General features: G+C 47.7%; 2 long non-coding RNA genes across 2 annotated transcripts in view; one reads left to right on the top strand and one right to left on the bottom strand.

Moving 5' to 3' along the window:
- The first annotated feature begins 35,017 nt into the window (after positions 1–35,017).
- On the top strand, positions 35,018–46,802 carry LOC308186832. The gene is made up of 2 exons (XR_013944324.1): positions 35,018–35,309; positions 46,519–46,802. It is a non-coding gene; the product is annotated as an uncharacterized lncRNA (long non-coding RNA).
- Positions 46,803–69,528: 22,726 nt separating this feature from the next.
- The window catches only part of LOC308186833, a 17,816-nt gene continuing 15,255 nt past the window's right edge, over positions 69,529–72,089 (bottom strand). The window contains exon 2 of the long non-coding RNA XR_013944325.1: positions 69,529–70,260. This is a non-coding gene — a long non-coding RNA (uncharacterized lncRNA). The remainder of the gene's footprint in view (positions 70,261–72,089) is intronic.

Genomic DNA, 72,089 nt, shown 5'->3' with positions numbered 1-72,089 from the left:
ATATCCCTCCTATACATCATCCCAATCCTGATTGCCGTAGCCTTCCTAACCCTAGTAGAACGGAAAATCCTAAGCTACATACAATCCCGCAAAGGCCCTAACGTTGTCGGGCCTTTTGGCCTACTTCAACCATTTGCGGACGGACTGAAACTATTTACCAAAGAGCCCATCCGACCCTCTACCTCTTCCCCACTTCTATTCATTCTGATACCAATACTAGCCCTTGTCCTAGCCCTCACCACTTGAGCACCACTACCGCTCCCATTTCCCCTAGCAGATCTAAACCTCGGAGTTCTCTTCCTAATAGCCATGTCAAGCCTAGCCGTCTACTCAGTCCTATGATCAGGCTGAGCCTCGAACTCAAAATACGCACTAATCGGAGCCCTACGGGCAGTAGCACAGACCATTTCATACGAAGTGACACTGGCCATAATCCTGCTATCAATAATCATACTAAGCGGAAGCTACACACTCAGCTCCTTTGCCGTCGCACAGGAGCCTCTATACTTCATTTTCTCCTCATGACCCCTAGCAATAATATGATACGTATCCACCCTAGCAGAGACAAACCGAGCTCCTTTTGACCTCACAGAGGGCGAATCTGAGCTAGTCTCAGGGTTTAACGTTGAATACGCCGCAGGACCCTTCGCCTTATTCTTCCTAGCTGAATATGCGAACATTATGCTAATAAATACACTTACAGCCATCATATTCCTAAACCCAAGCGCCCTAGGGCCACCCACAGAACTATTCCCCGTCATCCTAGCCACAAAAGTCCTCCTACTATCTTCTGGTTTCTTATGGGTCCGAGCTTCATACCCACGATTCCGATATGACCAACTAATGCACCTACTATGAAAAAACTTCCTACCCCTCACACTAGCTCTGTGCCTCTGACACATCAGCATACCTATCTGCTATGCAGGCCTACCTCCTTACATAAGGAAATGTGCCTGAACTACAAAGGGTCACTATGATAAAGTGAACATAGAGGTATAACAGCCCTCTCATTTCCTGTTGACCTTAGAAAAGTAGGAATTGAACCCACACAAGAGAAATCAAAATTCTCCATACTTCCCTTATATTATTTTCTAGTAGAGTCAGCTAATCAAGCTATCGGGCCCATACCCCGAAAATGATGGTTTAACCCCCTCCTCTACTAATGAACCCTTACGCGACCCCAATCATAACCTTCAGCCTCATCTTGGGCACCACAATCACAATTTCCAGCAACCACTGAGTTCTGGCCTGGACAGGACTGGAGATCAACGCACTAGCCATCATTCCCCTAATTGCCAAATCCCACCACCCACGAGCAGTAGAAGCCGCAACGAAATACTTCCTAACCCAAGCAGCTGCTTCCGCCCTGGTCCTATTCTCTAGCATAACCAATGCCTGAGTCACCGGCCAATGAGACATCACACAAATAAACCACCCAACCTCCTGTCTACTACTGACAGCAGCAATCGCTATTAAACTGGGCCTAGTGCCATTTCACTTCTGATTCCCAGAAGTACTACAAGGATCGCCACTAATAACAGCCCTGCTACTCTCGACCCTCATAAAATTCCCCCCACTAACCCTGCTCCTACTAACATCCAAATCCCTCGACCCAGCTCTACTCACCGCCATGGCCCTAGCCTCAACAGCACTAGGAGGCTGAATAGGACTGAACCAAACACAAACACGCAAAATCCTAGCCTTCTCGTCCATCTCCCACTTAGGCTGAATCGCCATCATCCTAGTTTACAGCCCCAAATTGGCCTTACTTACCTTCTACCTATACACAATCATAACATCAGCCGTATTCCTAGCCCTTAACAAAATCAAAGCCCTTAACCTATCCATGATCACAACCTCATGAACAAAAACCCCAGTGCTAAACGCCACCCTAATACTAGTACTTTTATCCCTAGCAGGCCTCCCCCCATTAACAGGCTTTATACCAAAGTGACTTATCATCCAAGAACTAACTAAACAGGAAATAACACCAGCAGCCATGGCAATTGCCATGCTATCACTGCTCAGCCTCTTCTTCTACCTACGCCTCGCATACCACTCAACAATTACCCTTCCCCCCAACTCCTCTAACCACATAAAACAATGATACACTAGCAAAGCCCCAAGCACACCTACTGCGGTCCTTGCCTCACTATCAATCCTCTTACTTCCCCTGTCCCCAATAATACATGCCATTGTCTAGAAACTTAGGATAACACCCCAAACCGAAGGCCTTCAAAGCCTTAAATAAGAGTTAAACCCTCTTAGTTTCTGCACATTAAGACTTACAGAATATTAACCTGTATCTTCTGAATGCAAGTCAGACGCTTTAATTAAGCTAAAGCCTCCCTAGACAGATGGGCTTCGATCCCACAAAACTCTAGTTAACAGCTAAATGCCTAAACCAATTGGCTTCTGCCTACAAAGACCCTGACGCACCCTAGTGCGCATCGATGAGCTTGCAACTCAACATGAATTTCACTACAGAGCCGATAAGAAGAGGAATTAAACCTCTGTAAAAAGGACTACAGCCTAACGCTTCAACACTCAGCCATCTTACCCGTCACCTTCATCAACCGATGACTATTTTCCACTAACCATAAGGATATTGACACCCTGTACCTCATCTTCGGGGCATGAGCAGGAATAGTCGGCACCGCACTCAGCCTATTAATCCGCGCAGAACTAGGACAACCAGGAACTCTCCTAGGCGACGACCAAATTTACAATGTAATCGTTACCGCTCACGCCTTTGTAATAAGCTTCTTTATAGTCATACCCATCATGATCGGAGGATTCGGCAACTGATTAGTCCCCCTCATAATCGGTGCCCCCGACATAGCATTCCCGCGAATAAACAACATAAGCTTTTGACTCCTCCCCCCATCATTCCTCCTCCTACTAGCCTCATCCACTGTAGAAGCTGGCGCCGGCACAGGCTGAACTGTCTACCCTCCCCTAGCAGGTGACCTTGCCCACGCCGGAGCTTCAGTAGACCTGGCTATCTTCTCACTCCACTTAGCCGGTATCTCCTCCATCCTTGGGGCCATCAACTTTATCACCACAGCCATCAACATAAAACCCCCCGCACTCTCACAATACCAAACCCCACTATTTGTCTGATCCGTACTAATTACCGCCATCCTACTCCTTCTATCACTCCCCGTACTCGCCGCCGGTATTACAATATTACTAACTGATCGAAACCTAAACACCACATTCTTCGACCCCGCTGGAGGAGGAGACCCAATCCTGTACCAACACCTATTCTGATTCTTCGGACACCCAGAAGTCTATATTCTGATCCTACCGGGGTTCGGAATCATCTCACACGTAGTCACGTACTACTCAGGCAAAAAGGAGCCCATCGGCTACATGGGAATAGTCTGAGCCATACTATCCATCGGCTTCCTAGGATTCATCGTCTGAGCTCACCACATGTTTACAGTAGGAATAGACGTTGATACCCGAGCCTACTTTACATCAGCCACTATAATCATTGCCATCCCTACCGGAATCAAAGTATTTAGCTGACTAGCCACCCTGCACGGAGGAACAATCAAATGAGACCCCCCCAATACTATGAGCTCTAGGATTTATCTTCCTATTTACCATCGGAGGATTAACAGGAATCGTTCTTGCAAACTCTTCCCTAGACATCGCCCTGCACGACACGTACTACGTAGTTGCCCACTTCCACTACGTCCTATCCATAGGCGCCGTCTTTGCCATTCTAGCAGGATTTACTCACTGATTCCCACTACTCACTGGGTTTACCCTACACCAAACATGAGCAAAAGCCCACTTCGGGGTAATATTTACAGGAGTAAACCTAACGTTCTTCCCCCAGCACTTCCTAGGCCTAGCAGGAATACCCCGACGATACTCGGACTATCCCGACGCCTACACACTATGAAACACCATTTCCTCCATCGGCTCCCTAATCTCAATAGTAGCCGTAATCATACTAATATTCATCATCTGAGAAGCCTTTTCGGCCAAACGAAAAGTCCTACAACCAGAACTAACTACCACAAACGTTGAATGAATCCACGGCTGCCCTCCCCCATACCATACTTTCGAGGAACCGGCCTTCGTCCAGGTACAAGAAAGGAAGGAATCGAACCCTCACATGCTGGTTTCAAGCCAACTGCATTAACCGCTCATGCTTCTTTCTTATGAGACGTTAGTAAACCAATTACATAGCCTTGTCAAGACTAAATCACAGGTAAAAATCCTGTACATCTCATGTGGCCAACCACTCCCAACTAGGATTCCAAGACGCCTCATCACCCATCATAGAAGAACTCGTTGAATTCCACGACCACGCCCTAATCGTTGCCCTAGCTATCTGCAGCCTAGTTCTCTACCTTTTAGCCCACATACTAACAGAAAAACTCTCGTCCAATGCTGTAGACGCCCAAGAAGTAGAGCTGATCTGGACAATCCTACCTGCTATCGTCCTGGTACTCCTCGCCCTCCCATCCCTACAAATCCTCTACATAATGGACAAAATCGATGAACCAGACCTCACCCTAAAAGCCATCGACCACCAATGATACTGAAGCTACGAATACACAGACTTCAAAGACCTATCATTCGACTCCTACATAGTGCCCACCCCAGACTTACCCAACGGCCACTTCCGACTGCTAGAAGTTGACCACCGCGTAGTTATCCCAATAGAATCCCCCATCCGCGTGATCATTACTGCAGGAGACGTACTCCACTCCTGAGCAGTCCCAACGCTCGGAGTTAAAACAGACGCAATCCCAGGCCGACTAAACCAAACTTCATTCATTACCACCCGGCCTGGGATTTTTTACGGACAATGCTCAGAAATTTGCGGGGCTAATCACAGCTACATACCCATTGTAGTAGAATCAACCCCACTCCCACATTTCGAGGCCTGATCGTCCCTTCTATCATCATCCTAATCATTAAGAAGCTATGCAACAGCACTAGCCTTTTAAGCTAGCCAAAGAGGGACTTCCCCCTCCTTAATGATATGCCACAGCTTAACCCCGCACCATGATTTTCAATCATAATTATAACCTGATTAACCCTAGCACTCCTCATCCAACCAAAACTACTAGCCTTCACCACAACCAACCCCCCATCAAATAAGACCTCCCTCACTACCAAACCCACACCATGATCCTGACCATGAACCTAAGCTTCTTTGACCAATTTTCCAGCCCCAATCTATTTGGCATCCCCTTAATCCTACTATCCCTACTCTTCCCAGCCCTACTATTCCCGTCCCCAAACAACCGATGAATCAACAACCGCCTTTCTACTATCCAAACATGACTCCTTCACCTAATCACAAAACAACTAATAGTCCCACTCAACAAAAATGGCCACAAATGAGCCATAATATTTACATCCCTAATAATCATACTTCTTACAATCAACCTTCTAGGCCTCCTTCCATATACATTCACCCCAACCACCCAACTATCTATGAACATAGCCCTAGCCTTCCCACTATGGCTCGCCACACTACTAACAGGCCTACGAAACCAACCATCAGCCTCTTTAGCCCACCTATTACCCGAAGGTACCCCTACACCCCTAATCCCCGCACTAATCCTGATCGAAACAACCAGCCTACTAATCCGCCCCCTAGCCCTCGGAGTCCGCCTTACAGCCAACCTTACAGCAGGACACTTACTCATCCAACTCATCTCTACAGCCTCCATTGCATTAATACCCACCCTTCCTGCAGTATCCATCCTAACAATAATCATCCTACTACTCCTAACCATCCTAGAAGTAGCAGTAGCCATAATCCAGGCCTACGTCTTCGTGCTCCTTCTAAGCCTATACTTACAAGAAAACATCTAATGGCACACCAAGCACACTCATACCACATAGTTGACCCAAGCCCTTGACCAATCTTCGGGGCAGCCGCCGCCCTACTCACAACCTCAGGATTAATCATGTGATTCCACTACAACTCATCCATACTACTAACCCTAGGCCTCATCTCAATACTCCTAGTAATACTCCAATGATGACGAGACATTGTACGAGAAAGCACCTTCCAAGGCCATCACACTCCCACAGTCCAAAAAGGCCTACGATACGGCATAATCCTTTTCATCACATCCGAAGCATTCTTCTTCTTAGGGTTCTTCTGAGCGTTCTTCCACTCGAGCCTGGCCCCAACCCCAGAACTAGGAGGCCAATGACCCCCAACAGGAATTAAACCACTCAACCCGATAGAAGTCCCCCTACTAAACACAGCCATCCTACTAGCCTCAGGCGTTACCGTAACGTGAGCCCATCACAGCATCACAGAAGGAAACCGAAAACATGCCATCCACGCCCTAACCCTAACGATCCTCTTGGGATTCTACTTCACAGCCCTACAAGCAATAGAATACCACGAAGCCCCATTCTCAATCGCCGATAGCGTCTACGGATCTACCTTCTTCGTTGCCACTGGATTCCACGGACTCCACGTAATCATCGGATCCTCCTTCCTGACCGTCTGCCTCTTCCGACTGATCAAGTTCCACTTTACATCAGACCACCACTTCGGATTCGAGGCAGCAGCCTGATACTGACACTTCGTAGACGTCATCTGACTATTCCTCTACATAACCATCTACTGATGAGGATCTTGCTCTTCTAGTATATTAATTACAATTGACTTCCAATCTCTAGAATCTGGTATAAACCCAGAGGAGAGCAATGAACGCACTCATGTTCATATTCGCCCTATCATCAATCCTAAGCGCCGCCCTAACCGCATTAAACTTCTGACTCGCCCAAATAAACCCCGACTCAGAGAAACTCTCACCGTACGAATGTGGATTCGACCCACTTGGATCTGCTCGATTACCATTCTCAGTCCGATTCTTCCTCAGTAGCCATCCTGTTCGTCCTATTCGACCTAGAAATCGCCCTCCTACTCCCCCTGCCATGAGCCGTCCAACTCCAATCCCCCCTAATGACCCTCACCTGAACTGTAGTGATCCTCCTTCTCCTAACACTCGGACTGGCCTACGAGTGAATTCAAGGGGGCCTAGAATGAGCAGAATAACAGAAAGTTAGTCTAACCAAAAAGATAGCTGGTTTCGACCCAGCAGATTACAGCCAACCCTGTAACTTTCTTATGTCGCCCCTACATTTAAGCTTCTACTCAGCCTTCATTTTCAGCGGACTAGGGCTAGCCTTCCACCGAACCCACCTAGTATCCGCCCTACTATGCCTTGAAAGCATAATATTATCGATATTCGTAGGCCTATCAATATGATCCATCGAAAACCAAGTCTCCTCATTCACCGTGGTACCAATTCTCATGCTAACCTTCTCAGCGTGTGAGGCGGGCACAGGCCTGGCCATCCTAGTAGCCTCCACCCGCACACATGGCTCCGACCATCTACACAACCTAAACCTCCTGCAATGCTAAAAGTCATCCTACCCACAATCATACTTCTTCCAACAGCCCTGCTGTCTCCACCAAAATTTCTATGGACTAACACCACCTTATACAGCCTCCTAATCGCTGCCCTAAGCCTACAGTGATTAATCCCAACCTACTACCCCTACAAATTTTTATCCAACTGAACAGGAATTGACCAAATCTCATCCCCCCTCCTAGTACTATCCTGCTGACTACTCCCACTCATAATCATAGCAAGCCAAAACCACCTGCAACAAGAACCCCTACAACGCAAACGAATCTTTATCTCAACCTTAGTCGCAGTCCAGCCATTCATCCTACTAGCCTTTTCCACCACAGAACTAGCACTATTTTACATCTCATTTGAAGCAACCCTCATTCCCACCCTAATCTTAATCACCCGATGGGGGAACCAACCAGAACGCCTAAGCGCTGGCATCTACCTGCTATTCTACACGCCAGTAAGCTCTCTACCCCTGCTAATCACAATCATACACCTATACGTGAAAATTGGCACCCTGCACCTGCCAACCCTACAACTAACCCACCCAACCCTATCCACCTCATGGACAGGAATACTATCAGGTCTAGCACTGCTCATAGCATTCATAGTAAAAGCCCCACTATACGGCCTACACCTCTGACTGCCAAAAGCCCACGTAGAAGCACCCATCGCAGGCTCAATACTCCTCGCCGCCCTACTACTAAAGCTAGGAGGATACGGAATTATACGAGTCACTCTATTTATGGGCCCACTGTCCAACCTCCTGCACTACCCCTTCCTAACCCTGGCCCTATGAGGCGCCCTAATGACTAGCTCAATCTGCCTACGACAGACAGACCTAAAATCACTAATTGCTTATTCATCCGTTAGCCACATAGGCCTAGTTATCGCCGCAGGAATAATCCAAACCCACTGATCATTCTCAGGGGCAATGATCCTAATAATTTCCCATGGACTAACTTCCTCCATACTATTCTGCCTAGCCAACACAAACTATGAACGTACGCACAGCCGAATTCTACTACTCACACGAGGCCTACAACCTCTCCTACCACTCATAGCTACCTGATGATTGCTGGCCAATCTAACAAACATAGCCTTACCCCCAACAACAAACCTCATAGCAGAGCTAACCATTATAATCACCTTATTCAACTGATCTGCCTTCACGATCATCCTAACAGGAATCGCAACCCTACTAACCGCCTCCTACACCTTATTCATACTACTAATGACCCAACGAGGCTCAATCCCCTCCCACATCACATCTATGCAAAACTCAACCACGCGAGAACACCTGCTCATAACACTCCACATTATCCCAATATTCCTCCTAATCCTCAAACCCGAACTGATCTCCGGAATCCCCTCATGCAAGTATAGTTTAAACCAAACATTAGACTGTGATTCTAAGAATAGAAGTTCAAACCTTCTTACCTGCCGAGGGGAGGGTTTAACCAACAAGAGCTGCTAACTCTTACATCTGAGCCTAAAACCTCAGCCCCCTTACTTTTAAAGGATAACAGCAATCCACTGGTCTTAGGAACCACCCATCTTGGTGCAAATCCAAGTAAAAGTAGTGAACCCCACACTACTAATCAACTCCCTCACACTACTCACGCTGACAATCCTCCTAACCCCAATCATCCTGCCATTTCTATTTAAAAACTTTAAAAACACCCCACAAGCCACCACCCGCGCTGTTAAAACCGCATTCCTAATTAGCCTAGCCCCTACAACCGCATTCATCTACTCGGGAGTAGAATCTGTCACCTGCCACTGGGAGTGAAAATTCATTATAAACTTTAAAATCCCCCTGAGCCTAAAAATAGACCAATACTCAATAACATTTCTTCCAATCGCCCTATTTGTAACATGATCAATCCTACAATTCGCCATATGATACATGGCCTCAGAGCCATACGTAACAAAATTTTTCACCTACCTACTGACATTCCTAGTCGCCATACTCCTCCTAACAACCGCAAACAACATATTCCTCCTATTCGTAGGCTGGGAAGGAGTACGAATCATGTCCTTCCTTCTCATCGGCTGATGACAAGGCCGAGCAGATGCCAACACCGCCGCCCTACGAGCCGTAATCTACAACCGAATCGGAGACATCGGACTGATCCTGAGCATAGCATGACTAGCTTCAACATTCAACACCTGAGAGATCCAACAAGCCGTACACCCCCACCAAACCCCAATCCTCCCCCTCATAGGATTAATCCTCGCAGCCGCAGGAAAATCCGCCCAATTTGGACTCCACCCATGACTGCCCGCAGCAATAGAAGGCCCCACCCCAGTGTCAGCCCTACTGCACTCCAGTACCATAGTAGTAGCCGGAATCTTCCTGCTCATCCGCATGCACCCCCTGCTAGCCACCAACCAGACAGCCCTAACTGCCTGCCTATGCCTAGGTGCTCTATCAACCCTATTCGCTGCCACATGCGCCCTAACCCAAAATGACATCAAAAAAATCATTGCTTTCTCAACATCCAGCCAACTAGGACTAATAATAGTCACTATCGGACTAAACCTCCCACAACTAGCCTTCCTACACATCTCAACCCATGCCTTCTTTAAAGCCATACTATTCCTATGCTCAGGGTCTATCATCCACAACCTAAACGGAGAACAAGATATCCGAAAGATAGGAGGCCTACAGAAAATACTCCCAGTCACTACTTCCTGCCTAACCATCGGAAACCTGGCGCTGATAGGAACCCCATTCCTAGCCGGATTCTACTCAAAAGACCTCATCATCGAAAGCTTAAACACATCATACCTAAATACTTGAGCCCTACTCCTAACCCTTATAGCCACAGCATTCACCGCAACCTACAGCATCCGCATAACCATCCTAGTCCAAGCTGGACAAACCCGAATCCCCCCAATAGTATCAATAAACGAAAACAACCCACTAATCACCGCCCCCCTAACCCGACTCGCCCTAGGCAGCATTACAGCAGGAATAATCATTACCTCTTTCATCACACCAACCAAAACCCCCCCAATAACCATACCCCTTATCACCAAAACCGCTGCCATCCTCATAACAATCCTAGGAATCATCCTAGGCCCCTCATGTACAGGGCCACACCCCTCTAACGGCGCAAGCTTACATAGAAACATTATTAACAGACCTAGACAGATACAAAAACCCCTACAAGACCACGTATTAACTAACCCTGTTAACCCGACTCAGGAGCGCCTATAAGAGCGATTAAAATCTGTGAAAGGAACTCGGCAAATTAATAAGGCCCGACTGTTTACCAAAAACATAGCCTTCAGCAAATTAAACAAGTATTGAAGGTGATGCCTGCCCGGTGACTTAGGTTTAACGGCCGCGGTATCCTAACCGTGCAAAGGTAGCGCAATCAATTGTCCCATAAATCGAGACTTGTATGAATGGCTAAACGAGGTCTTAACTGTCTCTCACAGATAATCAGTGAAATTGATCTCCCCGTGCAAAAGCGGGGATGTGAACATAAGACGAGAAGACCCTGTGGAACTTAAAAATCAACGACCACCGCGAATCCTCAATCAACCCCACTGGGGCCACTACCATCGCAGAGCCTGGTCGATATTTTTCGGTTGGGGCGACCTTGGAGGAGAACAAATCCTCCAAAAACAAGACCATACCTCTTTACCTAGAGCTACCCCTCAAAGTGCTAACAGTGACCAGACCCAATATAATTGATTAATGGACCAAGCTACCCCAGGGATAACAGCGCAATCCCCCTCAAGAGCCCATATCGACAGGGGGGTTTACGACCTCGATGTTGGATCAGGAAATCCTAATGGTGCAGCCGCTATTAAGGGTTCGTTTGTTCAACGATTAACAGTCCTACGTGATCTGAGTTCAGACCGGAGCAATCCAGGTCGGTTTCTATCTATGACACACTCTCCCCAGTACGAAAGGACCGGGAAAGTGGGGCCAATACCACAAGCACGCCCCCCCCCTCTAAGCAGTGAAACCAACTAAACCGTGAAGAGGGCCTTCCCCCACCACTTTCAATCCTAGAAAAGGACCAGCTAGAGTGGCAGAGCCCGGCAAGTGCAGAAGGCTTAAGCCCTTTCCCCAGAGGTTCAAATCCTCTCCCTAGCTTCACCCATGATTCAAATAACAACACTAAGCTGCCTCATTATATCCCTCCTATACATCATCCCAATCCTGATTGCCGTAGCCTTCCTAACCCTAGTAGAACGGAAAATCCTAAGCTACATACAATCCCGCAAAGGCCCTAACGTTGTCGGGCCTTTTGGCCTACTTCAACCATTTGCGGACGGACTGAAACTATTTACCAAAGAGCCCATCCGACCCTCTACCTCTTCCCCACTTCTATTCATTCTGATACCAATACTAGCCCTTGTCCTAGCCCTCACCACTTGAGCACCACTACCACTCCCATTTCCCCTAGCAGATCTAAACCTCGGAGTTCTCTTCCTAATAGCCATGTCAAGCCTAGCCGTCTACTCAGTCCTATGATCAGGCTGAGCCTCGAACTCAAAATACGCACTAATCGGAGCCCTACGGGCAGTAGCACAGACCATTTCATACGAAGTGACACTGGCCATAATCCTGCTATCAATAATCATACTAAGCGGAAGCTACACACTCAGCTCCTTTGCCGTCGCACAGGAGCCTCTATACTTCATTTTCTCCTCATGACCCCTAGCAATAATATGATACGTATCCACCCTAGCAGAGACAAACCGAGCTCCTTTTGACCTCACAGAGGGCGAATCTGAGCTAGTCTCAGGGTTTAACGTTGAATACGCCGCAGGACCCTTCGCCTTATTCTTCCTAGCTGAATATGCGAACATTATGCTAATAAATACACTTACAGCCATCATATTCCTAAACCCAAGCGCCCTAGGGCCACCCACAGAACTATTCCCCGTCATCCTAGCCACAAAAGTCCTCCTACTATCTTCTGGTTTCTTATGGGTCCGAGCTTCATACCCACGATTCCGATATGACCAACTAATGCACCTACTATGAAAAAACTTCCTACCCCTCACACTAGCTCTGTGCCTCTGACACATCAGCATACCTATCTGCTATGCAGGCCTACCTCCTTACATAAGGAAATGTGCCTGAACTACAAAGGGTCACTATGATAAAGTGAACATAGAGGTATAACAGCCCTCTCATTTCCTGTTGACCTTAGAAAAGTAGGAATTGAACCCACACAAGAGAAATCAAAATTCTCCATACTTCCCTTATATTATTTTCTAGTAGAGTCAGCTAATCAAGCTATCGGGCCCATACCCCGAAAATGATGGTTTAACCCCCTCCTCTACTAATGAACCCTTACGCGACCCCAATCATAACCTTCAGCCTCATCTTGGGCACCACAATCACAATTTCCAGCAACCACTGAGTTCTGGCCTGGACAGGACTGGAGATCAACGCACTAGCCATCATTCCCCTAATTGCCAAATCCCACCACCCACGAGCAGTAGAAGCCGCAACGAAATACTTCCTAACCCAAGCAGCTGCTTCCGCCCTGGTCCTATTCTCTAGCATAACCAATGCCTGAGTCACCGGCCAATGAGACATCACACAAATAAACCACCCAACCTCCTGTCTACTACTGACAGCAGCAATCGCTATTAAACTGGGCCTAGTGCCATTTCACTTCTGATTCCCAGAAGTACTACAAGGATCGCCACTAATAACAGCCCTGCTACTCTCGACCCTCATAAAATTCCCCCCACTAACCCTGCTCCTACTAACATCCAAATCCCTTGACCCAGCTCTACTCACCGCCATGGCCCTAGCCTCAACAGCACTAGGAGGCTGAATAGGACTGAACCAAACACAAACACGCAAAATCCTAGCCTTCTCGTCCATCTCCCACTTAGGCTGAATCGCCATCATCCTAGTTTACAGCCCCAAATTGGCCTTACTTACCTTCTACCTATACACAATCATAACATCAGCCGTATTCCTAGCCCTTAACAAAATCAAAGCCCTTAACCTATCCATGATCACAACCTCATGAACAAAAACCCCAGTGCTAAACGCCACCCTAATACTAGTACTTTTATCCCTAGCAGGCCTCCCCCCATTAACAGGCTTTATACCAAAGTGACTTATCATCCAAGAACTAACTAAACAGGAAATAACACCAGCAGCCATGGCAATTGCCATGCTATCACTGCTCAGCCTCTTCTTCTACCTACGCCTCGCATACCACTCAACAATTACCCTTCCCCCCAACTCCTCTAACCACATAAAACAATGATACACTAGCAAAGCCCCAAGCACACCTACTGCGGTCCTTGCCTCACTATCAATCCTCTTACTTCCCCTGTCCCCAATAATACATGCCATTGTCTAGAAACTTAGGATAACACCCCAAACCGAAGGCCTTCAAAGCCTTAAATAAGAGTTAAACCCTCTTAGTTTCTGCACATTAAGACTTACAGAATATTAACCTGTATCTTCTGAATGCAAGTCAGACGCTTTAATTAAGCTAAAGCCTCCCTAGACAGATGGGCTTCGATCCCACAAAACTCTAGTTAACAGCTAAATGCCTAAACCAATTGGCTTCTGCCTACAAAGACCCTGACGCACCCTAGTGCGCATCGATGAGCTTGCAACTCAACATGAATTTCACTACAGAGCCGATAAGAAGAGGAATTAAACCTCTGTAAAAAGGACTACAGCCTAACGCTTCAACACTCAGCCATCTTACCCGTCACCTTCATCAACCGATGACTATTTTCCACTAACCATAAGGATATTGGCACCCTGTACCTCATCTTCGGGGCATGAGCAGGAATAGTCGGCACCGCACTCAGCCTATTAATCCGCGCAGAACTAGGACAACCAGGAACTCTCCTAGGCGACGACCAAATTTACAATGTAATCGTTACCGCTCACGCCTTTGTAATAAGCTTCTTTATAGTCATACCCATCATGATCGGAGGATTCGGCAACTGATTAGTCCCCCTCATAATCGGTGCCCCCGACATAGCATTCCCGCGAATAAACAACATAAGCTTTTGACTCCTCCCCCCATCATTCCTCCTCCTACTAGCCTCATCCACTGTAGAAGCTGGCGCCGGCACAGGCTGAACTGTCTACCCTCCCCTAGCAGGTAACCTTGCCCACGCCAGAGCTTCAGTAGACCTGGCTATCTTCTCACTCCACTTAGCCGGTATCTCCTCCATCCTTGGGGCCATCAACTTTATCACCACAGCCATCAACATAAAACCCCCCGCACTCTCACAATACCAAACCCCACTATTTGTCTGATCCGTACTAATTACCGCCATCCTACTCCTTCTATCACTCCCCGTACTCGCCGCCGGTATTACAATATTACTAACTGATCGAAACCTAAACACCACATTCTTCGACCCCGCTGGAGGAGGAGACCCAATCCTGTACCAACACCTATTCTGATTCTTCGGACACCCAGAAGTCTATATTCTGATCCTACCGGGGTTCGGAATCATCTCACACGTAGTCACGTACTACTCAGGCAAAAAGGAGCCCTTCGGCTACATGGGAATAGTCTGAGCCATACTATCCATCGGCTTCCTAGGATTCATCGTCTGAGCTCACCACATGTTTACAGTAGGAATAGACGTTGATACCCAAGCCTACTTTACATCAGCCACTATAATCATTGCCATCCCTACCGGAATCAAAGTATTTAGCTGACTAGCCACCCTGCACGGAGGAACAATCAAATGAGACCCCCCCAATACTATGAGCTCTAGGATTTATCTTCCTATTTACCATCGGAGGATTAACAGGAATCGTTCTTGCAAACTCTTCCCTAGACATCGCCCTGCACGACACGTACTACGTAGTTGCCCACTTCCACTACAACAAAAATGGCCACAAATGAGCCATAATATTTACATCCCTAATAATCATACTTCTTACAATCAACCTTCTAGGCCTCCTTCCATATACATTCACCCCAACCACCCAACTATCTATGAACATAGCCCTAGCCTTCCCACTATGGCTCGCCACACTACTAACAGGCCTACGAAACCAACCATCAGCCTCTTTAGCCCACCTATTACCCGAAGGTACCCCTACACCCCTAATCCCCGCACTAATCCTGATCGAAACAACCAGCCTACTAATCCGCCCCCTAGCCCTCGGAGTCCGCCTTACAGCCAACCTTACAGCAGGACACTTACTCATCCAACTCATCTCTACAGCCTCCATTGCATTAATACCCACCCTTCCTGCAGTATCCATCCTAACAATAATCATCCTACTACTCCTAACCATCCTAGAAGTAGCAGTAGCCATAATCCAGGCCTACGTCTTCGTGCTCCTTCTAAGCCTATACTTACAAGAAAACATCTAATGGCACACCAAGCACACTCATACCACATAGTTGACCCAAGCCCTTGACCAATCTTCGGGGCAGCCGCCGCCCTACTCACAACCTCAGGATTAATCATGTGATTCCACTACAACTCATCCATACTACTAACCCTAGGCCTCATCTCAATACTCCTAGTAATACTCCAATGATGACGAGACATTGTACGAGAAAGCACCTTCCAAGGCCATCACACTCCCACAGTCCAAAAAGGCCTACGATACGGCATAATCCTTTTCATCACATCCGAAGCATTCTTCTTCTTAGGGTTCTTCTGAGCGTTCTTCCACTCGAGCCTGGCCCCAACCCCAGAACTAGGAGGCCAATGACCCCCAACAGGAATTAAACCACTCAACCCGATAGAAGTCCCCCTACTAAACACAGCCATCCTACTAGCCTCAGGCGTTACCGTAACGTGAGCCCATCACAGCATCACAGAAGGAAACCGAAAACACGCCATCCACGCCCTAACCCTAACGATCCTCCTGGGATTCTACTTCACAGCCCTACAAGCAATAGAATACCACGAAGCCCCATTCTCAATCGCCGATAGCGTCTACGGATCTACCTTCTTCGTTGCCACTGGATTCCACGGACTCCACGTAATCATCGGATCCTCCTTCCTGACCGTCTGCCTCTTCCGACTGATCAAGTTCCACTTTACATCAGACCACCACTTCGGATTCGAGGCAGCAGCCTGATACTGACACTTCGTAGACGTCATCTGACTATTCCTCTACATAACCATCTACTGATGAGGATCTTGCTCTTCTAGTATATTAATTACAATTGACTTCCAATCTCTAGAATCTGGTATAAACCCAGAGGAGAGCAATGAACGCACTCATGTTCATATTCGCCCTATCATCAATCCTAAGCGCCGCCCTAACCGCATTAAACTTCTGACTCGCCCAAATAAACCCCGACTCAGAGAAACTCTCACCGTACGAATGTGGATTCGACCCACTTGGATCTGCTCGATTACCATTCTCAGTCCGATTCTTCCTCAGTAGCCATCCTGTTCGTCCTATTCGACCTAGAAATCGCCCTCCTACTCCCCCTGCCATGAGCCGTCCAACTCCAATCCCCCCTAATGACCCTCACCTGAACTGTAGTGATCCTCCTTCTCCTAACACTCGGACTGGCCTACGAGTGAATTCAAGGGGGCCTAGAATGAGCAGAATAACAGAAAGTTAGTCTAACCAAAAAGATAGCTGGTTTCGACCCAGCAGATTACAGCCAACCCTGTAACTTTCTTATGTCGCCCCTACATTTAAGCTTCTACTCAGCCTTCATTTTCAGCGGACTAGGGCTAGCCTTCCACCGAACCCACCTAGTATCCGCCCTACTATGCCTTGAAAGCATAATATTATCGATATTCGTAGGCCTATCAATATGATCCATCGAAAACCAAGTCTCCTCATTCACCATGGTACCAATTCTCATGCTAACCTTCTCAGCGTGTGAGGCGGGCACAGGCCTGGCCATCCTAGTAGCCTCCACCCGCACACATGGCTCCGACCATCTACACAACCTAAACCTCCTGCAATGCTAAAAATCATCCTACCCACAATCATACTTCTTCCAACAGCCCTGCTGTCTCCACCAAAATTTCTATGGACTAACACCACCTTATACAGCCTCCTAATCGCTGCCCTAAGCCTACAGTGATTAATCCCAACCTACTACCCCTACAAATTTTTATCCAACTGAACAGGAATTGACCAAATCTCATCCCCCCTCCTAGTACTATCCTGCTGACTACTCCCACTCATAATCATAGCAAGCCAAAACCACCTGCAACAAGAACCCCTACAACGCAAACGAATCTTTATCTCAACCTTAGTCGCAGTCCAGCCATTCATCCTACTAGCCTTTTCCACCACAGAACTAGCACTATTTTACATCTCATTTGAAGCAACCCTCATTCCCACCCTAATCTTAATCACCCGATGGGGGAACCAACCAGAACGCCTAAGCGCTGGCATCTACCTGCTATTCTACACGCCAGTAAGCTCTCTACCCCTGCTAATCACAATCATACACCTATACGTGAAAATTGGCACCCTGCACCTGCCAACCCTACAACTAACCCACCCAACCCTATCCACCTCATGGACAGGAATACTATCAGGTCTAGCACTGCTCATAGCATTCATAGTAAAAGCCCCACTATACGGCCTACACCTCTGACTGCCAAAAGCCCACGTAGAAGCACCCATCGCAGGCTCAATACTCCTCGCCGCCCTACTACTAAAGCTAGGAGGATACGGAATTATACGAGTCACTCTATTTATGGGCCCACTGTCCAACCTCCTGCACTACCCCTTCCTAACCCTGGCCCTATGAGGCGCCCTAATGACTAGCTCAATCTGCCTACGACAGACAGACCTAAAATCACTAATCGCTTATTCATCCGTTAGCCACATAGGCCTAGTTATCGCCGCAGGAATAATCCAAACCCACTGATCATTCTCAGGGGCAATGATCCTAATAATTTCCTATGGACTGACTTCCTCCATACTATTCTGCCTAGCCAACACAAACTATGAACGTACGCACAGCCGAATTCTACTACTCACACGAGGCCTACAACCTCTCCTACCACTCATAGCTACCTGATGATTGCTGGCCAATCTAACAAACATAGCCTTACCCCCAACAACAAACCTCATAGCAGAGCTAACCATTATAATCACCTTATTCAACTGATCTGCCTTCACGATCATCCTAACAGGAATCGCAACCCTACTAACCGCCTCCTACACCTTATTCATACTACTAATGACCCAACGAGGCTCAATCCCCTCCCACATCACATCTATGCAAAACTCAACCACGCGAGAACACCCGCTCATAACACTCCACATTATCCCAATATTCCTCCTAATCCTCAAACCCGAACTGATCTCCGGAATCCCCTCATGCAAGTATAGTTTAAACCAAACATTAGACTGTGATTCTAAGAATAGAAGTTCAAACCTTCTTACCTGCCGAGGGGAGGGTTTAACCAACAAGAGCTGCTAACTCTTACATCTGAGCCTAAAACCTCAGCCCCCTTACTTTTAAAGAATAACAGCAATCCACTGGTCTTAGGAACCACCCATCTTGGTGCAAATCCAAGTAAAAGTAGTGAACCCCACACTACTAATCAACTCCCTCACACTACTCACGCTGACAATCCTCCTAACCCCAATCATCCTGCCATTTCTATTTAAAAACTTTAAAAACACCCCACAAGCCACCACCCGCGCTGTTAAAACCGCATTCCTAATTAGCCTAGCCCCTACAACCGCATTCATCTACTCGGGAGTAGAATCTGTCACCTGCCACTGGGAGTGAAAATTCATTATAAACTTTAAAATCCCCCTGAGCCTAAAAATAGACCAATACTCAATAACATTTCTTCCAATCGCCCTATTTGTAACATGATCAATCCTACAATTCGCCATATGATACATGGCCTCAGAGCCATACGTAACAAAATTTTTCACCTACCTACTGACATTCCTAGTCGCCATACTCCTCCTAACAACCGCAAACAACATATTCCTCCTATTCGTAGGCTGGGAAGGAGTACGAATCATGTCCTTCCTTCTCATCGGCTGATGACAAGGCCGAGCAGATGCCAACACCGCCGCCCTACGAGCCGTAATCTACAACCGAATCGGAGACATCGGACTGATCCTGAGCATAGCATGACTAGCTTCAACATTCAACACCTGAGAGATCCAACAAGCCGTACACCCCCACCAAACCCCAATCCTCCCCCTCATAGGATTAATCCTCGCAGCCGCAGGAAAATCCGCCCAATTTGGACTCCACCCATGACTGCCCGCAGCAATAGAAGGCCCCACCCCAGTATCAGCCCTACTGCACTCCAGTACCATAGTAGTAGCCGGAATCTTCCTGCTCATCCGCATGCACCCCCTGCTAGCCACCAACCAGACAGCCCTAACTGCCTGCCTATGCCTAGGTGCTCTATCAACCCTATTCGCTGCCACATGCGCCCTAACCCAAAATGACATCAAAAAAATCATTGCTTTCTCAACATCCAGCCAACTAGGACTAATAATAGTCACTATCGGACTAAACCTCCCACAACTAGCCTTCCTACACATCTCAACCCATGCCTTCTTTAAAGCCATACTATTCCTATGCTCAGGGTCTATCATCCACAACCTAAACGGAGAACAAGATATCCGAAAGATAGGAGGCCTACAGAAAATACTCCCAGTCACTACTTCCTGCCTAACCATCGGAAACCTGGCGCTGATAGGAACCCCATTCCTAGCCGGATTCTACTCAAAAGACCTCATCATCGAAAGCTTAAACACATCATACCTAAATACTTGAGCCCTACTCCTAACCCTTATAGCCACAGCATTCACCGCAACCTACAGCATCCGCATAACCATCCTAGTCCAAGCTGGACAAACCCGAATCCCCCCAATAGTATCAATAAACGAAAACAACCCACTAATCACCGCCCCCCTAACCCGACTCGCCCTAGGCAGCATTACAGCAGGAATAATCATTACCTCTTTCATCACACCAACCAAAACCCCCCCAATAACCATACCCCTTATCACCAAAACTGCTGCCATCCTCATAACAATCCTAGGAATCATCCTAGCCCTAGAACTATCGAACATAACACACACCCTCACTCACCCCAAACCAACCCCCCTCATAAACTTCTCCTCTGCATTAGGGTACTTCAACCCCCTAGTACACCGATTCTTCTCCAAAAACCTACTAGAAAAGGGACAAAACATTGCCCTACACTTGATCGACCTCTCCTGACTCAAAAAAATAGGGCCAGAGGGCCTTGCTGAACTACAAGTAGCCGCAAGCAAAGCCGCAACCTCAATACACACAGGGCTAATTAAGGCCTACCTAGGATCCTTCGCCCTCTCCATCCTGGTAATAATCCTAATAACACACAGACTCACTAATGGCCCCTAACATCCGCAAATCCCATCCCCTACTAAAAATAATCAACAACTCCCTAATCGACCTACCTGCCCCCTCCAACATCTCTGCCTGATGAAACTTCGGCTCCCTTCTAGCCATCTGCTTAGCCACACAAATCCTAACAGGCCTGCTACTAGCCATACACTACACCGCAGACACTTCACTCGCCTTCTCCTCAGTAGCTCACACATGCCGAGACGTCCAGTACGGATGGCTCATCCGCAACCTCCACGCCAATGGTGCTTCGCTCTTCTTTATCTGCATCTACTTACACATCGGACGAGGCCTCTACTACGGCTCCTACCTATACAAAGAAACCTGAAACACAGGAGTAATCCTCCTACTCACCCTAATAGCAACTGCCTTCGTAGGGTATGTCCTACCATGAGGACAAATGTCATTCTGAGGGGCCACCGTAATCACCAACATATTCTCAGCCATCCCGTACATTGGGCAAACTCTAGTAGAATGAGCCTGAGGAGGATTCTCAGTAGACAATCCAACCTTAACCCGATTCTTCGCCATCCACTTCCTACTGCCCTTCCTAATTGCAGGAATCACCCTAGTCCACCTAACCTTCCTACACGAATCAGGCTCAAATAACCCACTAGGAATCGTATCAGACTGCGACAAAATCCCATTCCACCCACACTTCTCCATGAAAGACAGCTTAGGGCTTACCCTAATAATCACCCCTCTAATAGCACTAGCCCTATTTTCACCGAAGCTCCTGGTTCTTGGAATCCTAGTTGGGAGTGGTTGGCCACATGAGATGTACAGGATTTTTACCTGTGATTTAGTCTTGACAAGGCTATGTAATTGGTTTACTAATGTCTCATAAGAAAGAAGCATGAGCGGTTAATGCAGTTGGCTTGAAACCCATCCCCAGTGGTGCCAGTGCACTCTCTGCACTCACTGCACTGCATCCCCAGTGGTGCCAGTGCGCTCTCTGGACTCACTGCACTGCATCCCCAGTGGTGCCAGTGCACTCTCTGGACTCACTGCACTGCATCCCCAGTGGTGCCAGTGCACTCTTTGGACTCACTGCACTGCATCCCCAGTGGTGCCAGTGCACTCTGTGGACTCACTGTAGTGCATCCCCAGTGGTGCCAGTGCTCTCTCTGGACTCACTGTACTGCATCCACAGTGGTGCCAGTGCACACGCTGGACTCACTGCAGTGCATCCCCAGTGGTGCCAGTGCACTCTCTGGACTCACTGCACTGCATCCCCAGTGGTGCCAGTGCACTCTCTGGACTCACTGCAGGGCATCCCCAGTGGTGCCAGTGCACTCTCTGGACTCACTGCACTGCATCCCCAGTGGTGCCAGTGCACTCTCTGGACTCACTGAAGTGCATCCCCATTGGTGCCATTGCACTCTCTGCACTCACTGCACTGCATCCCCAGTGGTGCCAGTGCGCTCTCCGGAGTCACAGCACTGCATCCCCAGTGGTGCCAGTGCACTCACTGGACACACTGTACTGCATTACAGGTGGTGCCAGTGCACTCTCTGCACTCACTGCACAGCATCCCCAGTGGTGCCAGTGCATTCACTGGACTCACTGGACTGCATCACCAGTGGTGCCAGTGCACTCTCTGGACTCACTGCAGTGCATCCCCAGTGGTGCCAGTGCACTCTCTGGACTCACTGCAGTGCATCCCCAGTGGTGCCAGTGCAGTCTCTGGACTCACTGCAGTGCATCCCCAGTGGTGCCAGTGCAGTCTCTGGACTCACTGCACTGCATCCCCAGTGGTGCCAGTGCACTCTCTGCACTCACTGCACTGCATTCCCAGTGGTGCCAGTGAAGTCTCTGGACTCACTGCAGTGCATCCCCAGTGGTGCCAGTGCAGTCTCTGGACTCACTGCAGTGCATCGCCAGTGGTGCCAGTGCACTCTCTCGAGTCACTGAAGTGCATCCCCAGTGGAGTCAGTGCACTCACTGGACTGACTGCACTGCATCCCCAGTGGTGCCAGTGCGCTCTCCGGAGTCACAGCACTGCATCCCCAGTGGTGCCAGTGCACTCACTGGACTCACTGCACTGCATCACAGGTGGTGCCAGTGCACTCTCTGGACTCACTACAGTGAATCCCCGGTGGTGCCAGTGCACTCTCTGCACTCACTGCACAGCATCCCCAGTGGTGCCAGTGCACTCACTGGACTCACTGGACTGCATCCCCAGTGGTGCCAGTGCACTCTCTGGACTCACTGAACTACATCCCCAGTGGTGCCAGTGCACTCTCTGGACTCACTGCACTGCATCCCCAGTGGTGTCAGTGCACTCTCTGGACTCACTGAAGTGCATCCCCAGTGGTGCCAGTGCACTCTCTGGACTCACTGCAGTGCATCCCCAGTGGTGCCAGTGCACTCTCTGGACTCACTGCACTGCATCCCCAGTGGTGATGGTACAATCTCTGGACTCACTGTAGTGCATCCCCAGTGGTGCCAGTGCACTCTCTGGACTCACTGCAGTGCATCCCCAGTGGTGCCAGTGCACTCTCTGGACTCACTGCACTGAATCCCCAGTGGTGCCAGTGCACTCTCTGCACTCACTGCACTGCATTCCCAGTGGTGCCAGTGAAGTCTCTGGACTCACTGCACTGCATCCCCAGTGGTGCCAGTGCAATCTCTGGACTCACTGCAGTTCATCCCCAGTGGTGCCAGTGCACTCTCTGGACTCACTGCAGTGCATCCCCAGGGCAAAAGCGGGGATGTGAACATAAGACGAGAAGACCCTGTGGAACTTAAAAATCAACGACCACCGCGAATCCTCAATCAACCCCACTGGGGCCACTACCATCGCAGAGCCTGGTCGATATTTTTCGGTTGGGGCGACCTTGGAGGAGAACAAATCCTCCAAAAACAAGACCATACCTCTTTACCTAGAGCTACCCCTCAAAGTGCTAACAGTGACCAGACCCAATATAATTGATTAATGGACCAAGCTACCCCAGGGATAACAGCGCAATCCCCCTCAAGAGCCCATATCGACAGGGGGGTTTACGACCTCGATGTTGGATCAGGACATCCTAATGGTGCAGCCGCTATTAAGGGTTCGTTTGTTCAACGATTAACAGTCCTACGTGATCTGAGTTCAGACCGGAGCAATCCAGGTCGGTTTCTATCTATGACACACTCTCCCCAGTACGAAAGGACCGGGAAAGTGGGGCCAATACCACAAGCACGCCCCCCCCCTCTAAGCAGTGAAACCAACTAAACCGTGAAGAGGGCCTTCCCCCACCACTTTCAATCCTAGAAAAGGACCAGCTAGAGTGGCAGAGCCCGGCAAGTGCAGAAGGCTTAAGCCCTTTCCCCAGAGGTTCAAATCCTCTCCCTAGCTTCACCCATGATTCAAATAACAACACTAAGCTGCCTCGTTATATCCCTCCTATACATCATCCCAATCCTGATTGCCGTAGCCTTCCTAACCCTAGCAGAACGGAAAATCCTAAGCTACATACAATCCCGCAAAGGCCCTAACGTTGTCGGGCCTTTTGGCCTACTTCAACCATTTGCGGACGGACTGAAACTATTTACCAAAGAGCCCATCCGACCCTCTACCTCTTCCCCACTTCTATTCATTCTGATACCAATACTAGCCCTTGTCCTAGCCCTCACCACTTGAGCACCACTACCGCTCCCATTTCCCCTAGCAGATCTAAACCTCGGAGTTCTCTTCCTAATAGCCATGTCAAGCCTAGCCGTCTACTCAGTCCTATGATCAGGCTGAGCCTCGAACTCAAAATACGCACTAATCGGAGCCCTACGGGCAGTAGCACAGACCATTTCATACGAAGTGACACTGGCCATAATCCTGCTATCAATAATCATACTAAGCGGAAGCTACACACTCAGCTCCTTTGCCGTCGCACAGGAGCCTCTATACTTCATTTTCTCCTCATGACCCCTAGCAATAATATGATACGTATCCACCCTAGCAGAGACAAACCGAGCTCCTTTTGACCTCACAGAGGGTGAATCTGAGCTAGTCTCAGGGTTTAACGTTGAATACGCCGCAGGACCCTTCGCCTTATTCTTCCTAGCTGAATATGCGAACATTATGCTAATAAATACACTTACAGCCATCATATTCCTAAACCCAAGCGCCCTAGGGCCACCCACAGAACTATTCCCCGTCATCCTAGCCACAAAAGTCCTCCTACTATCTTCTGGTTTCTTATGGGTCCGAGCTTCATACCCACGATTCCGATATGACCAACTAATGCACCTACTATGAAAAAACTTCCTACCCCTCACACTAGCTCTGTGCCTCTGACACATCAGCATACCTATCTGCTATGCAGGCCTACCTCCTTACATAAGGAAATGTGCCTGAACTACAAAGGGTCACTATGATAAAGTGAACATAGAGGTATAACAGCCCTCTCATTTCCTGTTGACCTTAGAAAAGTAGGAATTGAACCCACACAAGAGAAATCAAAATTCTCCATACTTCCCTTATATTATTTTCTAGTAGAGTCAGCTAATCAAGCTATCGGGCCCATACCCCGAAAATGATGGTTTAACCCCCTCCTCTACTAATGAACCCTTACGCGACCCCAATCATAACCTTCAGCCTCATCTTGGGCACCACAATCACAATTTCCAGCAACCACTGAGTTCTGGCCTGGACAGGACTGGAGATCAACGCACTAGCCATCATTCCCCTAATTGCCAAATCCCACCACCCACGAGCAGTAGAAGCCGCAACGAAATACTTCCTAACCCAAGCAGCTGCTTCCGCCCTGGTCCTATTCTCTAGCATAACCAATGCCTGAGTCACCGGCCAATGAGACATCACACAAATAAACCACCCAACCTCCTGTCTACTACTGACAGCAGCAATCGCTATTAAACTGGGCCTAGTGCCATTTCACTTCTGATTCCCAGAAGTACTACAAGGATCGCCACTAATAACAGCCCTGCTACTCTCGACCCTCATAAAATTCCCCCCACTAACCCTGCTCCTACTAACATCCAAATCCCTCGACCCAGCTCTACTCACCGCCATGGCCCTAGCCTCAACAGCACTAGGAGGCTGAATAGGACTGAACCAAACACAAACACGCAAAATCCTAGCCTTCTCGTCCATCTCCCACTTAGGCTGAATCGCCATCATCCTAGTTTACAGCCCCAAATTGGCCTTACTTACCTTCTACCTATACACAATCATAACATCAGCCGTATTCCTAGCCCTTAACAAAATCAAAGCCCTTAACCTATCCATGATCACAACCTCATGAACAAAAACCCCAGTGCTAAACGCCACCCTAATACTAGTACTTTTATCCCTAGCAGGCCTCCCCCCATTAACAGGCTTTATACCAAAGTGACTTATCATCCAAGAACTAACTAAACAGGAAATAACACCAGCAGCCATGGCAATTGCCATGCTATCACTGCTCAGCCTCTTCTTCTACCTACGCCTCGCATACCACTCAACAATTACCCTTCCCCCCAACTCCTCGAACCACATAAAACAATGATACACTAGCAAAGCCCCAAGCACACCTACTGCGGTCCTTGCCTCACTATCAATCCTCTTACTTCCCCTGTCCCCAATAATACATGCCATTGTCTAGAAACTTAGGATAACACCCCAAACCGAAGGCCTTCAAAGCCTTAAATAAGAGTTAAACCCTCTTAGTTTCTGCACATTAAGACTTACAGAATATTAACCTGTATCTTCTGAATGCAAGTCAGACGCTTTAATTAAGCTAAAGCCTCCCTAGACAGATGGGCTTCGATCCCACAAAACTCTAGTTAACAGCTAAATGCCTAAACCAATTGGCTTCTGCCTACAAAGACCCTGACGCACCCTAGTGCGCATCGATGAGCTTGCAACTCAACATGAATTTCACTACAGAGCCGATAAGAAGAGGAATTAAACCTCTGTAAAAAGGACTACAGCCTAACGCTTCAACACTCAGCCATCTTACCCGTCACCTTCATCAACCGATGACTATTTTCCACTAACCATAAGGATATTGGCACCCTGTACCTCATCTTCGGGGCATGAGCAGGAATAGTCGGCACCGCACTCAGCCTATTAATCCGCGCAGAACTAGGACAACCAGGAACTCTCCTAGGCGACGACCAAATTTACAATGTAATCGTTACCGCTCACGCCTTTGTAATAAGCTTCTTTATAGTCATACCCATCATGATCGGAGGATTCGGCAACTGATTAGTCCCCCTCATAATCGGTGCCCCCGACATAGCATTCCCGCGAATAAACAACATAAGCTTTTGACTCCTCCCCCCATCATTCCTCCTCCTACTAGCCTCATCCACTGTAGAAGCTGGCGCCGGCACAGGCTGAACTGTCTACCCTCCCCTACCAGGTGACCTTGCCCACGCCGGAGCTTCAGTAGACCTGGCTATCTTCTCACTCCACTTAGCCGGTATCTCCTCCATCCTTGGGGCCATCAACTTTATCACCACAGCCATCAACATAAAACCCCCCGCACTCTCACAATACCAAACCCCACTATTTGTCTGATCCGTACTAATTACCGCCATCCTACTCCTTCTATCACTCCCCGTACTCGCCGCCGGTATTACAATATTACTAACTGATCGAAACCTAAACACCACATTCTTCGACCCCGCTGGAGGAGGAGACCCAATCCTGTACCAACACCTATTCTGATTCTTCGGACACCCAGAAGTCTATATTCTGATCCTACCGGGGTTCGGAATCATCTCACACGTAGTCACGTACTACTCAGGCAAAAAGGAGCCCTTCGGCTACATGGGAATAGTCTGAGCCATACTATCCATCGGCTTCCTAGGATTCATCGTCTGAGCTCACCACATGTTTACAGTAGGAATAGACGTTGATACCCGAGCCTACTTTACATCAGCCACTATAATCATTGCCATCCCTACCGGAATCAAAGTATTTAGCTGACTAGCCACCCTGCACGGAGGAACAATCAAATGAGACCCCCCCCAATACTATGAGCTCTAGGATTTATCTTCCTATTTACCATCGGAGGATTAACAGGAATCGTTCTTGCAAACTCTTCCCTAGACATCGCCCTGCACGACACGTACTACGTAGTTGCCCACTTCCACTACGTCCTATCCATAGGCACCGTCTTTGCCATTCTAGCAGGATTTACTCACTGATTCCCACTACTCACTGGGTTTACCCTACACCAAACATGAGCAAAAGCCCACTTCGGGGTAATATTTACAGGAGTAAACCTAACGTTCTTCCCCCAGCACTTCCTAGGCCTAGCAGGAATACCCCGACGATACTCGGACTATCCCGACGCCTACACACTATGAAACACCATTTCCTCCTAGTCCTAGGACTTAGAGAAACTCCAGTACTAAAAATAGTAAACACAAGCAATAATTTCATATACTTCACTCTCACTCACCGCTCAACTATCAGCTAACCACACCCCCGTCCACATAGCTTAACACAAAGCATGGCACTGAAGTTGCCAAGATGGCATAAAACATGCCTGCGGACAAAAGACTTAGTCCTAACCTTACGGTTGGTTTTTGCTAAATATATACATGCAAGTATCCGCGCCCCAGTGTAAACGCCCTCGACCACCTACCCCCATACAGGCCTTGAGGAGCGGGTATCAGGCACACCCAAGTAGTAGCCCAAGACGCCTCGCTAAGCCACGCCCCCACGGGTATTCAGCAGTAATTAACATTAAGCAATGAGTGCAAACTTGACTTAGTTATAGCAACAGCCTAACTTCAAGGGTTGGTAAATCTTGTGCCAGCCACCGCGGTCATACAAGAAACCCAAATCAACCGTCCTATTGACACGGCGTAAAGAGTGGTAAAATGCCTATCCTAGCTAACTAAGATCAAAATGCAACTGAGCTGTCATAAGCCCAAGATGCACCTAAACACACCATTAAGATGATCTTAGGAACTAACGACTGATTTAAACCCACGAAAGCCAGGGCCCAAACTGGGATTAGATACCCCACTATGCCTGGCCCTAAATCTTGATACTTACTTTACCGAAGTATCCGCCAGAGAACTACGAGCACAAACGCTTAAAACTCTAAGGACTTGGCGGTGCCCCAAACCCACCTAGAGGAGCCTGTTCTACAATCGATAATCCCCGATTAACCCAACCACCCCTTGCCAACACAGCCTACATACCGCCGTCGCCAGCCCACCTCGAATGAGAGCACAACAGTGGACACAATAGCACCCCGCTAATAAGACAGGTCAAGGTATAGCCTATGGAGTGGAAGAAATGGGCTACATTCCCTATTCATAGGGCACACGGAAAGAAGCGTGAAACCACTTCTGGAAGGCGGATTTAGCAGTAAAGTGGGACAATAGAGCCTACTTTAAGCCGGCCCTGGGGCACGTACATGGTTAAACATGCCTGTTAGTAGTGTGGCGAGCCATAGTGGGAAGGCTAGGGCTATGTTCATAGATAGTTGGGTGGTTGGGGTGAATGTATATGGAAGGAGGCCTAGAAGGTTGATTGTAAGAAGTATGATTATTAGGGATGTAAATATTATGGCTCATTTGTGGCCATTTTTGTTGAGTGGGACTATTAGTTGTTTTGTGATTAGGTGAAGGAGTCATGTTTGGATAGTAGAAAGGCGGTTGTTGATTCATCGGTTGTTTGGGGACGGGAATAGTAGGGCTGGGAAGAGTAGGGATAGTAGGATTAAGGGGATGCCAAATAGATTGGGGCTGGAAAATTGGTCAAAGAAGCTTAGGTTCATGGTCAGGATCATGGTGTGGGTTTGGTAGTGAGGGAGGTCTTATTTGATGGGGGGTTGGTTGTGGTGAAGGCTAGTAGTTTTGGTTGGATGAGGAGTGCTAGGGTTAATCAGGTTATAATTATGATTGAAAATCATGGTGCGGGGTTAAGCTGTGGCATATCATTAAGGAGGGGGAAGTCCCTCTTTGGCTAGCTTAAAAGGCTAGTGCTGTTGCATAGCTTCTTAATGATTAGGATGATGATAGAAGGGACGATCAGGCCTCGAAATGTGGGAGTGGGGTTGATTCTACTACAATGGGTATGTAGCTGTGATTAGCCCCGCAAATTTCTGAGCATTGTCCGTAAAAAATCCCAGGCCGGGTGGTAATGAATGAAGTTTGGTTTAGTCGGCCTGGGATTGCGTCTGTTTTAACTCCGAGCGTTGGGACTGCTCAGGAGTGGAGTACGTCTCCTGCAGTAATGATCACGCGGATGGGGGATTCTATTGGGATAACTACGCGGTGGTCAACTTCTAGCAGTCGGAAGTGGCCGTTGGGTAAGTCTGGGGTGGGCACTATGTAGGAGTCGAATGATAGGTCTTTGAAGTCTGTGTATTCGTAGCTTCAGTATCATTGGTGGCCGATGGCTTTTAGGGTGAGGTCTGGTTCGTCGATTTTGTCCATTATGTAGAGGATTTGTAGGGATGGGAGGGCGAGGAGTACCAGGACGATAGCAGGTAGGATTGTCCAGATCAGCTCTACTTCTTGGGCGTCTACAGCATTGGACGAGAGTTTTTCTGTTAGTATGTGGGCTAAAAGGTAGAGAACTAGGCTGCAGATAGCTAGGGCAACGATTAGGGCGTGGTCGTGGAATTCAACGAGTTCTTCTATGATGGGTGATGAGGCGTCTTGGAATCCTAGTTGGGAGTGGTTGGCCACATGAGATGTACAGGATTTTTACCTGTGATTTAGTCTTGACAAGGCTATGTAATTGGTTTACTAACGTCTCATAAGAAAGAAGCATGAGCGGTGAATGCAGTTGGCTTGAAACCAGCATGTGAGGGTTCGATTCCTTCCTTTCTTGTACTTGGACGAAGGCCGGTTCCTCGAAAGTATGGTATGGGGGAGGGCAGCCGTGGATTCATTCAACGTTTGTGGTAGTTAGTTCTGGTTGTAGGACTTTTCGTTTGGCCGAAAAGGCTTCTCAGATGATGAATATTAGTATGATTACGGCTACTATTGAGATTAGGGAGCCGATGGAGGAAATGGTGTTTCATAGTGTGTAGGCGTCGGGATAGTCCGAGTATCGTCGGGGTATTCCTGCTAGGCCTAGGAAGTGCTGGGGGAAGAACGTTAGGTTTACTCCTGTAAATATTACCCCGAAGTGGGCTTTTGCTCATGTTTGGTGTAGGGTAAACCCAGTGAGTAGTGGGAATCAGTGAGTAAATCCTGCTAGAATGGCAAAGACGGCGCCTATGGATAGGACGTAGTGGAAGTGGGCAACTACGTAGTACGTGTCGTGCAGGGCGATGTCTAGGGAAGAGTTTGCAAGAACGATTCCTGTTAATCCTCCGATGGTAAATAGGAAGATAAATCCTAGAGCTCATAGTATTGGGGGGGTCTCATTTGATTGTTCCTCCGTGCAGGGTGGCTAGTCAGCTAAATACTTTGATTCCGGTAGGGATGGCAATGATTATAGTGGCTGATGTAAAGTAGGCTTGGGTATCAACGTCTATTCCTACTGTAAACATGTGGTGAGCTCAGACGATGAATCCTAGGAAGCCGATGGATAGTATGGCTCAGACTATTCCCATGTAGCCGAAGGGCTCCTTTTTGCCTGAGTAGTACGTGACTACGTGTGAGATGATTCCGAACCCCGGTAGGATCAGAATATAGACTTCTGGGTGTCCGAAGAATCAGAATAGGTGTTGGTACAGGATTGGGTCTCCTCCTCCAGCGGGGTCGAAGAATGTGGTGTTTAGGTTTCGATCAGTTAGTAATATTGTAATACCGGCGGCGAGTACGGGGAGTGATAGAAGGAGTAGGATGGCGGTAATTAGTACGGATCAGACAAATAGTGGGGTTTGGTATTGTGAGAGTGCGGGGGGTTTTATGTTGATGGCTGTGGTGATAAAGTTGATGGCCCCAAGGATGGAGGAGATACCGGCTAAGTGGAGTGAGAAGATAGCCAAGTCTACTGAAGCTCCGGCGTGGGCAAGGTCACCTGCTAGGGGAGGGTAGACAGTTCAGCCTGTGCCGGCGCCAGCTTCTACAGTGGATGAGGCTAGTAGGAGGAGGAATGATGGGGGGAGGAGTCAAAAGCTTATGTTGTTTATTCGCGGGAATGCTATGTCGGGGGCACCGATTATGAGGGGGACTAATCAGTTGCCGAATCCTCCGATCATGATGGGTATGACTATAAAGAAGCTTATTACAAAGGCGTGAGCGGTAACGATTACATTGTAAATTTGGTCGTCGCCTAGGAGAGTTCCTGGTTGTCCTAGTTCTGCGCGGATTAATAGGCTGAGTGCGGTGCCGACTATTCCTGCTCATGCCCCGAAGATGAGGTACAGGGTGCCAATATCCTTATGGTTAGTGGAAAATAGTCATCGGTTGATGAAGGTGACGGGTAAGATGGCTGAGTGTTGAAGCGTTAGGCTGTAGTCCTTTTTACAGAGGTTTAATTCCTCTTCTTATCGGCTCTGTAGTGAAATTCATGTTGAGTTGCAAGCTCATCGATGCGCACTAGGGTGCGTCAGGGTCTTTGTAGGCAGAAGCCAATTGGTTTAGGCATTTAGCTGTTAACTAGAGTTTTGTGGGATCGAAGCCCATCTGTCTAGGGAGGCTTTAGCTTAATTAAAGCGTCTGACTTGCATTCAGAAGATACAGGTTAATATTCTGTAAGTCTTAATGTGCAGAAACTAAGAGGGTTTAACTCTTATTTAAGGCTTTGAAGGCCTTCGGTTTGGGGTGTTATCCTAAGTTTCTAGACAATGGCATGTATTATTGGGGACAGGGGAAGTAAGAGGATTGATAGTGAGGCAAGGACCGCAGTAGGTGTGCTTGGGGCTTTGCTAGTGTATCATTGTTTTATGTGGTTAGAGGAGTTGGGGGGAAGGGTAATTGTTGAGTGGTATGCGAGGCGTAGGTAGAAGAAGAGGCTGAGCAGTGATAGCATGGCAATTGCCATGGCTGCTGGTGTTATTTCCTGTTTAGTTAGTTCTTGGATGATAAGTCACTTTGGTATAAAGCCTGTTAATGGGGGGAGGCCTGCTAGGGATAAAAGTACTAGTATTAGGGTGGCGTTTAGCACTGGGGTTTTTGTTCATGAGGTTGTGATCATGGATAGGTTAAGGGCTTTGATTTTGTTAAGGGCTAGGAATACGGCTGATGTTATGATTGTGTATAGGTAGAAGGTAAGTAAGGCCAATTTGGGGCTGTAAACTAGGATGATGGCGATTCAGCCTAAGTGGGAGATGGACGAGAAGGCTAGGATTTTGCGTGTTTGTGTTTGGTTCAGTCCTATTCAGCCTCCTAGTGCTGTTGAGGCTAGGGCCATGGCGGTGAGTAGAGCTGGGTCGAGGGATTTGGATGTTAGTAGGAGCAGGGTTAGTGGGGGGAATTTTATGAGGGTCGAGAGTAGCAGGGCTGTTATTAGTGGCGATCCTTGTAGTACTTCTGGGAATCAGAAGTGAAATGGCACTAGGCCCAGTTTAATAGCGATTGCTGCTGTCAGTAGTAGACAGGAGGTTGGGTGGTTTATTTGTGTGATGTCTCATTGGCCGGTGACTCAGGCATTGGTTATGCTAGAGAATAGGACCAGGGCGGAAGCAGCTGCTTGGGTTAGGAAGTATTTCGTTGCGGCTTCTACTGCTCGTGGGTGGTGGGATTTGGCAATTAGGGGAATGATGGCTAGTGCGTTGATCTCCAGTCCTGTCCAGGCCAGAACTCAGTGGTTGCTGGAAATTGTGATTGTGGTGCCCAAGATGAGGCTGAAGGTTATGATTGGGGTCGCGTAAGGGTTCATTAGTAGAGGAGGGGGTTAAACCATCATTTTCGGGGTATGGGCCCGATAGCTTGATTAGCTGACTCTACTAGAAAATAATATAAGGGAAGTATGGAGAATTTTGATTTCTCTTGTGTGGGTTCAATTCCTACTTTTCTAAGGTCAACAGGAAATGAGAGGGCTGTTATACCTCTATGTTCACTTTATCATAGTGACCCTTTGTAGTTCAGGCACATTTCCTTATGTAAGGAGGTAGGCCTGCATAGCAGATAGGTATGCTGATGTGTCAGAGGCACAGAGCTAGTGTGAGGGGTAGGAAGTTTTTTCATAGTAGGTGCATTAGTTGGTCATATCGGAATCGTGGGTATGAAGCTCGGACCCATAAGAAACCAGAAGATAGTAGGAGGACTTTTGTGGCTAGGATGACGGGGAATAGTTCTGTGGGTGGCCCTAGGGCGCTTGGGTTTAGGAATATGATGGCTGTAAGTGTATTTATTAGCATAATGTTCGCATATTCAGCTAGGAAGAATAAGGCGAAGGGTCCTGCGGCGTATTCAACGTTAAACCCTGAGACTAGCTCAGATTCGCCCTCTGTGAGGTCAAAAGGAGCTCGGTTTGTCTCTGCTAGGGTGGATACGTATCATATTATTGCTAGGGGTCATGAGGAGAAAATGAAGTATAGAGGCTCCTGTGCGACGGCAAAGGAGCTGAGTGTGTAGCTTCCGCTTAGTATGATTATTGATAGCAGGATTATGGCCAGTGTCACTTCGTATGAAATGGTCTGTGCTACTGCCCGTAGGGCTCCGATTAGTGCGTATTTTGAGTTCGAGGCTCAGCCTGATCATAGGACTGAGTAGACGGCTAGGCTTGACATGGCTATTAGGAAGAGAACTCCGAGGTTTAGATCTGCTAGGGGAAATGGGAGCGGTAGTGGTGCTCAAGTGGTGAGGGCTAGGACAAGGGCTAGTATTGGTATCAGAATGAATAGAAGTGGGGAAGAGGTAGAGGGTCGGATGGGCTCTTTGGTAAATAGTTTCAGTCCGTCCGCAAATGGTTGAAGTAGGCCAAAAGGCCCGACAACGTTAGGGCCTTTGCGGGATTGTATGTAGCTTAGGATTTTCCGTTCTACTAGGGTTAGGAAGGCTACGGCAATCAGGATTGGGATGATGTATAGGAGGGATATAATGAGGCAGCTTAGTGTTGTTATTTGAATCATGGGTGAAGCTAGGGAGAGGATTTGAACCTCTGGGGAAAGGGCTTAAGCCTTCTGCACTTGCCGGGCTCTGCCACTCTAGCTGGTCCTTTTCTAGGATTGAAAGTGGTGGGGGAAGGCCCTCTTCACGGTTTAGTTGGTTTCACTGCTTAGAGGGGGGGGGCGTGCTTGTGGTATTGGCCCCACTTTCCCGGTCCTTTCGTACTGGGGAGAGTGTGTCATAGATAGAAACCGACCTGGATTGCTCCGGTCTGAACTCAGATCACGTAGGACTGTTAATCGTTGAACAAACGAACCCTTAATAGCGGCTGCACCATTAGGATGTCCTGATCCAACATCGAGGTCGTAAACCCCCCTGTCGATATGGGCTCTTGAGGGGGATTGCGCTGTTATCCCTGGGGTAGCTTGGTCCATTAATCAATTATATTGGGTCTGGTCACTGTTAGCACTTTGAGGGGTAGCTCTAGGTAAAGAGGTATGGTCTTGTTTTTGGAGGATTTGTTCTCCTCCAAGGTCGCCCCAACCGAAAAATATCGACCAGGCTCTGCGATGGTAGTGGCCCCAGTGGGGTTGATTGAGGATTCGCGGTGGTCGTTGATTTTTAAGTTCCACAGGGTCTTCTCGTCTTATGTTCACATCCCCGCTTTTGCACGGGGAGATCAATTTCACTGATTATCTGTGAGAGACAGTTAAGACCTCGTTTAGCCATTCATACAAGTCTCGATTTATGGGACAATTGATTGCGCTACCTTTGCACGGTTAGGATACCGCGGCCGTTAAACCTAAGTCACCGGGCAGGCATCACCTTCAATACTTGTTTAATTTGCTGAAGGCTATGTTTTTGGTAAACAGTCGGGCCTTATTAATTTGCCGAGTTCCTTTCACAGATTTTAATCGCTCTTATAGGCGCTCCTGAGTCGGGTTAACAGGGTTAGTTAATACGTGGTCTTGTAGGGGTTTTTGTATCTGTCTAGGTCTGTTAATAATGTTTCTATGTAAGCTTGCGCCGTTAGAGGGGTGTGGCCCTGAGTTACTTATTTTAGCATTAATTCTCCTATATTCATAGGTTGACCTGTTTGTGATAAGGGAATCATCTTATTTTGGTATTTTTAGGTGGTGGAGCTTTGACGCACTCTTTTTTGATGGCTGCTTTAGGGCCCACGGTAGGATCAGTAGTAAGAATTATCCGCTAGTCGAGGTTGTGTCCTTTTTTAATGGAGCTGTCCCTCCATTAAATAGCTCTTAATCATCTCATTAGGGTTCAGGATGTCCGGTAGGGAGGATTAAGGGGGAACTTAGATTCGTTTCACAGGTAACCAGCTATCACCCAGCTCGGTTGGCTTTTCACCTCTACTGACAAGTCATCCCACTCTTTTGCAACAGAGACGGGTTCGCTCTCTTTAACTGCTTGAAAGTAGCTCGCTTGGGTTTCGGGGGGGCAAACTTTAGTTCACTTTGCTTGGTTGTTCTCGCTAAACCATGATGCAAAAGGTACAAGGGTTGATCTTTGCTGTCTGTCGCTTTGATTGTTTCACTGCTATTTCATCTTTCCCTTACGGTACTGGGGTCTCTATCGCGTCTAAGTGTCTTTTCTATCGCCTATACTAAGACTGTAAAATGCTTTAGTTTAATTAGTTTAGTAAATTCTTTAGTTTTGGTGTACTATTTGTGTGGTTGAGCTAGAGGGGGGGCTTCAAGACGATCCGGTCTAGTAGATATCTTTCAGGTGTAAGCTGAGTGCTTTGGTGTTATAGCTACGTCTTGATATTCTAAGTACACCTTCCGGTACACTTACCTTGTTACGACTTACCTCATCTTCAGCGTATTTATGGTATTAGTTATGTGGGATGTGGCTTTTGAGGAGGGTGACGGGCGGTATGTACGTGCCCCAGGGCCGGCTTAAAGTAGGCTCTATTGTCCCACTTTACTGCTAAATCCGCCTTCCAGAAGTGGTTTCACGCTTCTTTCCGTGTGCCCTATGAATAGGGAATGTAGCCCATTTCTTCCACTCCATAGGCTATACCTTGACCTGTCTTATTAGCGGGGTGCTATTGTGTCCACTGTTGTGCTCTCATTCGAGGTGGGCTGGCGACGGCGGTATGTAGGCTGTGTTGGCAAGGGGTGGTTGGGTTAATCGGGGATTATCGATTGTAGAACAGGCTCCTCTAGGTGGGTTTGGGGCACCGCCAAGTCCTTAGAGTTTTAAGCGTTTGTGCTCGTAGTTCTCTGGCGGATACTTCGGTAAAGTAAGTATCAAGATTTAGGGCCAGGCATAGTGGGGTATCTAATCCCAGTTTGGGCCCTGGCTTTCGTGGGTTTAAATCAGTCGTTAGTTCCTAAGATCATCTTAATGGTGTGTTTAGGTGCATCTTGGGCTTATGACAGCTCAGTTGCATTTTGATCTTAGTTAGCTAGGATAGGCATTTTACCACTCTTTACGCCGTGTCAATAGGACGGTTGATTTGGGTTTCTTGTATGACCGCGGTGGCTGGCACAAGATTTACCAACCCTTGAAGTTAGGCTGTTGCTATAACTAAGTCAAGTTTGCACTCATTGCTTAATGTTAATTACTGCTGAATACCCGTGGGGGCGTGGCTTAGCGAGGCGTCTTGGGCTACTACTTGGGTGTGCCTGATACCCGCTCCTCAAGGCCTGTATGGGGGTAGGTGGTCGAGGGCGTTTACACTGGGGCGCGGATACTTGCATGTATATATTTAGCAAAAACCAACCGTAAGGTTAGGGCTAAGTCTTTTGTCCGCAGGCATGTTTTATGCCATCTTGGCAACTTCAGTGCCATGCTTTGTGTTAAGCTATGTGGACGGGGGTGTGGTTAGCTGATAGTTGAGTGGTGAGTGAGAGTGAAGTATATGAAATTATTGCTTGTGTTTACTATTTTTAGTACTGGAGTTTCTCTAATAAGTTTAAGTTATTTTGTATGTGTTTGTGTGTATATGTACATCGTTCCGATGATGTCATGGAAGGGATGATTAATGGAGTTTTAGAGGTAGTTTGCTGGGATTGGGCGATGAAGGTTTATGCTACATGGTGGTTAGCGAAAGTTTACTGGTTTAGTTTGTGAAGCGCAGGGGTTGCGCTTAATGATTTGTTGTTTTGTGCTATGTCCAACGAGCATTCATCCAATAGCCCCATTTAACCCGGAGGGTGGAGGTAACATTAACTGAATGTGGTCAAAGTGCATCAGTGTCAGGATGATTCCCCATATACGCCAACCGTCTCATCGAGGGACCCTTGAAATATAGGATAGGCCGTGAGGCAGGTGTGTCCAGGCTTAGATTGTGGGACCCCCGAGATCACTGGGAATAGCCACCTGTGAGGTAACCCCGGAAAAAATAAGAGGAACCAGAGGCGCCAAAAAGCTGGAACATGCCGCGATTACGCATTGAGAAGGTGAAAGTACTCACAGATGCCACTTTGAAGGGCAAGGAGGGGTGAGTGAACCCAATGGATGGCCCTGACCGAGGAACCAGAGGCGCAAAAATGTGAGGAGGGCGAGGGGTTTAGGGGGAACGTATGGGCCTGAAGCTAGTCATACCGGACATTATGTGCAACGGGTTGCTGATTTCACGTGAGGAGTACGATTAATAAATCCGTCTGATACGAACTGCATGAGATATGTGGTGGAGAGTTGTTGTTGGAGCATGTCCTGTGAGCATTCATTAAAATGGGGTCTTGTTATGCGCTTGAGTGGAGTTGTATTGGGTGTTGTGGGGTATGGTCCTAGAACATTCATGCCGGGTGGTTTGGTAGGAGTGTGTTTAAGGGTTTAATGGCCGTGTACATGTATGGGTTTAGCACCTGCTTATAAGATAGTCCGTATATAATGTATATTACTGGTACTATAGTATGTATGTATATGGGGTATATAAATTTATGCACGAATATGCATAACCAAATACCCCCGCCTCGGGGGGGGGGGGGGGGGGGGTTAAGCATAATGGCATAGATGGGGTAGAATTATTGGGGGCTTGCGGTTAGTTCCTGTAGTTGAGAACAATGGCGGCTTTTCGAGCCGCAGGCCTCGGGTAGTGTCCGGGCAGGAATAATGACTTATTTTATGTTTTTTTTAGGGATTTGCTTTGCGGTGGGTGTTTTGGGTGTGGCGTCGAATCCTTCGCCGTATTATGGGGTTGTTGGTTTGGTGTTAGCGTCTGTGGCGGGGTGCGGGTGGTTGCTGGGCCTTGGGGTTTCGTTCGTGGCTTTAGTGCTGTTTATGGTGTATTTGGGGGGTATGCTGGTGGTGTTTGTTTATTCAGTAGCTTTAGCAGCGGAGCCTTTCCCTGGGGCTTGGGGGGATTGACGGGTGATTGGATGTGCAGTAGCGTTTGTGGCAATTGTTTTTGGGGGGTTGGTGTTTGGGGGGTTTATGGGGGCTTGGAAGTTCGGGGTTTCTACTGTGAATAATGTTGGGGTGTTTGTTGTTCGGTCGGATTTTAGTGGAGTTTCCATGTTTTATTCACATGGGGCAGGGATGTTTTTAGTGGCGGGTTGGGGGCTGTTGTTGACTTTGTTTGTTGTATTGGAGCTTGTGCGGGGGTTGTCGCGGGGTGCTATTCGGGCGGTTTAGGGGTTAGGGTCAGAGAATAGTTTATTGAAAATGCCAGCTTTGGGAGCTGGAGATAAAGGTTTGAGTCCTTTTTTTCTGAGTTTGGGGTACTCTAAGAAGTGGTAAGTCTTCAATCTTTGGTTTACAAGACCAATGTTTTTATAAACTATTAGAGTATTTAGCAGTTGAGTATTTTGTTTTCTAGGGCGCTTGCGGCGGGGAGGAGAAATAGGAGGATAGTGAAGTAGGCGATTGAAGCGAGTTGGCCGATGATGATGAATGGGTGTTCGACGGGTTGGCTTCCTACTCATGTTAGGACGAGGAGGTCGGCGACTAGTACTCAGAATAGGAGCTGGGAGAGTGGTCGGAATGTTATTGCTCGTTGTTTTGATTTGTGCAGGAATGGGATTAGGAATAGGATCAGTACGGAGGCGGCCAGTGCTAATACGCCTCCTAGTTTATTTGGGATTGAACGTAGGATGGCGTAGGCGAATAGGAAGTATCATTCTGGCTTGATGTGTGGTGGGGTTACTAGCGGGTTTGCTGGGGTGAAGTTTTCTGGGTCTCCCAGGAGGTTAACCGCTCATGCTTCTTTCTTATGAGACGTTAGTAAACCAATTACATAGCCTTGTCAAGACTAAATCACAGGTAAAAATCCTGTACATCTCATGTGGCCAACCACTCCCAACTAGGATTCCAAGACGCCTCATCACCCATCATAGAAGAACTCGTTGAATTCCACGACCACGCCCTAATCGTTGCCCTAGCTATCTGCAGCCTAGTTCTCTACCTTTTAGCCCACATACTAACAGAAAAACTCTCGTCCAATGCTGTAGACGCCCAAGAAGTAGAGCTGATCTGGACAATCCTACCTGCTATCGTCCTGGTACTCCTCGCCCTCCCATCCCTACAAATCCTCTACATAATGGACGAAATCGACGAACCAGACCTCACCCTAAAAGCCATCGGCCACCAATGATACTGAAGCTACGAATACACAGACTTCAAAGACCTATCATTCGACTCCTACATAGTGCCCACCCCAGACTTACCCAACGGCCACTTCCGACTGCTAGAAGTTGACCACCGCGTAGTTATCCCAATAGAATCCCCCATCCGCGTGATCATTACTGCAGGAGACGTACTCCACTCCTGAGCAGTCCCAACGCTCGGAGTTAAAACAGACGCAATCCCAGGCCGACTAAACCAAACTTCATTCATTACCACCCGGCCTGGGATTTTTTACGGACAATGCTCAGAAATTTGCGGGGCTAATCACAGCTACATACCCATTGTAGTAGAATCAACCCCACTCCCACATTTCGAGGCCTGATCGTCCCTTCTATCATCATCCTAATCATTAAGAAGCTATGCAACAGCACTAGCCTTTTAAGCTAGCCAAAGAGGGACTTCCCCCTCCTTAATGATATGCCACAGCTTAACCCCGCACCATGATTTTCAATCATAATTATAACCTGATTAACCCTAGCACTCCTCATCCAACCAAAACTACTAGCCTTCACCACAACCAACCCCCCATCAAATAAGACCTCCCTCACTACCAAACCCACACCATGATCCTGACCATGAACCTAAGCTTCTTTGACCAATTTTCCAGCCCCAATCTATTTGGCATCCCCTTAATCCTACTATCCCTACTCTTCCCAGCCCTACTATTCCCGTCCCCAAACAACCGATGAATCAACAACCGCCTTTCTACTATCCAAACATGACTCCTTCACCTAATCACAAAACAACTAATAGTCCCACTCAACAAAAATGGCCACAAATGAGCCATAATATTTACATCCCTAATAATCATACTTCTTACAATCAACCTTCTAGGCCTCCTTCCATATACATTCACCCCAACCACCCAACTATCTATGAACATAGCCCTAGCCTTCCCACTATGGCTCGCCACACTACTAACAGGCCTACGAAACCAACCATCAGCCTCTTTAGCCCACCTATTACCCGAAGGTACCCCTACACCCCTAATCCCCGCACTAATCCTGATCGAAACAACCAGCCTACTAATCCGCCCCCTAGCCCTCGGAGTCCGCCTTACAGCCAACCTTACAGCAGGACACTTACTCATCCAACTCATCTCTACAGCCTCCATTGCATTAATACCCACCCTTCCTGCAGTATCCATCCTAACAATAATCATCCTACTACTCCTAACCATCCTAGAAGTAGCAGTAGCCATAATCCAGGCCTACGTCTTCGTGCTCCTTCTAAGCCTATACTTACAAGAAAACATCTAATGGCACACCAAGCACACTCATACCACATAGTTGACCCAAGCCCTTGACCAATCTTCGGGGCAGCCGCCGCCCTACTCACAACCTCAGGATTAATCATGTGATTCCACTACAACTCATCCATACTACTAACCCTAGGCCTCATCTCAATACTCCTAGTAATACTCCAATGATGACGAGACATTGTACGAGAAAGCACCTTCCAAGGCCATCACACTCCCACAGTCCAAAAAGGCCTACGATACGGCATAATCCTTTTCATCACATCCGAAGCATTCTTCTTCTTAGGGTTCTTCTGAGCGTTCTTCCACTCGAGCCTGGCCCCAACCCCAGAACTAGGAGGCCAATGACCCCCAACAGGAATTAAACCACTCAACCCGATAGAAGTCCCCCTACTAAACACAGCCATCCTACTAGCCTCAGGCGTTACCGTAACGTGAGCCCATCACAGCATCACAGAAGGAAACCGAAAACACGCCATCCACGCCCTAACCCTAACGATCCTCTTGGGATTCTACTTCACAGCCCTACAAGCAATAGAATACCACGAAGCCCCATTCTCAATCGCTGATAGCGTCTACGGATCTACCTTCTTCGTTGCCACTGGATTCCACGGACTCCACGTAATCATCGGATCCTCCTTCCTGACCGTCTGCCTCTTCCGACTGATCAAGTTCCACTTTACATCAGACCACCACTTCGGATTCGAGGCAGCAGCCTGATACTGACACTTCGTAGACGTCATCTGACTATTCCTCTACATAACCATCTACTGATGAGGATCTTGCTCTTCTAGTATATTAATTACAATTGACTTCCAATCTCTAGAATCTGGTATAAACCCAGAGGAGAGCAATGAACGCACTCATGTTCATATTCGCCCTATCATCAATCCTAAGCGCCGCCCTAACCGCATTAAACTTCTGACTCGCCCAAATAAACCCCGACTCAGAGAAACTCTCACCGTACGAATGTGGATTCGACCCACTTGGATCTGCTCGATTACCATTCTCAGTCCGATTCTTCCTCAGTAGCCATCCTGTTCGTCCTATTCGACCTAGAAATCGCCCTCCTACTCCCCCTGCCATGAGCCGTCCAACTCCAATCCCCCCTAATGACCCTCACCTGAACTGTAGTGATCCTCCTTCTCCTAACACTCGGACTGGCCTACGAGTGAATTCAAGGGGGCCTAGAATGAGCAGAATAACAGGAAGTTAGTCTAACCAAAAAGATAGCTGGTTTCGACCCAGCAGATTACAGCCAACCCTGTAACTTTCTTATGTCGCCCCTACATTTAAGCTTCTACTCAGCCTTCATTTTCAGCGGACTAGGGCTAGCCTTCCACCGAACCCACCTAGTATCCGCCCTACTATGCCTTGAAAGCATAATATTATCGATATTCGTAGGCCTATCAATATGATCCATCGAAAACCAAGTCTCCTCATTCACCATGGTACCAATTCTCATGCTAACCTTCTCAGCGTGTGAGGCGGGCACAGGCCTGGCCATCCTAGTAGCCTCCACCCGCACACATGGCTCTGACCATCTACACAACCTAAACCTCCTGCAATGCTAAAAATCATCCTACCCACAATCATACTTCTTCCAACAGCCCTGCTGTCTCCACCAAAATTTCTATGGACTAACACCACCTTATACAGCCTCCTAATCGCTGCCCTAAGCCTACAGTGATTAATCCCAACCTACTACCCCTACAAATTTTTATCCAACTGAACAGGAATTGACCAAATCTCATCCCCCCTCCTAGTACTATCCTGCTGACTACTCCCACTCATAATCATAGCAAGCCAAAACCACCTGCAACAAGAACCCCTACAACGCAAACGAATCTTTATCTCAACCTTAGTCGCAGTCCAGCCATTCATCCTACTAGCCTTTTCCACCACAGAACTAGCACTATTTTACATCTCATTTGAGGCAACCCTCATTCCCACCCTAATCTTAATCACCCGATGGGGGAACCAACCAGAACGCCTAAGCACTGGCATCTACCTGCTATTCTACACGCCAGTAAGCTCTCTACCCCTGCTAATCACAATCATACACCTATACGTGAAAATTGGCACCCTGCACCTGCCAACCCTACAACTAACCCACCCAACCCTATCCACCTCATGGACAGGAATACTATCAGGTCTAGCACTGCTCATAGCATTCATAGTAAAAGCCCCACTATACGGCCTACACCTCTGACTGCCAAAAGCCCACGTAGAAGCACCCATCGCAGGCTCAATACTCCTCGCCGCCCTACTACTAAAGCTAGGAGGATACGGAATTATACGAGTCACTCTATTTATGGGCCCACTGTCCAACCTCCTGCACTACCCCTTCCTAACCCTGGCCCTATGAGGCGCCCTAATGACTAGCTCAATCTGCCTACGACAGACAGACCTAAAATCACTAATCGCTTATTCATCCGTTAGCCACATAGGCCTAGTTATCGCCGCAGGAATAATCCAAACCCACTGATCATTCTCAGGGGCAATGATCCTAATAATTTCCCATGGACTAACTTCCTCCATACTATTCTGCCTAGCCAACACAAACTATGAACGTACGCACAGCCGAATTCTACTACTCACACGAGGCCTACAACCTCTCCTACCACTCATAGCTACCTGATGATTGCTGGCCAATCTAACAAACATAGCCTTACCCCCAACAACAAACCTCATAGCAGAGCTAACCATTATAATCACCTTATTCAACTGATCTGCCTTCACGATCATCCTAACAGGAATCGCAACCCTACTAACCGCCTCCTACACCTTATTCATACTACTAATGACCCAACGAGGCTCAATCCCCTCCCACATCACATCTATGCAAAACTCAACCACGCGAGAACACCTGCTCATAACACTCCACATTATCCCAATATTCCTCCTAATCCTCAAACCCGAACTGATCTCTGGAATCCCCTCATGCAAGTATAGTTTAAACCAAACATTAGACTGTGATTCTAAGAATAGAAGTTCAAACCTTCTTACCTGCCGAGGGGAGGGTTTAACCAACAAGAGCTGCTAACTCTTACATCTGAGCCTAAAACCTCAGCCCCCTTACTTTTAAAGGATAACAGCAATCCACTGGTCTTAGGAACCACCCATCTTGGTGCAAATCCAAGTAAAAGTAGTGAACCCCACACTACTAATCAACTCCCTCACACTACTCACGCTGACAATCCTCCTAACCCCAATCATCCTGCCATTTCTATTTAAAAACTTTAAAAACACCCCACAAGCCACCACCCGCGCTGTTAAAACCGCATTCCTAATTAGCCTAGCCCCTACAACCGCATTCATCTACTCGGGAGTAGAATCTGTCACCTGCCACTGGGAGTGAAAATTCATTATAAACTTTAAAATCCCCCTGAGCCTAAAAATAGACCAATACTCAATAACATTTCTTCCAATCGCCCTATTTGTAACATGATCAATCCTACAATTCGCCATATGATACATGGCCTCAGAGCCATACGTAACAAAATTTTTCACCTACCTACTGACATTCCTAGTCGCCATACTCCTCCTAACAACCGCAAACAACATATTCCTCCTATTCGTAGGCTGGGAAGGAGTACGAATCATGTCCTTCCTTCTCATCGGCTGATGACAAGGCCGAGCAGATGCCAACACCGCCGCCCTACGAGCCGTAATCTACAACCGAATCGGAGACATCGGACTGATCCTGAGCATAGCATGACTAGCTTCAACATTCAACACCTGAGAGATCCAACAAGCCGTACACCCCCACCAAACCCCAATCCTCCCCCTCATAGGATTAATCCTCGCAGCCGCAGGAAAATCCGCCCAATTTGGACTCCACCCATGACTGCCCGCAGCAATAGAAGGCCCCACCCCAGTATCAGCCCTACTGCACTCCAGTACCATAGTAGTAGCCGGAATCTTCCTGCTCATCCGCATGCACCCCCTGCTAGCCACCAACCAGACAGCCCTAACTGCCTGCCTATGCCTAGGTGCTCTATCAACCCTATTCGCTGCCACATGCGCCCTAACCCAAAATGACATCAAAAAAATCATTGCTTTCTCAACATCCAGCCAACTAGGACTAATAATAGTCACTATCGGACTAAACCTCCCACAACTAGCCTTCCTACACATCTCAACCCATGCCTTCTTTAAAGCCATACTATTCCTATGCTCAGGGTCTATCATCCACAACCTAAACGGAGAACAAGATATCCGAAAGATAGGAGGCCTACAGAAAATACTCCCAGTCACTACTTCCTGCCTAACCATCGGAAACCTGGCGCTGATAGGAACCCCATTCCTAGCCGGATTCTACTCAAAAGACCTCATCATCGAAAGCTTAAACACATCATACCTAAATACTTGAGCCCTACTCCTAACCCTTATAGCCACAGCATTCACCGCAACCTACAGCATCCGCATAACCATCCTAGTCCAAGCTGGACAAACCCGAATCCCCCCAATAGTATCAATAAACGAAAACAACCCACTAATCACCGCCCCCCTAACCCGACTCGCCCTAGGCAGCATTACAGCAGGAATAATCATTACCTCTTTCATCACACCAACCAAAACCCCCCCAATAACCATACCCCTTATCACCAAAACCGCTGCCATCCTCATAACAATCCTAGGAATCATCCTAGGCCCCTCATGTACAGGGCCACACCCCTCTAACGGTGCAAGCTTACATAGAAACATTATTAACAGACCTAGACAGATACAAAAACCCCTACAAGACCACGTATTAACTAACCCTGTTAACCCGACTCAGGAGCGCCTATAAGAGCGATTAAAATCTGTGAAAGGAACTCGGCAAATTAATAAGGCCCGACTGTTTACCAAAAACATAGCCTTCAGCAAATTAAACAAGTATTGAAGGTGATGCCTGCCCGGTGACTTAGGTTTAACGGCCGCGGTATCCTAACCGTGCAAAGGTAGCGCAATCAATTGTCCCATAAATCGAGACTTGTATGAATGGCTAAACGAGGTCTTAACTGTCTCTCACAGATAATCAGTGAAATTGATCTCCCCGTGCAAAAGCGGGGATGTGAACATAAGACGAGAAGACCCTGTGGAACTTAAAAATCAACGACCACCGCGAATCCTCAATCAACCCCACTGGGGCCACTACCATCGCAGAGCCTGGTCGATATTTTTCGGTTGGGGCGACCTTGGAGGAGAACAAATCCTCCAAAAACAAGACCATACCTCTTTACCTAGAGCTACCCCTCAAAGTGCTAACAGTGACCAGACCCAATATAATTGATTAATGGACCAAGCTACCCCAGGGATAACAGCGCAATCCCCCTCAAGAGCCCATATCGACAGGGGGGTTTACGACCTCGATGTTGGATCAGGACATCCTAATGGTGCAGCCGCTATTAAGGGTTCGTTTGTTCAACGATTAACAGTCCTACGTGATCTGAGTTCAGACCGGAGCAATCCAGGTCGGTTTCTATCTATGACACACTCTCCCCAGTACGAAAGGACCGGGAAAGTGGGGCCAATACCACAAGCACGCCCCCCCCCCTCTAAGCAGTGAAACCAACTAAACCGTGAAGAGGGCCTTCCCCCACCACTTTCAATCCTAGAAAAGGACCAGCTAGAGTGGCAGAGCCCGGCAAGTGCAGAAGGCTTAAGCCCTTTCCCCAGAGGTTCAAATCCTCTCCCTAGCTTCACCCATGATTCAAATAACAACACTAAGCTGCCTCGTTATATCCCTCCTATACATCATCCCAATCCTGATTGCCGTAGCCTTCCTAACCCTAGTAGAACGGAAAATCCTAAGCTACATACAATCCCGCAAAGGCCCTAACGTTGTCGGGCCTTTTGGCCTACTTCAACCATTTGCGGACGGACTGAAACTATTTACCAAAGAGCCCATCCGACCCTCTACCTCTTCCCCACTTCTATTCATTCTGATACCAATACTAGCCCTTGTCCTAGCCCTCACCACTTGAGCACCACTACCACTCCCATTTCCCCTAGCAGATCTAAACCTCGGAGTTCTCTTCCTAATAGCCATGTCAAGCCTAGCCGTCTACTCAGTCCTATGATCAGGCTGAGCCTCGAACTCAAAATACGCACTAATCGGAGCCCTACGGGCAGTAGCACAGACCATTTCATACGAAGTGACACTGGCCATAATCCTGCTATCAATAATCATACTAAGCGGAAGCTACACACTCAGCTCCTTTGCCATCGCACAGGAGCCTCTATACTTCATTTTCTCCTCATGACCCCTAGCAATAATATGATACGTATCCACCCTAGCAGAGACAAACCGAGCTCCTTTTGACCTCACAGAGGGTGAATCTGAGCTAGTCTCAGGGTTTAACGTTGAATACGCCGCAGGACCCTTCGCCTTATTCTTCCTAGCTGAATATGCGAACATTATGCTAATAAATACACTTACAGCCATCATATTCCTAAACCCAAGCGCCCTAGGGCCACCCACAGAACTATTCCCCGTCATCCTAGCCACAAAAGTCCTCCTACTATCTTCTGGTTTCTTATGGGTCCGAGCTTCATACCCACGATTCCGATATGACCAACTAATGCACCTACTATGAAAAAACTTCCTACCCCTCACACTAGCTCTGTGCCTCTGACACATCAGCATACCTATCTGCTATGCAGGCCTACCTCCTTACATAAGGAAATGTGCCTGAACTACAAAGGGTCACTATGATAAAGTGAACATAGAGGTATAACAGCCCTCTCATTTCCTGTTGACCTTAGAAAAGTAGGAATTGAACCCACACAAGAGAAATCAAAATTCTCCATACTTCCCTTATATTATTTTCTAGTAGAGTCAGCTAATCAAGCTATCGGGCCCATACCCCGAAAATGATGGTTTAACCCCCTCCTCTACTAATGAACCCTTACGCGACCCCAATCATAACCTTCAGCCTCATCTTGGGCACCACAATCACAATTTCCAGCAACCACTGAGTTCTGGCCTGGACAGGACTGGAGATCAACGCACTAGCCATCATTCCCCTAATTGCCAAATCCCACCACCCACGAGCAGTAGAAGCCGCAACGAAATACTTCCTAACCCAAGCAGCTGCTTCCGCCCTGGTCCTATTCTCTAGCATAACCAATGCCTGAGTCACCGGCCAATGAGACATCACACAAATAAACCACCCAACCTCCTGTCTACTACTGACAGCAGCAATCGCTATTAAACTGGGCCTAGTGCCATTTCACTTCTGATTCCCAGAAGTACTACAAGGATCGCCACTAATAACAGCCCTGCTACTCTCGACCCTCATAAAATTCCCCCCACTAACCCTGCTCCTACTAACATCCAAATCCCTCGACCCAGCTCTACTCACCGCCATGGCCCTAGCCTCAACAGCACTAGGAGGCTGAATAGGACTGAACCAAACACAAACACGCAAAATCCTAGCCTTCTCGTCCATCTCCCACTTAGGCTGAATCGCCATCATCCTAGTTTACAGCCCCAAATTGGCCTTACTTACCTTCTACCTATACACAATCATAACATCAGCCGTATTCCTAGCCCTTAACAAAATCAAAGCCCTTAACCTATCCATGATCACAACCTCATGAACAAAAACCCCAGTGCTAAACGCCACCCTAATACTAGTACTTTTATCCCTAGCAGGCCTCCCCCCATTAACAGGCTTTATACCAAAGTGACTTATCATCCAAGAACTAACTAAACAGGAAATAACACCAGCAGCCATGGCAATTGCCATGCTATCACTGCTCAGCCTCTTCTTCTACCTACGCCTCGCATACCACTCAACAATTACCCTTCCCCCCAACTCCTCTAACCACATAAAACAATGATACACTAGCAAAGCCCCAAGCACACCTACTGCGGTCCTTGCCTCACTATCAATCCTCTTACTTCCCCTGTCCCCAATAATACATGCCATTGTCTAGAAACTTAGGATAACACCCCAAACCGAAGGCCTTCAAAGCCTTAAATAAGAGTTAAACCCTCTTAGTTTCTGCACATTAAGACTTACAGAATATTAACCTGTATCTTCTGAATGCAAGTCAGACGCTTTAATTAAGCTAAAGCCTCCCTAGACAGATGGGCTTCGATCCCACAAAACTCTAGTTAACAGCTAAATGCCTAAACCAATTGGCTTCTGCCTACAAAGACCCTGACGCACCCTAGTGCGCATCGATGAGCTTGCAACTCAACATGAATTTCACTACAGAGCCGATAAGAAGAGGAATTAAACCTCTGTAAAAAGGACTACAGCCTAACGCTTCAACACTCAGCCATCTTACCCGTCACCTTCATCAACCGATGACTATTTTCCACTAACCATAAGGATATTGGCACCCTGTACCTCATCTTCGGGGCATGAGCAGGAATAGTCGGCACCGCACTCAGCCTATTAATCCGCGCAGAACTAGGACAACCAGGAACTCTCCTAGGCGACGACCAAATTTACAATGTAATCGTTACCGCTCACGCCTTTGTAATAAGCTTCTTTATAGTCATACCCATCATGATCGGAGGATTCGGCAACTGATTAGTCCCCCTCATAATCGGTGCCCCCGACATAGCATTCCCGCGAATAAACAACATAAGCTTTTGACTCCTCCCCCCATCATTCCTCCTCCTACTAGCCTCATCCACTGTAGAAGCTGGCGCCGGCACAGGCTGAACTGTCTACCCTCCCCTAGCAGGTAACCTTGCCCACGCCGGAGCTTCAGTAGACCTGGCTATCTTCTCACTCCACTTAGCCGGTATCTCCTCCATCCTTGGGGCCATCAACTTTATCACCACAGCCATCAACATAAAACCCCCCGCACTCTCACAATACCAAACCCCACTATTTGTCTGATCCGTACTAATTACCGCCATCCTACTCCTTCTATCACTCCCCGTACTCGCCGCCGGTATTACAATATTACTAACTGATCGAAACCTAAACACCACATTCTTCGACCCCGCTGGAGGAGGAGACCCAATCCTGTACCAACACCTATTCTGATTCTTCGGACACCCAGAAGTCTATATTCTGATCCTACCGGGGTTCGGAATCATCTCACACGTAGTCACGTACTACTCAGGCAAAAAGGAGCCCTTCGGCTACATGGGAATAGTCTGAGCCATACTATCCATCGGCTTCCTAGGATTCATCGTCTGAGCTCACCACATGTTTACAGTAGGAATAGACGTTGATACCCGAGCCTACTTTACATCAGCCACTATAATCATTGCCATCCCTACCGGAATCAAAGTATTTAGCTGACTAGCCACCCTGCACGGAGGAACAATCAAATGAGACCCCCCCAATACTATGAGCTCTAGGATTTATCTTCCTATTTACCATCGGAGGATTAACAGGAATCGTTCTTGCAAACTCTTCCCTAGACATCGCCCTGCACGACACGTACTACGTAGTTGCCCACTTCCACTACGTCCTATCCATAGGCGCCGTCTTTGCCATTCTAGCAGGATTTACTCACTGATTCCCACTACTCACTGGGTTTACCCTACACCAAACATGAGCAAAAGCCCACTTCGGGGTAATATTTACAGGAGTAAACCTAACGTTCTTCCCCCAGCACTTCCTAGGCCTAGCAGGAATACCCCGACGATACTCGGACTATCCCGACGCCTACACACTATGAAACACCATTTCCTCCATCGGCTCCCTAATCTCAATAGTAGCCGTAATCATACTAATATTCATCATCTGAGAAGCCTTTTCGGCCAAACGAAAAGTCCTACAACCAGAACTAACTACCACAAACGTTGAATGAATCCACGGCTGCCCTCCCCCATACCATACTTTCGAGGAACCGGCCTTCGTCCAGGTACAAGAAAGGAAGGAATCGAACCCTCACATGCTGGTTTCAAGCCAACTGCATTCACCGCTCATGCTTCTTTCTTATGAGACGTTAGTAAACCAATTACATAGCCTTGTCAAGACTAAATCACAGGTAAAAATCCTGTACATCTCATGTGGCCAACCACTCCCAACTAGGATTCCAAGACGCCTCATCACCCATCATAGAAGAACTCGTTGAATTCCACGACCACGCCCTAATCGTTGCCCTAGCTATCTGCAGCCTAGTTCTCTACCTTTTAGCCCACATACTAACAGAAAAACTCTCGTCCAATGCTGTAGACGCCCAAGAAGTAGAGCTGATCTGGACAATCCTACCTGCTATCGTCCTGGTACTCCTCGCCCTCCCATCCCTACAAATCCTCTACATAATGGACAAAATCGACGAACCAGACCTCACCCTAAAAGCCATCGGCCACCAATGATACTGAAGCTACGAATACACAGACTTCAAAGACCTATCATTCGACTCCTACATAGTGCCCACCCCAGACTTACCCAACGGCCACTTCCGACTGCTAGAAGTTGACCACCGCGTAGTTATCCCAATAGAATCCCCCATCCGCGTGATCATTGCTGCAGGAGACGTACTCCACTCCTGAGCAGTCCCAACGCTCGGAGTTAAAACAGACGCAATCCCAGGCCGACTAAACCAAACTTCATTCATTACCACCCGGCCTGGGATTTTTTACGGACAATGCTCAGAAATTTGCGGGGCTAATCACAGCTACATACCCATTGTAGTAGAATCAACCCCACTCCCACATTTCGAGGCCTGATCGTCCCTTCTATCATCATCCTAATCATTAAGAAGCTATGCAACAGCACTAGCCTTTTAAGCTAGCCAAAGAGGGACTTCCCCCTCCTTAATGATATGCCACAGCTTAACCCCGCACCATGATTTTCAATCATAATTATAACCTGATTAACCCTAGCACTCCTCATCCAACCAAAACTACTAGCCTTCACCACAACCAACCCCCCATCAAATAAGACCTCCCTCACTACCAAACCCACACCATGATCCTGACCATGAACCTAAGCTTCTTTGACCAATTTTCCAGCCCCAATCTATTTGGCATCCCCTTAATCCTACTATCCCTACTCTTCCCAGCCCTACTATTCCCGTCCCCAAACAACCGATGAATCAACAACCGCCTTTCTACTATCCAAACATGACTCCTTCACCTAATCACAAAACAACTAATAGTCCCACTCAACAAAAATGGCCACAAATGAGCCATAATATTTACATCCCTAATAATCATACTTCTTACAATCAACCTTCTAGGCCTCCTTCCATATACATTCACCCCAACCACCCAACTATCTATGAACATAGCCCTAGCCTTCCCACTATGGCTCGCCACACTACTAACAGGCCTACGAAACCAACCATCAGCCTCTTTAGCCCACCTATTACCCGAAGGTACCCCTACACCCCTAATCCCCGCACTAATCCTGATCGAAACAACCAGCCTACTAATCCGCCCCCTAGCCCTCGGAGTCCGCCTTACAGCCAACCTTACAGCAGGACACTTACTCATCCAACTCATCTCTACAGCCTCCATTGCATTAATACCCACCCTTCCTGCAGTATCCATCCTAACAATAATCATCCTACTACTCCTAACCATCCTAGAAGTAGCAGTAGCCATAATCCAGGCCTACGTCTTCGTGCTCCTTCTAAGCCTATACTTACAAGAAAACATCTAATGGCACACCAAGCACACTCATACCACATAGTTGACCCAAGCCCTTGACCAATCTTCGGGGCAGCCGCCGCCCTACTCACAACCTCAGGATTAATCATGTGATTCCACTACAACTCATCCATACTACTAACCCTAGGCCTCATCTCAATACTCCTAGTAATACTCCAATGATGACGAGACATTGTACGAGAAAGCACCTTCCAAGGCCATCACACTCCCACAGTCCAAAAAGGCCTACGATACGGCATAATCCTTTTCATCACATCCGAAGCATTCTTCTTCTTAGGGTTCTTCTGAGCGTTCTTCCACTCGAGCCTGGCCCCAACCCCAGAACTAGGAGGCCAATGACCCCCAACAGGAATTAAACCACTCAACCCGATAGAAGTCCCCCTACTAAACACAGCCATCCTACTAGCCTCAGGCGTTACCGTAACGTGAGCCCATCACAGCATCACAGAAGGAAACCGAAAACACGCCATCCACGCCCTAACCCTAACGATCCTCTTGGGATTCTACTTCACAGCCCTACAAGCAATAGAATACCACGAAGCCCCATTCTCAATCGCTGATAGCGTCTACGGATCTACCTTCTTCGTTGCCACTGGATTCCACGGACTCCACGTAATCATCGGATCCTCCTTCCTGACCGTCTGCCTCTTCCGACTGATCAAGTTCCACTTTACATCAGACCACCACTTCGGATTCGAGGCAGCAGCCTGATACTGACACTTCGTAGACGTCATCTGACTATTCCTCTACATAACCATCTACTGATGAGGATCTTGCTCTTCTAGTATATTAATTACAATTGACTTCCAATCTCTAGAATCTGGTATAAACCCAGAGGAGAGCAATGAACGCACTCATGTTCATATTCGCCCTATCATCAATCCTAAGCGCCGCCCTAACCGCATTAAACTTCTGACTCGCCCAAATAAACCCCGACTCAGAGAAACTCTCACCGTACGAATGTGGATTCGACCCACTTGGATCTGCTCGATTACCATTCTCAGTCCGATTCTTCCTCAGTAGCCATCCTGTTCGTCCTATTCGACCTAGAAATCGCCCTCCTACTCCCCCTGCCATGAGCCGTCCAACTCCAATCCCCCCTAATGACCCTCACCTGAACTGTAGTGATCCTCCTTCTCCTAACACTCGGACTGGCCTACGAGTGAATTCAAGGGGGCCTAGAATGAGCAGAATAACAGGAAGTTAGTCTAACCAAAAAGATAGCTGGTTTCGACCCAGCAGATTACAGCCAACCCTGTAACTTTCTTATGTCGCCCCTACATTTAAGCTTCTACTCAGCCTTCATTTTCAGCGGACTAGGGCTAGCCTTCCACCGAACCCACCTAGTATCCGCCCTACTATGCCTTGAAAGCATAATATTATCGATATTCGTAGGCCTATCAATATGATCCATCGAAAACCAAGTCTCCTCATTCACCATGGTACCAATTCTCATGCTAACCTTCTCAGCGTGTGAGGCGGGCACAGGCCTGGCCATCCTAGTAGCCTCCACCCGCACACATGGCTCTGACCATCTACACAACCTAAACCTCCTGCAATGCTAAAAATCATCCTACCCACAATCATACTTCTTCCAACAGCCCTGCTGTCTCCACCAAAATTTCTATGGACTAACACCACCTTATACAGCCTCCTAATCGCTGCCCTAAGCCTACAGTGATTAATCCCAACCTACTACCCCTACAAATTTTTATCCAACTGAACAGGAATTGACCAAATCTCATCCCCCCTCCTAGTACTATCCTGCTGACTACTCCCACTCATAATCATAGCAAGCCAAAACCACCTGCAACAAGAACCCCTACAACGCAAACGAATCTTTATCTCAACCTTAGTCGCAGTCCAGCCATTCATCCTACTAGCCTTTTCCACCACAGAACTAGCACTATTTTACATCTCATTTGAAGCAACCCTCATTCCCACCCTAATCTTAATCACCCGATGGGGGAACCAACCAGAACGCCTAAGCGCTGGCATCTACCTGCTATTCTACACGCCAGTAAGCTCTCTACCCCTGCTAATCACAATCATACACCTATACGTGAAAATTGGCACCCTGCACCTGCCAACCCTACAACTAACCCACCCAACCCTATCCACCTCATGGACAGGAATACTATCAGGTCTAGCACTGCTCATAGCATTCATAGTAAAAGCCCCACTATACGGCCTACACCTCTGACTGCCAAAAGCCCACGTAGAAGCACCCATCGCAGGCTCAATACTCCTCGCCGCCCTACTACTAAAGCTAGGAGGATACGGAATTATACGAGTCACTCTATTTATGGGCCCACTGTCCAACCTCCTGCACTACCCCTTCCTAACCCTGGCCCTATGAGGCGCCCTAATGACTAGCTCAATCTGCCTACGACAGACAGACCTAAAATCACTAATCGCTTATTCATCCGTTAGCCACATAGGCCTAGTTATCGCCGCAGGAATAATCCAAACCCACTGATCATTCTCAGGGGCAATGATCCTAATAATTTCCCATGGACTAACTTCCTCCATACTATTCTGCCTAGCCAACACAAACTATGAACGTACGCACAGCCGAATTCTACTACTCACACGAGGCCTACAACCTCTCCTACCACTCATAGCTACCTGATGATTGCTGGCCAATCTAACAAACATAGCCTTACCCCCAACAACAAACCTCATAGCAGAGCTAACCATTATAATCACCTTATTCAACTGATCTGCCTTCACGATCATCCTAACAGGAATCGCAACCCTACTAACCGCCTCCTACACCTTATTCATACTACTAATGACCCAACGAGGCTCAATCCCCTCCCACATCACATCTATGCAAAACTCAACCACGCGAGAACACCTGCTCATAACACTCCACATTATCCCAATATTCCTCCTAATCCTCAAACCCGAACTGATCTCTGGAATCCCCTCATGCAAGTATAGTTTAAACCAAACATTAGACTGTGATTCTAAGAATAGAAGTTCAAACCTTCTTACCTGCCGAGGGGAGGGTTTAACCAACAAGAGCTGCTAACTCTTACATCTGAGCCTAAAACCTCAGCCCCCTTACTTTTAAAGGATAACAGCAATCCACTGGTCTTAGGAACCACCCATCTTGGTGCAAATCCAAGTAAAAGTAGTGAACCCCACACTACTAATCAACTCCCTCACACTACTCACGCTGACAATCCTCCTAACCCCAATCATCCTGCCATTTCTATTTAAAAACTTTAAAAACACCCCACAAGCCACCACCCGCGCTGTTAAAACCGCATTCCTAATTAGCCTAGCCCCTACAACCGCATTCATCTACTCGGGAGTAGAATCTGTCACCTGCCACTGGGAGTGAAAATTCATTATAAACTTTAAAATCCCCCTGAGCCTAAAAATAGACCAATACTCAATAACATTTCTTCCAATCGCCCTATTTGTAACATGATCAATCCTACAATTCGCCATATGATACATGGCCTCAGAGCCATACGTAACAAAATTTTTCACCTACCTACTGACATTCCTAGTCGCCATACTCCTCCTAACAACCGCAAACAACATATTCCTCCTATTCGTAGGCTGGGAAGGAGTACGAATCATGTCCTTCCTTCTCATCGGCTGATGACAAGGCCGAGCAGATGCCAACACCGCCGCCCTACGAGCCGTAATCTACAACCGAATCGGAGACATCGGACTGATCCTGAGCATAGCATGACTAGCTTCAACATTCAACACCTGAGAGATCCAACAAGCCGTACACCCCCACCAAACCCCAATCCTCCCCCTCATAGGATTAATCCTCGCAGCCGCAGGAAAATCCGCCCAATTTGGACTCCACCCATGACTGCCCGCAGCAATAGAAGGCCCCACCCCAGTATCAGCCCTACTGCACTCCAGTACCATAGTAGTAGCCGGAATCTTCCTGCTCATCCGCATGCACCCCCTGCTAGCCACCAACCAGACAGCCCTAACTGCCTGCCTATGCCTAGGTGCTCTATCAACCCTATTCGCTGCCACATGCGCCCTAACCCAAAATGACATCAAAAAAATCATTGCTTTCTCAACATCCAGCCAACTAGGACTAATAATAGTCACTATCGGACTAAACCTCCCACAACTAGCCTTCCTACACATCTCAACCCATGCCTTCTTTAAAGCCATACTATTCCTATGCTCAGGGTCTATCATCCACAACCTAAACGGAGAACAAGATATCCGAAAGATAGGAGGCCTACAGAAAATACTCCCAGTCACTACTTCCTGCCTAACCATCGGAAACCTGGCGCTGATAGGAACCCCATTCCTAGCCGGATTCTACTCAAAAGACCTCATCATCGAAAGCTTAAACACATCATACCTAAATACTTGAGCCCTACTCCTAACCCTTATAGCCACAGCATTCACCGCAACCTACAGCATCCGCATAACCATCCTAGTCCAAGCTGGACAAACCCGAATCCCCCCAATAGTATCAATAAACGAAAACAACCCACTAATCACCGCCCCCCTAACCCGACTCGCCCTAGGCAGCATTACAGCAGGAATAATCATTACCTCTTTCATCACACCAACCAAAACCCCCCCAATAACCATACCCCTTATCACCAAAACCGCTGCCATCCTCATAACAATCCTAGGAATCATCCTAGGCCCCTCATGTACAGGGCCACACCCCTCTAACGGTGCAAGCTTACATAGAAACATTATTAACAGACCTAGACAGATACAAAAACCCCTACAAGACCACGTATTAACTAACCCTGTTAACCCGACTCAGGAGCGCCTATAAGAGCGATTAAAATCTGTGAAAGGAACTCGGCAAATTAATAAGGCCCGACTGTTTACCAAAAACATAGCCTTCAGCAAATTAAACAAGTATTGAAGGTGATGCCTGCCCGGTGACTTAGGTTTAACGGCCGCGGTATCCTAACCGTGCAAAGGTAGCGCAATCAATTGTCCCATAAATCGAGACTTGTATGAATGGCTAAACGAGGTCTTAACTGTCTCTCACAGATAATCAGTGAAATTGATCTCCCCGTGCAAAAGCGGGGATGTGAACATAAGACGAGAAGACCCTGTGGAACTTAAAAATCAACGACCACCGCGAATCCTCAATCAACCCCACTGGGGCCACTACCATCGCAGAGCCTGGTCGATATTTTTCGGTTGGGGCGACCTTGGAGGAGAACAAATCCTCCAAAAACAAGACCATACCTCTTTACCTAGAGCTACCCCTCAAAGTGCTAACAGTGACCAGACCCAATATAATTGATTAATGGACCAAGCTACCCCAGGGATAACAGCGCAATCCCCCTCAAGAGCCCATATCGACAGGGGGGTTTACGACCTCGATGTTGGATCAGGACATCCTAATGGTGCAGCCGCTATTAAGGGTTCGTTTGTTCAACGATTAACAGTCCTACGTGATCTGAGTTCAGACCGGAGCAATCCAGGTCGGTTTCTATCTATGACACACTCTCCCCAGTACGAAAGGACCGGGAAAGTGGGGCCAATACCACAAGCACGCCCCCCCCCCTCTAAGCAGTGAAACCAACTAAACCGTGAAGAGGGCCTTCCCCCACCACTTTCAATCCTAGAAAAGGACCAGCTAGAGTGGCAGAGCCCGGCAAGTGCAGAAGGCTTAAGCCCTTTCCCCAGAGGTTCAAATCCTCTCCCTAGCTTCACCCATGATTCAAATAACAACACTAAGCTGCCTCGTTATATCCCTCCTATACATCATCCCAATCCTGATTGCCGTAGCCTTCCTAACCCTAGTAGAACGGAAAATCCTAAGCTACATACAATCCCGCAAAGGCCCTAACGTTGTCGGGCCTTTTGGCCTACTTCAACCATTTGCGGACGGACTGAAACTATTTACCAAAGAGCCCATCCGACCCTCTACCTCTTCCCCACTTCTATTCATTCTGATACCAATACTAGCCCTTGTCCTAGCCCTCACCACTTGAGCACCACTACCACTCCCATTTCCCCTAGCAGATCTAAACCTCGGAGTTCTCTTCCTAATAGCCATGTCAAGCCTAGCCGTCTACTCAGTCCTATGATCAGGCTGAGCCTCGAACTCAAAATACGCACTAATCGGAGCCTTACGGGCAGTAGCACAGACCATTTCATACGAAGTGACACTGGCCATAATCCTGCTATCAATAATCATACTAAGCGGAAGCTACACACTCAGCTCCTTTGCCATCGCACAGGAGCCTCTATACTTCATTTTCTCCTCATGACCCCTAGCAATAATATGATACGTATCCACCCTAGCAGAGACAAACCGAGCTCCTTTTGACCTCACAGAGGGTGAATCTGAGCTAGTCTCAGGGTTTAACGTTGAATACGCCGCAGGACCCTTCGCCTTATTCTTCCTAGCTGAATATGCGAACATTATGCTAATAAATACACTTACAGCCATCATATTCCTAAACCCAAGCGCCCTAGGGCCACCCACAGAACTATTCCCCGTCATCCTAGCCACAAAAGTCCTCCTACTATCTTCTGGTTTCTTATGGGTCCGAGCTTCATACCCACGATTCCGATATGACCAACTAATGCACCTACTATGAAAAAACTTCCTACCCCTCACACTAGCTCTGTGCCTCTGACACATCAGCATACCTATCTGCTATGCAGGCCTACCTCCTTACATAAGGAAATGTGCCTGAACTACAAAGGGTCACTATGATAAAGTGAACATAGAGGTATAACAGCCCTCTCATTTCCTGTTGACCTTAGAAAAGTAGGAATTGAACCCACACAAGAGAAATCAAAATTCTCCATACTTCCCTTATATTATTTTCTAGTAGAGTCAGCTAATCAAGCTATCGGGCCCATACCCCGAAAATGATGGTTTAACCCCCTCCTCTACTAATGAACCCTTACGCGACCCCAATCATAACCTTCAGCCTCATCTTGGGCACCACAATCACAATTTCCAGCAACCACTGAGTTCTGGCCTGGACAGGACTGGAGATCAACGCACTAGCCATCATTCCCCTAATTGCCAAATCCCACCACCCACGAGCAGTAGAAGCCGCAACGAAATACTTCCTAACCCAAGCAGCTGCTTCCGCCCTGGTCCTATTCTCTAGCATAACCAATGCCTGAGTCACCGGCCAATGAGACATCACACAAATAAACCACCCAACCTCCTGTCTACTACTGACAGCAGCAATCGCTATTAAACTGGGCCTAGTGCCATTTCACTTCTGATTCCCAGAAGTACTACAAGGATCGCCACTAATAACAGCCCTGCTACTCTCGACCCTCATAAAATTCCCCCCACTAACCCTGCTCCTACTAACATCCAAATCCCTCGACCCAGCTCTACTCACCGCCATGGCCCTAGCCTCAACAGCACTAGGAGGCTGAATAGGACTGAACCAAACACAAACACGCAAAATCCTAGCCTTCTCGTCCATCTCCCACTTAGGCTGAATCGCCATCATCCTAGTTTACAGCCCCAAATTGGCCTTACTTACCTTCTACCTATACACAATCATAACATCAGCCGTATTCCTAGCCCTTAACAAAATCAAAGCCCTTAACCTATCCATGATCACAACCTCATGAACAAAAACCCCAGTGCTAAACGCCACCCTAATACTAGTACTTTTATCCCTAGCAGGCCTCCCCCCATTAACAGGCTTTATACCAAAGTGACTTATCATCCAAGAACTAACTAAACAGGAAATAACACCAGCAGCCATGGCAATTGCCATGCTATCACTGCTCAGCCTCTTCTTCTACCTACGCCTCGCATACCACTCAACAATTACCCTTCCCCCCAACTCCTCTAACCACATAAAACAATGATACACTAGCAAAGCCCCAAGCACACCTACTGCGGTCCTTGCCTCACTATCAATCCTCTTACTTCCCCTGTCCCCAATAATACATGCCATTGTCTAGAAACTTAGGATAACACCCCAAACCGAAGGCCTTCAAAGCCTTAAATAAGAGTTAAACCCTCTTAGTTTCTGCACATTAAGACTTACAGAATATTAACCTGTATCTTCTGAATGCAAGTCAGACGCTTTAATTAAGCTAAAGCCTCCCTAGACAGATGGGCTTCGATCCCACAAAACTCTAGTTAACAGCTAAATGCCTAAACCAATTGGCTTCTGCCTACAAAGACCCTGACGCACCCTAGTGCGCATCGATGAGCTTGCAACTCAACATGAATTTCACTACAGAGCCGATAAGAAGAGGAATTAAACCTCTGTAAAAAGGACTACAGCCTAACGCTTCAACACTCAGCCATCTTACCCGTCACCTTCATCAACCGATGACTATTTTCCACTAACCATAAGGATATTGGCACCCTGTACCTCATCTTCGGGGCATGAGCAGGAATAGTCGGCACCGCACTCAGCCTATTAATCCGCGCAGAACTAGGACAACCAGGAACTCTCCTAGGCGACGACCAAATTTACAATGTAATCGTTACCGCTCACGCCTTTGTAATAAGCTTCTTTATAGTCATACCCATCATGATCGGAGGATTCGGCAACTGATTAGTCCCCCTCATAATCGGTGCCCCCGACATAGCATTCCCGCGAATAAACAACATAAGCTTTTGACTCCTCCCCCCATCATTCCTCCTCCTACTAGCCTCATCCACTGTAGAAGCTGGCGCCGGCACAGGCTGAACTGTCTACCCTCCCCTAGCAGGTAACCTTGCCCACGCCGGAGCTTCAGTAGACCTGGCTATCTTCTCACTCCACTTAGCCGGTATCTCCTCCATCCTTGGGGCCATCAACTTTATCACCACAGCCATCAACATAAAACCCCCCGCACTCTCACAATACCAAACCCCACTATTTGTCTGATCCGTACTAATTACCGCCATCCTACTCCTTCTATCACTCCCCGTACTCGCCGCCGGTATTACAATATTACTAACTGATCGAAACCTAAACACCACATTCTTCGACCCCGCTGGAGGAGGAGACCCAATCCTGTACCAACACCTATTCTGATTCTTCGGACACCCAGAAGTCTATATTCTGATCCTACCGGGGTTCGGAATCATCTCACACGTAGTCACGTACTACTCAGGCAAAAAGGAGCCCTTCGGCTACATGGGAATAGTCTGAGCCATACTATCCATCGGCTTCCTAGGATTCATCGTCTGAGCTCACCACATGTTTACAGTAGGAATAGACGTTGATACCCGAGCCTACTTTACATCAGCCACTATAATCATTGCCATCCCTACCGGAATCAAAGTATTTAGCTGACTAGCCACCCTGCACGGAGGAACAATCAAATGAGACCCCCCCAATACTATGAGCTCTAGGATTTATCTTCCTATTTACCATCGGAGGATTAACAGGAATCGTTCTTGCAAACTCTTCCCTAGACATCGCCCTGCACGACACGTACTACGTAGTTGCCCACTTCCACTACGTCCTATCCATAGGCGCCGTCTTTGCCATTCTAGCAGGATTTACTCACTGATTCCCACTACTCACTGGGTTTACCCTACACCAAACATGAGCAAAAGCCCACTTCGGGGTAATATTTACAGGAGTAAACCTAACGTTCTTCCCCCAGCACTTCCTAGGCCTAGCAGGAATACCCCGACGATACTCGGACTATCCCGACGCCTACACACTATGAAACACCATTTCCTCCATCGGCTCCCTAATCTCAATAGTAGCCGTAATCATACTAATATTCATCATCTGAGAAGCCTTTTCGGCCAAACGAAAAGTCCTACAACCAGAACTAACTACCACAAACGTTGAATGAATCCACGGCTGCCCTCCCCCATACCATACTTTCGAGGAACCGGCCTTCGTCCAGGTACAAGAAAGGAAGGAATCGAACCCTCACATGCTGGTTTCAAGCCAACTGCATTAACCGCTCATGCTTCTTTCTTATGAGACGTTAGTAAACCAATTACATAGCCTTGTCAAGACTAAATCACAGGTAAAAATCCTGTACATCTCATGTGGCCAACCACTCCCAACTAGGATTCCAAGACGCCTCATCACCCATCATAGAAGAACTCGTTGAATTCCACGACCACGCCCTAATCGTTGCCCTAGCTATCTGCAGCCTAGTTCTCTACCTTTTAGCCCACATACTAACAGAAAAACTCTCGTCCAATGCTGTAGACACCCAAGAAGTAGAGCTGATCTGGACAATCCTACCTGCTATCGTCCTGGTACTCCTCGCCCTCCCATCCCTACAAATCCTCTACATAATGGACAAAATCGATGAACCAGACCTCACCCTAAAAGCCATCGGCCACCAATGATACTGAAGCTACGAATACACAGACTTCAAAGACCTATCATTCGACTCCTACATAGTGCCCACCCCAGACTTACCCAACGGCCACTTCCGACTGCTAGAAGTTGACCACCGCGTAGTTATCCCAATAGAATCCCCCATCCGCGTGATCATTACTGCAGGAGACGTACTCCACTCCTGAGCAGTCCCAACGCTCGGAGTTAAAACAGACGCAATCCCAGGCCGACTAAACCAAACTTCATTCATTACCACCCGGCCTGGGACTTTTTACGGACAATGCTCAGAAATTTGCGGGGCTAATCACAGCTACATACCCATTGTAGTAGAATCAACCCCACTCCCACATTTCGAGGCCTGATCGTCCCTTCTATCATCATCCTAATCATTAAGAAGCTATGCAACAGCACTAGCCTTTTAAGCTAGCCAAAGAGGGACTTCCCCCTCCTTAATGATATGCCACAGCTTAACCCCGCACCATGATTTTCAATCATAATTATAACCTGATTAACCCTAGCACTCCTCATCCAACCAAAACTACTAGCCTTCACCACAACCAACCCCCCATCAAATAAGACCTCCCTCACTACCAAACCCACACCATGATCCTGACCATGAACCTAAGCTTCTTTGACCAATTTTCCAGCCCCAACCTATTTGGCATCCCCTTAATCCTACTATCCCTACTCTTCCCAGCCCTACTATTCCCGTCCCCAAACAACCGATGAATCAACAACCGCCTTTCTACTATCCAAACATGACTCCTTCACCTAATCACAAAACAACTAATAGTCCCACTCAACAAAAATGGCCACAAATGAGCCATAATATTTACATCCCTAATAATCATACTTCTTACAATCAACCTTCTAGGCCTCCTTCCATATACATTCACCCCAACCACCCAACTATCTATGAACATAGCCCTAGCCTTCCCACTATGGCTCGCCACACTACTAACAGGCCTACGAAACCAACCATCAGCCTCTTTAGCCCACCTATTACCCGAAGGTACCCCTACACCCCTAATCCCCGCACTAATCCTGATCGAAACAACCAGCCTACTAATCCGCCCCCTAGCCCTCGGAGTCCGCCTTACAGCCAACCTTACAGCAGGACACTTACTCATCCAACTCATCTCTACAGCCTCCATTGCATTAATACCCACCCTTCCTGCAGTATCCATCCTAACAATAATCATCCTACTACTCCTAACCATCCTAGAAGTAGCAGTAGCCATAATCCAGGCCTACGTCTTCGTGCTCCTTCTAAGCCTATACTTACAAGAAAACATCTAATGGCACACCAAGCACACTCATACCACATAGTTGACCCAAGCCCTTGACCAATCTTCGGGGCAGCCGCCGCCCTACTCACAACCTCAGGATTAATCATGTGATTCCACTACAACTCATCCATACTACTAACCCTAGGCCTCATCTCAATACTCCTAGTAATACTCCAATGATGACGAGACATTGTACGAGAAAGCACCTTCCAAGGCCATCACACTCCCACAGTCCAAAAAGGCCTACGATACGGCATAATCCTTTTCACCACATCCGAAGCATTCTTCTTCTTAGGGTTCTTCTGAGCGTTCTTCCACTCGAGCCTGGCCCCAACCCCAGAACTAGGAGGCCAATGACCCCCAACAGGAATTAAACCACTCAACCCGATAGAAGTCCCCCTACTAAACACAGCCATCCTACTAGCCTCAGGCGTTACCGTAACGTGAGCCCATCACAGCATCACAGAAGGAAACCGAAAACACGCCATCCACGCCCTAACCCTAACGATCCTCTTGGGATTCTACTTCACAGCCCTACAAGCAATAGAATACCACGAAGCCCCATTCTCAATCGCCGATAGCGTCTACGGATCTACCTTCTTCGTTGCCACTGGATTCCACGGACTCCACGTAATCATCGGATCCTCCTTCCTGACCGTCTGCCTCTTCCGACTGATCAAGTTCCACTTTACATCAGACCACCACTTCGGATTCGAGGCAGCAGCCTGATACTGACACTTCGTAGACGTCATCTGACTATTCCTCTACATAACCATCTACTGATGAGGATCTTGCTCTTCTAGTATATTAATTACAATTGACTTCCAATCTCTAGAATCTGGTATAAACCCAGAGGAGAGCAATGAACGCACTCATGTTCATATTCGCCCTATCATCAATCCTAAGCGCCGCCCTAACGGCATTAAACTTCTGACTCGCCCAAATAAACCCCGACTCAGAGAAACTCTCACCCTCTGCTTTTGGCAGTCAGAGGTGTAGGCCGTATAGTGGGGCTTTTACTATGAATGCTATGAGCAGTGCTAGACCTGATAGTATTCCTGTCCATGAGGTGGATAGGGTTGGGTGGGTTAGTTGTAGGGTTGGCAGGTGCAGGGTGCCAATTTTCACGTATAGGTGTATGATTGTGATTAGCAGGGGTAGAGAGCTTACTGGCGTGTAGAATAGCAGGTAGATGCCAGCGCTTAGGCGTTCTGGTTGGTTCCCCCATCGGGTGATTAAGATTAGGGTGGGAATGAGGGTTGCTTCAAATGAGATGTAAAATAGTGCTAGTTCTGTGGTGGAAAAGGCTAGTAGAATGAATGGCTGGACTGCGACTAAGGTTGAGATAAAGATTCGTTTGCGTTGTAGGGGTTCTTGTTGCAGGTGGTTTTGGCTTGCTATGATTATGAGTGGGAGTAGTCAGCAGGATAGTACTAGGAGGGGGGATGAGATTTGGTCAATTCCTGTTCAGTTGGATAAAAATTTGTAGGGGTAGTAGGTTGGGATTAATCACTGTAGGCTTAGGGCAGCGATTAGGAGGCTGTATAAGGTGGTGTTAGTCCATAGAAATTTTGGTGGAGACAGCAGGGCTGTTGGAAGAAGTATGATTGTGGGTAGGATGATTTTTAGCATTGCAGGAGGTTTAGGTTGTGTAGATGGTCGGAGCCATGTGTGCGGGTGGAGGCTACTAGGATGGCCAGGCCTGTGCCCGCCTCACACGCTGAGAAGGTTAGCATGAGAATTGGTACCATGGTGAATGAGGAGACTTGGTTTTCGATGGATCATATTGATAGGCCTACGAATATCGATAATATTATGCTTTCAAGGCATAGTAGGGCGGATACTAGGTGGGTTCGGTGGAAGGCTAGCCCTAGTCCGCTGAAAATGAAGGCTGAGTAGAAGCTTAAATGTAGGGGCGACATAAGAAAGTTACAGGGTTGGCTGTAATCTGCTGGGTCGAAACCAGCTATCTTTTTGGTTAGACTAACTTTCTGTTATTCTGCTCATTCTAGGCCCCCTTGAATTCACTCGTAGGCCAGTCCGAGTGTTAGGAGAAGGAGGATCACTACAGTTCAGGTGAGGGTCATTAGGGGGGATTGGAGTTGGACGGCTCATGGCAGGGGGAGTAGGAGGGCGATTTCTAGGTCGAATAGGACAAACAGGATGGCTACTGAGGAAGAATCGGACTGAGAATGGTAATCGAGCAGATCCAAGTGGGTCGAATCCACATTCGTACGGTGAGAGTTTCTCTGAGTCGGGGTTTATTTGGGCGAGTCAGAAGTTTAATGCGGTTAGGGCGGCGCTTAGGATTGATGATAGGGCGAATATGAACATGAGTGCGTTCATTGCTCTCCTCTGGGTTTATACCAGATTCTAGAGATTGGAAGTCAATTGTAATTAATATACTAGAAGAGCAAGATCCTCATCAGTAGATGGTTATGTAGAGGAATAGTCAGATGACGTCTACGAAGTGTCAGTATCAGGCTGCTGCCTCGAATCCGAAGTGGTGGTCTGATGTAAAGTGGAACTTGATCAGTCGGAAGAGGCAGACGGTCAGGAAGGAGGATCCGATGATTACGTGGAGTCCGTGGAATCCAGTGGCAACGAAGAAGGTAGATCCGTAGACGCTATCGGCGATTGAGAATGGGGCTTCGTGGTATTCTATTGCTTGTAGGGCTGTGAAGTAGAATCCCAAGAGGATCGTTAGGGTTAGGGCGTGGATGGCGTGTTTTCGGTTTCCTTCTGTGATGCTGTGATGGGCTCACGTTACGGTAACGCCTGAGGCTAGTAGGATGGCTGTGTTTAGTAGGGGGACTTCTATCGGGTTGAGTGGTTTAATTCCTGTTGGGGGTCATTGGCCTCCTAGTTCTGGGGTTGGGGCCAGGCTCGAGTGGAAGAACGCTCAGAAGAACCCTAAGAAGAAGAATGCTTCGGATGTGATGAAAAGGATTATGCCGTATCGTAGGCCTTTTTGGACTGTGGGAGTGTGATGGCCTTGGAAGGTGCTTTCTCGTACAATGTCTCGTCATCATTGGAGTATTACTAGGAGTATTGAGATGAGGCCTAGGGTTAGTAGTATGGATGAGTTGTAGTGGAATCACATGATTAATCCTGAGGTTGTGAGTAGGGCGGCGGCTGCCCCGAAGATTGGTCAAGGGCTTGGGTCAACTATGTGGTATGAGTGTGCTTGGTGTGCCATTAGATGTTTTCTTGTAAGTATAGGCTTAGAAGGAGCACGAAGACGTAGGCCTGGATTATGGCTACTGCTACTTCTAGGATGGTTAGGAGTAGTAGGATGATTATTGTTAGGATGGATACTGCAGGAAGGGTGGGTATTAATGCAATGGAGGCTGTAGAGATGAGTTGGATGAGTAAGTGTCCTGCTGTAAGGTTGGCTGTAAGGCGGACTCCGAGGGCTAGGGGGCGGATTAGTAGGCTGGTTGTTTCGATCAGGATTAGTGCGGGGATTAGGGGTGTAGGGGTACCTTCGGGTAATAGGTGGGCTAAAGAGGCTGATGGTTGGTTTCGTAGGCCTGTTAGTAGTGTGGCGAGCCATAGTGGGAAGGCTAGGGCTATGTTCATAGATAGTTGGGTGGTTGGGGTGAATGTATATGGAAGGAGGCCTAGAAGGTTGATTGTAAGAAGTATGATTATTAGGGATGTAAATATTATGGCTCATTTGTGGCCATTTTTGTTGAGTGGGACTATTAGTTGTTTTGTGATTAGGTGAAGGAGTCATGTTTGGATAGTAGAAAGGCGGTTGTTGATTCATCGGTTGTTTGGGGACGGGAATAGTAGGGCTGGGAAGAGTAGGGATAGTAGGATTAAGGGGATGCCAAATAGATTGGGGCTGGAAAATTGGTCAAAGAAGCTTAGGTTCATGGTCAGGATCATGGTGTGGGTTTGGTAGTGAGGGAGGTCTTATTTGATGGGGGGTTGGTTGTGGTGAAGGCTAGTAGTTTTGGTTGGATGAGGAGTGCTAGGGTTAATCAGGTTATAATTATGATTGAAAATCATGGTGTGGGGTTAAGCTGTGGCATATCATTAAGGAGGGGGAAGTCCCTCTTTGGCTAGCTTAAAAGGCTAGTGCTGTTGCATAGCTTCTTAATGATTAGGATGATGATAGAAGGGACGATCAGGCCTCGAAATGTGGGAGTGGGGTTGATTCTACTACAATGGGTATGTAGCTGTGATTAGCCCCGCAAATTTCTGAGCATTGTCCGTAAAAAGTCCCAGGCCGGGTGGTAATGAATGAAGTTTGGTTTAGTCGGCCTGGGATTGCGTCTGTTTTAACTCCGAGCGTTGGGACTGCTCAGGAGTGGAGTACGTCTCCTGCAGTAATGATCACGCGGATGGGGGATTCTATTGGGATAACTACGCGGTGGTCAACTTCTAGCAGTCGGAAGTGGCCGTTGGGTAAGTCTGGGGTGGGCACTATGTAGGAGTCGAATGATAGGTCTTTGAAGTCTGTGTATTCGTAGCTTCAGTATCATTGGTGGTCGATGGCTTTTAGGGTGAGGTCTGGTTCATCGATTTTGTCCATTATGTAGAGGATTTGTAGGGATGGGAGGGCGAGGAGTACCAGGACGATAGCAGGTAGGATTGTCCAGATCAGCTCTACTTCTTGGGCGTCTACAGCATTGGACGAGAGTTTTTCTGTTAGTATGTGGGCTAAAAGGTAGAGAACTAGGCTGCAGATAGCTAGGGCAACGATTAGGGCGTGGTCGTGGAATTCAACGAGTTCTTCTATGATGGGTGATGAGGCGTCTTGGAATCCTAGTTGGGAGTGGTTGGCCACATGAGATGTACAGGATTTTTACCTGTGATTTAGTCTTGACAAGGCTATGTAATTGGTTTACTAACGTCTCATAAGAAAGAAGCATGAGCGGTGAATGCAGTTGGCTTGAAACCAGCATGTGAGGGTTCGATTCCTTCCTTTCTTGTACTTGGACGAAGGCCGGTTCCTCGAAAGTATGGTATGGGGGAGGGCAGCCGTGGATTCATTCAACGTTTGTGGTAGTTAGTTCTGGTTGTAGGACTTTTCGTTTGGCCGAAAAGGCTTCTCAGATGATGAATATTAGTATGATTACGGCTACTATTGAGATTAGGGAGCCGATGGAGGAAATGGTGTTTCATAGTGTGTAGGCGTCGGGATAGTCCGAGTATCGTCGGGGTATTCCTGCTAGGCCTAGGAAGTGCTGGGGGAAGAACGTTAGGTTTACTCCTGTAAATATTACCCCGAAGTGGGCTTTTGCTCATGTTTGGTGTAGGGTAAACCCAGTGAGTAGTGGGAATCAGTGAGTAAATCCTGCTAGAATGGCAAAGACGGCGCCTATGGATAGGACGTAGTGGAAGTGGGCAACTACGTAGTACGTGTCGTGCAGGGCGATGTCTAGGGAAGAGTTTGCAAGAACGATTCCTGTTAATCCTCCGATGGTAAATAGGAAGATAAATCCTAGAGCTCATAGTATTGGGGGGGTCTCATTTGATTGTTCCTCCGTGCAGGGTGGCTAGTCAGCTAAATACTTTGATTCCGGTAGGGATGGCAATGATTATAGTGGCTGATGTAAAGTAGGCTCGGGTATCAACGTCTATTCCTACTGTAAACATGTGGTGAGCTCAGACGATGAATCCTAGGAAGCCGATGGATAGTATGGCTCAGACTATTCCCATGTAGCCGAAGGGCTCCTTTTTGCCTGAGTAGTACGTGACTACGTGTGAGATGATTCCGAACCCCGGTAGGATCAGAATATAGACTTCTGGGTGTCCGAAGAATCAGAATAGGTGTTGGTACAGGATTGGGTCTCCTCCTCCAGCGGGGTCGAAGAATGTGGTGTTTAGGTTTCGATCAGTTAGTAATATTGTAATACCGGCGGCGAGTACGGGGAGTGATAGAAGGAGTAGGATGGCGGTAATTAGTACGGATCAGACAAATAGTGGGGTTTGGTATTGTGAGAGTGCGGGGGGTTTTATGTTGATGGCTGTGGTGATAAAGTTGATGGCCCCAAGGATGGAGGAGATACCGGCTAAGTGGAGTGAGAAGATAGCCAGGTCTACTGAAGCTCCGGCGTGGGCAAGGTTACCTGCTAGGGGAGGGTAGACAGTTCAGCCTGTGCCGGCGCCAGCTTCTACAGTGGATGAGGCTAGTAGGAGGAGGAACGATGGGGGGAGGAGTCAAAAGCTTATGTTGTTTATTCGCGGGAATGCTATGTCGGGGGCACCGATTATGAGGGGGACTAATCAGTTGCCGAATCCTCCGATCATGATGGGTATGACTATAAAGAAGCTTATTACAAAGGCGTGAGCGGTAACGATTACATTGTAAATTTGGTCGTCGCCTAGGAGAGTTCCTGGTTGTCCTAGTTCTGCGCGGATTAATAGGCTGAGTGCGGTGCCGACTATTCCTGCTCATGCCCCGAAGATGAGGTACAGGGTGCCAATATCCTTATGGTTAGTGGAAAATAGTCATCGGTTGATGAAGGTGACGGGTAAGATGGCTGAGTGTTGAAGCGTTAGGCTGTAGTCCTTTTTACAGAGGTTTAATTCCTCTTCTTATCGGCTCTGTAGTGAAATTCATGTTGAGTTGCAAGCTCATCGATGCGCACTAGGGTGCGTCAGGGTCTTTGTAGGCAGAAGCCAATTGGTTTAGGCATTTAGCTGTTAACTAGAGTTTTGTGGGATCGAAGCCCATCTGTCTAGGGAGGCTTTAGCTTAATTAAAGCGTCTGACTTGCATTCAGAAGATACAGGTTAATATTCTGTAAGTCTTAATGTGCAGAAACTAAGAGGGTTTAACTCTTATTTAAGGCTTTGAAGGCCTTCGGTTTGGGGTGTTATCCTAAGTTTCTAGACAATGGCATGTATTATTGGGGACAGGGGAAGTAAGAGGATTGATAGTGAGGCAAGGACCGCAGTAGGTGTGCTTGGGGCTTTGCTAGTGTATCATTGTTTTATGTGGTTAGAGGAGTTGGGGGGAAGGGTAATTGTTGAGTGGTATGCGAGGCGTAGGTAGAAGAAGAGGCTGAGCAGTGATAGCATGGCAATTGCCATGGCTGCTGGTGTTATTTCCTGTTTAGTTAGTTCTTGGATGATAAGTCACTTTGGTATAAAGCCTGTTAATGGGGGGAGGCCTGCTAGGGATAAAAGTACTAGTATTAGGGTGGCGTTTAGCACTGGGGTTTTTGTTCATGAGGTTGTGATCATGGATAGGTTAAGGGCTTTGATTTTGTTAAGGGCTAGGAATACGGCTGATGTTATGATTGTGTATAGGTAGAAGGTAAGTAAGGCCAATTTGGGGCTGTAAACTAGGATGATGGCGATTCAGCCTAAGTGGGAGATGGACGAGAAGGCTAGGATTTTGCGTGTTTGTGTTTGGTTCAGTCCTATTCAGCCTCCTAGTGCTGTTGAGGCTAGGGCCATGGCGGTGAGTA

Source organism: Anser brachyrhynchus (genome assembly GCF_964034855.1).
Source record: "Anser brachyrhynchus genome assembly, contig: SCAFFOLD_198, whole genome shotgun sequence".
Lineage (NCBI taxonomy): Eukaryota > Metazoa > Chordata > Aves > Anseriformes > Anatidae > Anser > Anser brachyrhynchus.
The sequence above is the reverse complement of the archived record's forward strand: the minus strand, read 5'-3'. Positions and strand labels throughout refer to the sequence as shown.